The 72,089-nt window shown below is 40.1% G+C and overlaps 1 protein-coding gene and 1 non-coding gene across 2 annotated transcripts; both read left to right on the forward strand.

The window, feature by feature from the left end:
• The first annotated feature begins 34,201 nt into the window (after window positions 1–34,201).
• LOC131229100 (homeotic protein knotted-1-like) lies at window positions 34,202–58,025 on the forward strand. Its single transcript, XM_058224969.1, has 5 exons — window positions 34,202–34,975; window positions 35,062–35,181; window positions 35,336–35,471; window positions 55,068–55,321; window positions 57,090–58,025. The coding sequence occupies exons 1-5, from the start codon at window positions 34,562–34,564 to the stop codon at window positions 57,291–57,293; spliced, it is 1,128 nt and encodes a 375-aa protein (XP_058080952.1). The 5' UTR covers window positions 34,202–34,561; the 3' UTR covers window positions 57,294–58,025.
• LOC131229977 (U6 spliceosomal RNA) lies at window positions 36,639–36,742 on the forward strand. Its single transcript, XR_009163709.1, has one exon. It is a non-coding gene; the product is annotated as a U6 spliceosomal RNA (small nuclear RNA).
• Window positions 58,026–72,089: the final 14,064 nt, after the last annotated feature.

The raw sequence follows: 72,089 nt of genomic DNA on the forward strand, positions 1-72,089 counted from the left end.
CATGAAATTACAGGTGGTTAGGCCAAGCCTTCCTTGACAAGTGTACATTTTTTCCCATATCAATAGAACTACTGATGGTGACCTCCCACCTTTCTCCAGAAAAACTATACCATCAACATAATAACAACTGCCGAACATGGGAACAAGGTATAGTCATATGACACAGCTGACGCATGCCCATGTCAACAAGGGATTGTTCCCTATTGCATGAAAGGTCATGCATGTGCAAACATCCATAACAAACGTGGTGTGTGTGTTCATCAATCCAGATGAACAGTGGACCTAGCATCGCGGGCATGGCCATAGAATAACAAAGTGTCCCCAATTAGAGGTTGGGAATGTTTAACCAATCTGATTTTTGGATTATGACTTAACTACAGTCCATTCCACAATTTACTTTGATTATTTGAGTTAGTATGCCACACGGAAAATTTGTGACTGCATGTGTATCAATCACCACAATCTGCCAAACAATCTACTCCCCTATATTCTGGTAGCTCTGAGGTTTTGGTTAGCTCTCGTCGTCAGATCATTTCACACCAGGAATGGTAGGTTTAAAAAAAAGGCCTTAAACCATGTATTTGTTTTGAAAAGTGTGGCCCACATAAGGAATGTAACAACATGATTTTAGACCCAAAGATTTAATCAGTGTGGCCCAACTGATGAACGGTTTGGATTTTTCATGCCTGTGCTGTAGTTGGATGTGTGCTTACATATGGATGCTCAAAGCTGTACACGAGTGTGGGCTTAGAACACTTGTGTGAGTTTTGACTTGGTTGCTCTCGTGGACGGGATGGCATCCTACACATTTTCACGAGCTAATCGTGCGGCTGACGTGATCCTTCATGATGAACGAGTTTGACGAAACTGTGGTCAGCACTCGGCCATTTTTTTCTTTTAGTGCTCCTAATTCCAATCATCCATGTGAAAATTAATGAACGGAAAAGGCATGACCCACGTCATAAGCTGGAAGGTACGGTAATTACGGTGTGTTCATGTGTGGGGCCCACCAGTATGTGTATCTAGAAGCCAAATTACTGTACATCCGGTGTGCCTCCTCATGGTCAGTTGGTCAGTACCGTACTTGCCAAAATCATCTACTGTACACACACCACAAGGAGCAATGCACAGTCACACCTAAAACCCATACATTCGCTTGTTGTGGCCCACATAAATACTCGAGTATCTTGAATTTTGGTGTGTCCTTTGATGCTGATTGGGAACCTGATGAATGGATTGGATGACCTTTACAAAACCCGGTGGACCCCATATTTTATATGGAAGTTTCTGTGGTCAGTGTCCTCCTCACTAAAGCCGCTCATTGGTCCCATCAAAGTGGCCCACCTTTTTTTCCTTTTTAATGAAAAGATGCATCCATCCACCATATGCATGCATGTGGATTAGGCTGGATTTTGGTATCTACGCTTAACGGTGCCGGAGCATCTAATGAATGGGTTCGATGGTACTCACACCTCAGGTCCGGCACAGCTGGAACACATGGTAATTATCATGTGATGAACAAATGTGATCATTCATCCGTATAAGATGCCGAGGAATCAATTCACCCATAAAAGATCGAGGAATCATTGCGTGGTTTGGGGCGGATCATCCATGCCCAAATTTCTTACGGGAATAACATTACCTATATCATTGGCATGTGTTTAGGGCGTGTTTGGGCAGTGGGATGAGAAGGGATTAGGTGGGATGGGATTCATCTGGTCCTATGCCAATTCCACTCTATGTTTGGGAAGAATGGAAAAGCTTGGAATTAGATTAGATGGAATTGCATTGGGTCTTGTGCCAATTTCACTCGATGTTAACAAGTTATGTAGGTCCCACTATGATGTGTGGGCTATATCCACACCATCCACCCAATTTTTGAGATTATTTTAGAGCATGGGCCAAAAAATCAAGTAAATCTAAAGCTCAAGTGGACCCCACCATAGAAAACAACAGGGATTGAATACTTACTGTTGAAAACTTTTTTGGGGCCACATGAGTTTTGGATCTACCTCATTTTTAGGCCCATGCCATAAAACGAGTTTACAAAACAAATGAATAATTTAAATATAACACATGTATTATTCACAATAATTTCAAATGATGGTGGGTATATCCATTCACTATACCACCGTATTACTAACAAAGCATGGCATTAATCTTATCCCATGGCAACAGGGAACAATCCCTGCCATGGGTAATAATTATGTTTTTCGAATCCCATCCCACCTAATCCCTTCTAATCCCACCGCCTAAACACGCCCTTAAAGTGTTGAGCGCGTACTAGAACTGTGACAACTTAATTTGAATTGAATGCTTATGACTCCAACTGTGAAGATGAGACCTTGAGTGACCTTCTAATGACTGAGAACTAAAACAATTGAGTCATTATTCTACCTATGTAAATGAAATCAGGTAATTTATAAAAAGAGCCATTCATCAATGAAATAAATTTTGTTTTCATTTTAATTAACATGACTTTTTCTCATAGTAATAATAAAGATAACTCAATTCTTGTCATGTGAAAATAAAAGAAATTCAATTACATTAATTAAAATAAAATAAAAAACTTAGGAAAGTATCTCTCAACCATCGAGCATATATATATATATATATATATATATATATATATATATATATATATGTCATAGACAGGCAAGACCTAGATCTTAGTTTTTCTTAGTCCAATGACTTGGACGTAGACAAAGACAATTACATTACTTTTTAAAAAAATCAAAAAGGAAAAAAAAAAAATTTCCTTACGTTGCGTTCGGTGTAAGGAAATTACACTATTGCTAATCCAAGTCAATACAACCTAGATAAGTTAGATTGCACTACTCCTAGCCTAAAATAAAACTAAAATTGCTTGTAAATTTTGCCTCCTCAATGAAAGTTTCTCTTTGTTAAAAATAATAATAATAATAAATCTAAATCAATACAACGTATCGATGTAGACTAATGGGATTACATTACTCAGTTTCTGAAGCTAGTCCAGCGTAGCAACGTAAATAGGTTAGATTACACTATTCCTAGCCTTAAATAAAATTAACAATATTTGATCAAATATGGTAGGCAATGTTGCATTGTTGATTTGATTTATGTTGGGTTGGCGAGGGCCCGAAGCTTTTAAATCTTTCTCCCACTTTTAGAATTTTTAGGCAGTAGTTGAAAAGAGATTTTCATAACTACTCATGTCTGCTAATGTGGAAATAACCGTTTGGGCTCAAAGATAGTTGTGGCCTATCAAGCAATGCCACGTATGTATGTTAGTCATTTATCGTGGGTTAGCCATTGATTACACACACATCCAATTCTTATTGCATGAACAAGACCTCTCGAGATTTCACGTGTTGCCTGCTGATAGTTATCTCTTTCTCCATGTGAATGTACGTGTGTAGTGTGTTGTGAAACTCGGCAAACTCAGCGTTGTTGTTACTCTACTCCTTAAGTGATTTTGGTCATAAGAGCTTCCACAAGATGCTATGGTGCATCGATCAAATCCGTCACTTACTGCAACCATGTTTAGGCTGATACTCACTCTCGGTTATAAGGCCACTATGGTGAATAGTTGGCTTTAGCACGTGAGTAAAATACGGGACGCATATATTTCATAAATGTAGCTGGCTGGACTTAATCTTTTTGAGTTACTCGTGACTTTTTAGATTCAAATTGCATTTAGCCATCGGAATAGTAAAAGAGAACTTTCATTTATCTCTTGTTGAGATTTTGATGCTATATAGCATTATATGATTGGCTAGATCTAACGCAGTTATATAAGACGCAAACAAATACAAATAACTAGTTGAAAAGAAGATGACACTAAAATCGGTTCACAATGAAGCGTTTCATGAGAGAATGGGGAGTGGTCCATCCATGGTGTACTTGAACTGACCAGTGTTCTATATCATCGGTCGAGAAAGTCAGCTCTAACATCTCCCACCATTTAAAGCAATCCTAATCTCTGATTCATGAACACTCGTTTGTTGCGATAGGACCTTAGATATTTTTCAATTACAACCATCCAATAAATGCCTACCGATCCAATAGTCATATGGTGAAATAAATGTAAATTTTTTTGTTCCGGATGCATCTCAACTTGAACCGATAATTTGAATCGCTTTTCTACCATCATATGTAATTTCTAAGTGGCAATGTATCATTCATGGCACACTGCCAGAGGAAAGTTTCTTCCCATGAGGTAAGTAGGTAACCGTCCAAAGAATGGAACGTATTCTATTGTAGCCCTAAAATTAGATTGACTCTAGCCTCCACGTTTGTTGAATTTGGGTCCTTTTTTCACTTGACCGTACATTGAAATTTCACCAGTTCACGATTAAAACATGACCTTTCTTCCGGCTGGCTAAGTTGAACAATATGATCCTGATAATTTAAAAAAAAACTCACGTAGGACTACAGTTCCACGTTAGGTGGAATTGAAATCATAACTTTGAAGTAGAAGTTTAAAAAGAGATCTTTTGCAAATCATTCCTCTCAAATTCAAATCCGCTCTATTCCTTTATTGTTAAATGACAGAAAGCAAAAACAAAATAATAATAAAATAAACAAAAAAGTAAGTTCCCACTGGTCGATTCCTTGCTACCAAAAGAGCCTTAAACAGCTGTCCATCAATCAAATGTTTCGAACCGAGGAATGTGATTTGTGGTTGTTATCTATTGATGTGGGTCCCGAAGCATGGGCAGTTTAGACATTGGGAGTATGCGGTTCATCTATTTCCAGTGCACAGGGATTTCTTGTATCCTGAAATTTAATTTGTCCACATCATCCGCGCTTACGCCTGCCCAACACTTCAATGAAATAAAGAATTGTTTACAAAGTAGTATCTGATTAACCTAGAAAGTTATACCTTGCAGCTAGAGGTGGGCATCGAGTCAAGTCAGACTGAGTTAGGTCCAACTCGACTCGATTCAGTATTGTCAAAACTCTGATCCTAACTCGATCTGACTCGGGACCAAGTCCAATGGGCCTGACCCGATCCGAACTGGATCTTGGCTAGATTAACCCAAACCGAGTTCGACTCGGTCAGAGATACGGAGTCATATCAAGTTAGCCTTTGTTCAGATCAAGTAAAAAATCATTGAAAATTTTCTAAGCCCCACAGTCTGGTCCAACTCGACTCGATGCCCACCTGCCACAACCCACCTTTGGTGACTCGCATGAGAACACTATTGATTGGACTAGCTACAATAAGGGCATTTGCATGGTGGGGCTCATCTGATGGACGGGTTGGGTGGCTTGAGTCTATCTTATGCATGCTGCTCGGGCTAGTCGGCTAGTGGGATCCACCAAAGTGGATGGGAGTTGTTGGCTAATCCAAGGTGGGATCCACCAAAGTGGATGGACCGGATCGATGATCACACCGTCCACAAGTTGTGTTGGACCATTAAACTATACCCAGTCGGACCACCAATGGCCTGGCGGGACGCTGCACCCGAGGTCCCGAGCCACGGCGGGCCACTAGCAAGGTCCCGAGCTCAGCCAAACCACCAGCGGCCTGGAGGGATGCTACACCCGAGGTCCTGAGCTAGGACGGGCCACTAAAGAGGTCCCGAGCCCGGTGGACCACAGAATTTTAAAAAAAATTAAAAAATTAAAAAAATATATTAAATTTAAAATTTAAATTACCTGGTGATGGGAAGTGGAGGACGATGAGGAGTGGTTCTGATCGGGTGCTTGGCTGCTGGCTGGCCTGGATTCGGGGTTCCGATCAGGTTCAGTGCGGCACGGGTAGGGTTAGGGTAGAGGAGTGAAAGGGAAAGTTAAAAGTTAAAACTTTGTTTTTATAATACCTAATTCCAGTCTACGTCAGGTTTCGGATCGGATCGGATCCGACCGAATTGAATTTCAGATTGAGTCAGGTCGGATTACTATGTAACCCAAACTCGACTCGGTCGTGATTCGGATTCGGGTGGGTCTACTTGATCCAAACCTGACCCTAGCATTTGGTTCAGGTCCAGTCATTCAAGTCGGGTCCTGCCCACCTTTAGTTCCAGCACCTTATCCTAAGGACGCGTCTTAGCTACGACCTAAGATTCATTGATGTTATTGGGACCCTGGTCGGGCCCACTTCTAACACCTTATTCAAGGATGTATCTTAGCTATGATCTGGATCCAGTGATGTCGCTAGGACCTTGATTGTGGACCCACCTCAATGTATTGTATGTCTCTTCTGTCCATCCGCTTTTTCCAGATGATTTTAGCGCACTATTCAACAAAAGAAGCAGATACAAATCTTCGGTAGACCAGACCACACCACCGAAAAGTAGTTGTTGAACTGCTACCATTAAAAGCTTCCTAATGCCAATGTTTATTTGTCATCCAACCTATTGAACCCAATGAAGGGAAAATATAAATATCAGCTTGATCCAAAACCTGCAAAAAGTTTTTAAGGTCAATGACTACTATTTCTTATGATGTGGTAACCTGAGATTTGGATGCACTTCATTTTTATTTTTATTTTCAATTTTTTGCCATTTCCTGAAACGAAGCGGCAAAAAGGATAGACGGCTTGGATATACAATGCATACATTAAGGTAAGCATAGGGATTTACAACAAATTCCCTTTTTAAGATTTATATTGTGTAATGTGGCACACAACACCCATGTTCATATTGTGTGCTACTAAAAAATTCATGTGGGGCCAATATGATGGATGTGTTTTATCCATGTTGTTTATCCATTTTGCCGCCACATATTAGGCATGAGCCCAAAAATGGGGCAGATCTAAATCTCATGGGAAATGGCGTTACAAAATACGCAAGAAACACTTATTTGCCATTCCATCAGTTAATAAGGTTACAAAGACATGGATAAAGAAAAAATACATGTATTAGTTTAGTCTAAAACTTTTGAAGCCACTAATAAAATTTTTTATGGTGAGCGTCCAATCAACCCCTCATTTTGTCCAGCAACCCTGTTACTTTGTCTAGTAAAACCCTATCACTTTTTCTAGTGGAATCCTATCACTTGGTCTAGCAACCCCGTCACTATCCAATGGAACCAAGTCACATTGTTCAATAATTCATTACTTTGTCTAGTACAACATCATCACTTTTTCCATTAACCTTGTCACTATCTAATAGAACCCTATCACTTAGTCCCACAACCCCTTTACTTTGCCTAGTTGAACCCCCCTCCACTTTGTCTAGTAGAACCCCATTACTTTGTCCAATAACCATATCATTTTATTTGGAAACCTTGTCACTTTATCTAGTGGAATCCCGTCACTTTGGTCAATAATTGTATACACCCCACCCTAGGTTGATAAACTAATTAAAATTAGACATGCTCGATCGATGGTAGAACCCCATATCCAAACCTCAACCTAAACCCTAAGCCAAACCTTAAATCCTAGTTCAAACCCTAAACCAAGTCATAACCCAATCCTAAATCCTAAAGCCCTATAAACCTAAACCCTAGGAGTTCTGAAACCAAACTTGAACAAGTCAACTCGCTAGGCCAAAACCCGATCGACTCACCTAGTCAACCTAAGCCCTAAACAAACTCAAAACCAAGCCTAAAGTTTAAGCCCATAGGCCCTAACAGAGGTCCGCCATCCAAACAACAAGCAAGTATCATAGCAGCCAGAGCTTCCTCACACATGTGGGAAACCCCCTACCAAAGTAAGACGAAACTCTTGCCTTGGGTGTCAGTCTAACCACTACCCAACACGTGGCAGCTCCCCTACTTTGGCAAGGAGCTCACCACAAGTGCTAGACCTCCATCAGAGACCCTGGTCATGTGCAACTGTGAAAACAACCTTTTATCCATCATTTGAACCCAAAATCACACTTTTACCAACTAATCTAGCGATCTGGATCATGCCACGTGGCAATTTGGAATCTCAACCATTCGACCCTAGACTTTCAAAGAATTACTGAAAAAACAGGTTTGGAGGCTATAAATAGCCCATTCCCCTTACCATTTCAATCATCCTCACTCATTCAGAAATCCTTAAGTCATCCCTCAAACCTCCTTAGCCTAGCTATCACATCCTTCTACTAAGGAGAGTGAGAGTAAGGAGTAAAGTCTAGCCTTAGTCTAACCATAATCCTAGACTCTTGAGCCAGTCAAGTTCAAATCCAAGTCTCTCGATTTAATCTTTATGACAATATTGTTCATCCAACCATCCAACTTCAAAGAAGCTTCATCTAATTCCAACATTAGCATTGTGCAACATCTATTCCCATTTTAACCCCCTTTCTTGACAAAGTCATCAACTCTACATTGCATTGCATTCCATGCCTAATCAATCCAGGAGTATGCTCTATGGCTTGCCAATATAATTGAATCTTGCCCATCAGAAACTCTGATCGAATGTTATAACATCATAAGCATCATATCACATATATACATCCCCGCATCCAACCAATACAAATGTATGCTCTGTGGCTTGTCAATGTAATTGGATCCCACCCATTAGAAACTTGTGCTTATTTGCATTTAACATTATACCATACACCATTACATCATCAAAGTGCAAGGATAAGAACTAATCCTCGAAAATAGTTTAATCTTGTGAAGTAGAGACTATACATTTGTGCTAGCAAAGTGGGGTGCCTAACACCTTCTCTCTTTATAACCGTGGTCCTTACCCTGAATCTCTAAATGCAAATCAAAGAGTCAACTTAAGGTGGAGAATCTTCGGATCCTCTCTCTTAACGTTTCTATAGGGTCTAGTTGATTATAGAAATGAAGTAGCTGGCTAGTGGCGACTCTGGTCAAACATACTAGTGCAAAAGCCCTTGAAAGAAGCCGTCGTAGAAGCCATGAGTCGATTTCGCTCAGGATCCAGCATCCATAGTAACCTCATCACTTTATCTTATGAAACCCCGTCATTTTATATAATTAAACTCCGTCAATATATTTAAAGAAATGACGTCACTTTATCTAATAATCTTGTACTTTGTCTAGTGGAATACCGTAACTTTATTTGATAACCTCGTCACTTTGTTCAGCAACCTTATCACTTTGTCTTATGGAACGCCATCACTTTGTCTGGCAACCTTATCACTTTGTCTTGGGAACCCCGTCACTTTGTCCAGCAAGCCCATCACTTTACCTAGTAAAATCTCATCAATTTGTTTAATGAAACCCCGTTACGTTATCTAATAAAACCCTATCACTTTGGCTAGTATAACCATGTCCTTTTGTCCAGCAGTTCCATCACTTTTTCTAATGGAACCCGTCACTTTGTTTAATAATCTTATCACTTAGTCTAGTAAAACTATGTCACTTTGTTGGGCTACCTGTGACTTTATCTTGTAAAACCTTGCCACTTTTTCTGGCAACCTCATCACTTTACCTAATAGAACCCCATTACTTTGTTTAGTGGAACTTCGTCACTCTGTTTGGCAACCCCATCACTATGTCTAATAAAACTCCATTTTTTTTAGTGCAACCATGTCACATTATCCAGCTATCCCGTCATGTCTAGTGGAATCCCATCTCTATCTAGTGAATCCTGTCACTTTGTCCAATAATCTCATTACTTTGTTAAGTCCCCGTCACTTTATCTAATGGAATCACGTCATTTTGTGCAGAAACCCTATCACTTTGTCTAGTAGAACCCCGTCACATTGTCCTACAACCCTATCACATTGTCTAGTGAAAACTCGTCACTTTGTGTAGTAGAACCCTATCACTTTGTCTATTAAAACCCGGTCGCTTTGTTCAGTAACCCCATCACTTTATCTTGTAGAACCTCATCACTTTATCTAATGGAACCCTTTTACTTGTCTGGCAACCTTGTCACTTTGTCTAATGAAACTTTGTTACTTTGTTTGATAATCTAGCCACTTTGTCTTGTGGAACTCATCACTTTGTCTAGTGAAACCTCTTCAACCGTGTACAAAGTTTTCTTAGAAAAAAATATTTGTATGGGACACAAATCTTCACTTTGACGGGGCTCACTATGATGCTTTTGTAAGATCCATTATGACCATTTCTTATTAAGTTTCATATTGAGCCTAGAGACAAAAATAAATAAAATAAAATTAGATTGACCTATGGTTCTGATGCAGAACGTGTCACAGATACGTTCCTAGCACGGTTGGGCCAAAAGGAGGTTGACCGTAAATTGACCATAACTTTTGATCCAGGTATCGTTACAGGGCACACAACCTATCAATCTTCATTGAAACAAGTCATCCGAGATGAACTGAAATGGGTCGTATTTGTCCATTTCGTTAGAAAACGCACCCTTTCAGCTCAAAAACAATTTTTTAAGAAAATATTACTATTTTTAATAATTCCAAATTTTTTAATTTTTTCTATTTTTAGAGTTTTAGATTTTCTCTCTTTTTAGGAATAACTTATAATCATGTTAAGACTCTTCTAGCAAAATTTTATTTAAAATTTTTATTTTTAGAAATTAGGCTTTAAAAGAGTTTGATTAGAATTAGTATTTTTATTAGAATTAGAATTTTGATATTTTTGATAATTACGAATTTTTGAGTTTTTTTTCCTATATTAATGATGTAATAGGGATAGGAGATAATTATCCATTAATGAAACTTAATTTTTAAAATTACTTCTAGTTTCTATCTTTCCTCATGGATTCGATGCATTTATGTGAGAAGATCAGAGAAGTTCGGTGGATTCGAAGTAGTTATCCTCTTGAGGAAGACGGTAATTGACCTCATCACGCCTATCCCTCTGTCAAGTTCTTATGATTCTAGTGGGCCACACCAAAGAAAATGGCTGGGAAAGAAATGTTTACCCTTGATTTTCAAAGGGTCCACCATGATACTTATATAAAATCCACTTCAACAATTAGATTGCACACATAAAAATAGGCATGTGCCCTAAAATTTGTAATTGAAATCGCTTGGGCCACATCAATGGAAATAGTTTGACAGGCCCTGTAAACTATTTCCGAGGTCAACCTGAATCATAGATGAAACTGATTTTTGGGCCCATGGCCTAACGCGGAGCGACACAACTAGTGTTGGGGTTTATTAGGGCCCATTCAAGCGACCAACCATTTGCTCTTATAGGTGGCTGTAATGGCCTGGACTCAAATTGTCTAGGTGCATAGCATGCACCATCAACGGCTGTGAGCTACTAGAAAAGCTCCGTGGACCCCACCATGACGTCTTGTTTTATTCCCATCATCCATCCATTTTTAGGGATCATTTTAGAGCAAGAGCACAGGATTAGGGCAGAATCAAATCTCAAGTGGACGACATCACAAGAAACTGTTGATTGGACGCCCACCATAAAAAAAACTTCATGATGGCAACAAAAGTTTCAGATCAAGTTGATATTTGTATTTTCTCTTCATCCACGTCTTGGTGACCTTATCAACAAGTTGGATTGCAAGTAGACATTACAGTGGGCCTTAAGAAGTTATTAATGGTGGGGTTTCAATCACCACTGTTTCGGTGTGGTCCACTCGAGATTTGGATCAGCCTCATTTTTCGTCTCATGCCCTAATATGAGCTGAAAAAAATGGATGGACAGCATGGATATCGCGGTGGGCCCCACAGAGATTATTTATCAACACACAGTGCCGCCATGAGTACCTCTTGCTCCACTATGCCATCTAGTCGTGAAAAAGGAATGGGGCTTTGTTGCATCCCCATATCCCACGACATGAGTGGGACCTATCCGTGGGGCCCTCTTTGAAACATGCATTGTATATCTATACCGTTTATCTGTTTACCCAGTTTTTAGGGAATGGAAAAAAAAAAAAAAAAAAAACAGAAAACGACGCAAATCTAGGTTGACCACACCACAAGAACCTGTAGTCATTGACAATTAATATTTTTTTTTGTGGGCTAAAAAGGTTATGGTTCTAGCTGATATTTGTATTTTTCTTTCATCTGCTCTACGTGACCTCATCGACAACAGGTTGAATGGCAAATAAACATCACGATGGACGCTAGGAAGTTTTCAATGGTGGATGATTAGTTACCACTGTTTTCAGTGGTGTGGTCCATCTGAGATTTGTATCTCCTTCATTTTTGGGACAATGAATGTGGAAAAATGGACAGTGGACGTAGATATACAAAGAATACATTGCGATGGGCCACGGTCAGGGTCCCACCAACGTCACCGGATCCTGGGTCGCACCTAAAACGCGTCCTTAAACCAGGTGCTGTAACGTAACTTTTCTTGTTAATCAAGCAGTATTTTGTTGATAATTTTTTATTTTATTAAAAGTGTTGTGCAGACGTCAGTGCAGATGACCTGGAACAATTAAATTCCAGGGCATGGGACGTTCCGCACTCTCCAATCCCAAGATTGCTGTTTTATTCCAGACCCGCCGAGGCTGACTCAGACCGGCCGGCCGGCCTGGACCTATTAGCTTGGTCCACTGGCTGGGCTTGGACTTTGCATGCATGCCCAATCAATTTTCACGCTGGACGTCGGCTCAAGCTATTTTAGTCCGACCCATTCAGTGCAGCCGGGCCCCACCCTATTTCACATATAAATCTTACAAATATGTCATTCAAATTCTAGATTAGGCAACCCATGCATCTTGAATATGGATCACTAGATCACTTTGGAAGATTAGGGACACTCAAGTGGAAGAAATAGGACTTTTATCAATTTTCTCGCCCAGCCAGCTTATTTTGAGATCGTGCTTGGGTTTATTATATTAGGCCCACGCCTCGCTTGGGCCAGGCTCTGACCCTGGGTCTTGCTAGGGCTGGGAGGGTCTGTCATGGCCCATTTCACCCTATTCAGACAGGCAACGTACCGCAATTTGTGGTACCAAACCATCTTTCCCGCTGGAATACACTTGTGTAGAATATCAGTACCATGAAAAAGGGAAGTCCCACCGTGAAGATCATCTTCATGGGACAAAAATCAGGCCGTTCTGCTCATCAGGTAGGTGACCCATTATGGACGACTGAATGACGCAATATGAATGTGTGGCCCACCTAATGATCGTATCAGCCTGATTCCGGACAGGAGTAATATTGATGAAAGGACCTACTGTTTTCATGGTAGCGATGTCCTAGGCACGTGACATGTTAGCCGGAAAGAAGGTACTGGTACGGTTGCTTGTAAGTGATCAGCTCTCATTCAGTTCTGGAAGGAGAGTACATGGTGTGGACATTCAGTCCAGTAGCTTGATGGGTCGTGACGACCAATGCATAAATATCTCATTAGAAGGCCGTCAAAATCTTAATCATTAGAGATTTGTGGCCTAGTGATGTGCGGTTAGAAATACAGCAACAGTCCAAGTTCAACTGAAAATGGCCTTTGTGTTGGTCTTTGGAATGATCAGATCTTCAAGTTCTGTCGCAAACGATCCAACGAAGGTGGGACTCAACAGATGAGTGGTCTGGATTATCGAGGAATGGGCTCCACAAGTAGGAAACTGGTAACCGGTGTAGGCTGTGTAAAAACTCGGGTCACGTATCATATGATGGTGCATGGGTAGCTTTGCATAGGGAATAGGCGACAGTGAGTGACGTCCGACCGCAGTCCCGTGGTCTGTCCTCCACAAATGTCCAGTCTCTTAAAAGAAGGGTAAGAGAGAGAGAGAGAGAAAGAGAGAGAGAGAGAGAGCGAGGACCATTAAACGTTTGAAGCGGATTGCGTCCTGCCCCCGTCTGTGGGCCCATCGTGATGTATGGGTTTTATCCACGCCATCCATCCATTTTTGTAGATATATTTAAATTAAGAACCCAAAAATGAGGTAGATCCAAGGTTCAAGTGGACCACATAGTGGGATTGAATATTCACCATTAAAAACTTGTTGGGAGCCGTAGAAGTCTTAGATTTCGTATTTTTGTTTTCACTGATACATGTCTACGTGACCTTACGAACAGCTTTTGATATAAATAAACATCACGGTGGCATTAGGAAGGTTTTAACGGTAGGTATCACTATCACCGCTGCTTCTTCTTATTGTTTGGTCCACTTAACTTTCGATCTGACTCATTTTTGGGCTACCATCGGAAAATGATATTAAAAATTGGATGGACGGCTTAGATAAAAAGTATACATCACGGATTATTCACCAGGCGGGGGCAGGACCCAATCCGCTTCTTTTAGACCATCCATCTTTGGATTAGGTAGTAAAGCCCGTAAAATAATAATAAAAAGGTAGTAATGCCCGTGTGATGATATGTTGGGGGCTGTGGGGGCCACCTTGATGTATATGTTTTATATCCGTGCTGTCTATCCGTTTTTCCAGCTCATCTGAGTGAATGAGCTCAGAAATTAAATTAGATCTCAGGCTAAGTAGACCACACTACCTGAAATGGTTGGGGGTAATGACACTTACCGTTGAAATACTCCTAGGGCCTGCCACCGTATTTATTTTCCATCAAACCTGCTGGTAAGGTCACACAGACCTGCATGGAGAGGCAAAAACAAAAAAGAACAAAAACCAATATCAGCTTGATCCAAAACTTGTGTGGCACCTAAGAAGATTTTAACGGTGGGCTGAACATCATCACCTTTTCCTATGGTGTGGTCCACTTGAGCTTAGTTTCTACTTCATTTTTGGAATCGTTCCCTCAAATGAGCTGAAAAAACGAATGGAAGGCGTTGATTTAAAACACATACAACAAAGTGGGACCCACAGTGCCCAACGCATCACCACACACCCCCATAGGGTGGTGTGGGCAGCACCACCTGATCCGCGTCCAGTTAATTGATGGTCAGGTTTCGTACGACGCTTGATTCGCAGGTACTTAGAAATTGAACACGTGGCATTTATTAACTCGAGTAAACTAGGAAGATTCTGTAGAATACTACTGCTAAGTCACAGTCCCAAGGTCAGATTGGTTTCACAATCCTAACCTCTAATTCCTGGACACTTTTTGTTAAAGTAGGACCGTTGGTTTTTTTCTTTTTAGCCGTCCGATGAATGTCAATCAATCTAATCAGATGAGCTTAATTTTTTTAATCATGATACATCTAAACTGTTTAAATAATTCAAATGCGGTTTAATTTGACTACTTGTATGCCAGCGGTGTAATTTTTAAATAATTTTAAGTGCCTGTGTACCATCCGTCATGCTCTGCCGGAGTATTAAAATATTTTTCTTCCTGAAAATGTGAGGCCACCTTATGACATGACATGCCTACTTTGTGTCCAGAGAGAGTATTGGGCCCATGAGATGTACAGCCCCGATCTCTAATACACGTGTCACGTACGCACAGCTGGATATTCACGCGTTGGACGGTGGGTGGAGTAGGACTAGGATGGCTACTCGCTAGCGAATGGTTATTTTCGCTTCATCGTAACTGACGACAGTGAGCGTCAAGACAGCAGCGCGGAAGACAGATTTTGGGAGCGGGCGCGTGTTCCTGCGAAGAACGCGCGAGTCTCGGTAGTTTTCCCGGTTTTCTCTCTTCGACGCTGCCGTATCTCTCGCGCGCTCTCTCTGCGCGGCAAACGGTAAAGCGGATTGCGTACTCATAATTCAGTATGCTATAGCCTACTGAGTAAATTCTATGGGGCCTACCTAGATGTATTTATCTTATCCACGCCGTCCATTCGTTTTTTTCAGATCATTTTAGGTCATGAGACCGAAATTGAAGCATATCCAACACTCGCGTAGACCTTACCACAGGAAACTATGTCCACCGTTGAAACCTTCCTACGGTCCACATTAAATTTTATTTATCATCCAACTGGTTCAGAAGATTACAAAGAAATGAATAAGGGAAAACACAAACATCAGCTTGATACAAAACCTGTATCCCCCGGGAAGTTTTTAATGGTAGGTATTCAATTCAAACTGTTTCCTGTGGTGTGGTCCACTTTGGATATGCCTCAATTTTTTTCTAATAACCTAAAATGAGATTTTAAAAAGAATGGACGGTGTGAATAAGATAACACATCATGGTGGATCTCACGGAGTTTTCTCAGTGCACCGTAGCGTACGGACTTACTCGTTATGCAATTGGCTCTGGATTGCGTACTGAGTAACTGAGTACGGTAAGCGTACTGAGTAAACTCCGTAGGCCCCGGTGTCATTAATACATTATATCCACTCCGCTCATCTCTTTTAACACATAATTTTAGGGCTTCATTCCAAAAATGGAGTATATCCAAACCTCAGATGGACCACACCACCAGAAACTATTTGAATTGAACATCTACCATTGAAAATTTCTTGGGGACAAGAGAGGTTTTAGATCAAGCTGATATTTGTGTTTTCCTTTCATCCATGTCCTTCTGATCTTATGAAAAGGTTGGATGATAAATAAACATCACTGGGGGCCTTAGAAAATTTTTAACGGTTGAAATCAATAGTTCCACTTTTTCCAGTGGTATGGCCCACTTGAGCTTTGTATATGCATAAATTTTGGGTTGAACCCATAAAATGATCTAGAAAAACGAATGGACGGCGTGGATAAACCACAGACATTCGCGGTGGGCCCAGAGTTTACTCAGTACGATAAGAGCGTACTGAGTAACTCAGTACACAATCCGATTTCCGTGGAAAGCATTACTCCGCCGGAGATGATATTGTAGAGCTGGTAGAACCGTACTACGATAGAACTCTCTCTCCTCACTGCACCTGCCAGAGCGATGCATCGAGTGGTCTGATCACGGATTGTCTATGTTTCAAGTTCACACCAATCATTCAACCCGATCCATAGATTATCTTTGCTTTCCCTTAACTAAACGACGGTCCTGAATTACATAAGGCACGCTTTGATGTGGACTCTGGAGAGAGGGTACAACCATTACCATAGCCTCTCACCTCACCACACTCGTTCGCACTGTTTACAGTTGACAAAAAGAAAATCATGTTTCAAAAAGCGTGACTACGGTGGAACATAGGTATGCGCTCACTTATAGTACACGTGGCATACTTGTATTGTCAATTGAGAAATTTTCAGTATAGTCCCACATGAGTTTTACCTTTCAGGTAACTGCTAACACAACTGCTACTTCCAACTACACGACGAGTAGGGCCCACCATGGTATTTGTATGACATTCCACCCATCCATCAATATTGGCCCACCATTTTTTATGAGATACCTTATAAATCAGGTTGATCCAACTTTGAGTAAGGCGCACCAACGAAAACAACAAACATCTTCCCAAAAACTTATTAATGTGTGCATTATAGGTGACATCCCTCTGTGGAAGATGTCTCTTTCTTACTGTCTCTCTCTCTCCATTGAGTTTCCCAGCAAGAGACGTCTCCCTCGTGCATGTGTACGTAGTTGCACTATGAAGTCTAGTTGTGCCTAGATTTTTATTTATTTTTTATCCTAATTCTTATAATATAGTCTATATATAAAGATCATAGGTAAGGGTATGTTATTAATTTATCTTTTGAGTATCTTTCGACGTGGGATTCCTTGTCAGGATGAAAGAAGTTAAAGCTTTATATTTTTATTTTTCTTATTTTTAATGAAGGAGAAAATTCCATGTTATTGTCTTATGGAGTATGTATATTGTTGGACCACATAAATTTTTATCTTTTATATATATATATATATATATATATATATGTGGGAAAAGGTACTATGCGCTCGACCTCACGATAAGCTCCCATGAGGTCGAGCTGTGTGGGCCCCACCGTGATACGTGTAGACCATCAACACCGTGCATTTGATGGGTCCCCTTTAAAGTATAGGATATTCCAAAAATCAGCCGTATACGGAACTCAGGTGGGCCATACCATCTAAAATCATGTGAAGACACTGTTAAAACATATAAAAGCACTTGGTGGGGGCCCACCTAAAATTTGCATACGTCTGAAACTTGGTCTGAACCCTCATCCAAGTGAGACACACATAATGGATGGGCTGGATTTACAAACTACATCTCGGTGGGCCCAAAAAATGATTATCAATGTTTTAATGTTGCACAGCCCCTCTCCACTTCTGTATGTGGTGTGGCCCACATAAGTCATTGATTGACTTGATTTTTGAGACCTAGGCTCACGATGGAATGGTGCATCTGACTGATGGGGTAGATGTTCGAAACGCATCATGGTGGGGCCCACACAACTCTACCTCACGGGAGCTGATCGTGAGGTCAAGCACATAGTACCTTTTCCCTATATATATATATATATATATATATATATATATATATATATATATATATATATATATATATATATATATATATATATATAAACCCTTTGTCATTTTGTTTAGCCTTTTTCTTTTGTAGCCTTAGCATTGCTTACCTTGGATCACGTCTCTCTCATGCATATGTACGTGGTTGCACTATGAAGTCTAGTTGCCTAGATTTATTTATTTTTACCCTCATCCTTATAATATAGTCTATATATAAGGATCATAGGTAAAGGTATTTTATTAATTTATCTTTTGAGTATCTTTTGATATGGGATTCCTTGCGAGGAAGAAAGAAGTTTAAGCATTATATTTTTATTTATTTTTATTTATTTTATTTTTAATGAAGGAGAAATTTTTATGTTGTTGTCTAATGGAGTATGCATATTATTGAACCATAAAAATTTCAATCTTTTTTGTATATATATAAACCCTTTAGCACTCTTTTTTTTTTTAATTTTAAATTATTTTTTTTTGGGTTAGCTTGTTAGTACACACCCATGTCAGTACACACTTCGTGTTAGCCACCCTCGCTAGGGATCGATACCAAGACCTCAAGTGTTGAAACCAGGTATCTCCACTCAGTCTGCCGGTTGAGCTATGGATCTGGGTGTAAACCTTTAGCACTTAGTTTGGCCCTTTTCTTTTGTGGCCTTAGCTAGGCATTGCTTGAGTTTGATTATGAGAGTGTTTTTCGCAACAGTGGAGAACATCTAATAGTTGGATCATGAATTTTAGGGTATCTCATCATTTTCATATGGCATGATTCTATTCTCAGTGACCACTGGCTGCTGACTTGGAAAAATATGAGCTACTCCATTTGTTTTTTGGGATTGAATATTACCACGGCCCTTATGTGAGTCAGTGCCTCAGATGTGCTGCCAAAAGAACTTACGTTCCCATCCCGGTCATACCATTATCGAATGAGCTTATCTTAAAATAAGAGGTATTTGGTATATAGGTGAATGACTTTTACAGGCAAATGAATAGGTGTTGCAAACTGTGAAATAACTTTTTACAGGCAGGTGAATACGATTTTTACTATGTATAATAATGGTAAACATATATGGCATGCGGATGTTGCCTAACGACCAGGGGAATAACATATATGGTAGGATGCGTAATAACTTCTATAGGGAGGTGGATGAGAGTTGTACGATGTGTAGCAATAGAAAACATGTAATGGCATATGTAATAACTCTGCAAATAAGAGTTGTAGAATGTGGCACATGTGCCAGATCTGTATGGCCAGCTATGGAGGTGAATGCTGAGGTTGTTTTCGGGCTTGTTGAGGCCGTTTTCTGTTGATTGTTGTGGCAGTTTTTCAGCTTGTGGTGAGCAGTGTGTATGTTGTTTGTATGTATCAGCAGTCTAGGTATGGTCTGCAAATGTTTAGTTTTGTTAGGGCTTTGTTCTGTATTTGTGTTGTTATATTGCTAGAGCTACCTTTTATGCTTGTTGTTGCGGAATAATGTTTCCCTTTTTTACAGGTAATATTTTCCCATCTTTCAACTAAAAAATGGCTACACAAGTGTATAAAAGTTGTAGGATTTGTAACAATGTGACAAGTGAGATTTGATCTCGGCATGAGATGAGTTACACAATTTAGATGTGTCTTAAAAACCACCCAATTTCATACATTAGGTGGGGCACAACATCTCGAGACACACGAATGGCCAAAAAATATTTTGACATTTAATTACTTAATATATTTTGGCTCACCCGAAGAGTTAATTATCTGATTATTTTTTTCCAGGCAAAGGATGTGTACATTATTTCCAACACACGGAGGTGTCAAATCTCACGTGTGTTTTATGCATTTGTCCTTCATGTGTATGTGTATGGCTCCATACGCGTGTGGAATTAGCAATACTCTTTACAACATTTGGAGAGAAAGGTATTATGGGTAAAAATGAACCAGTCAAAAATATGAGGTCGGCTCAGATTCTATTCATGTTGCGTGATCAGCTAATCCCAATCATGACCAAGGAGCTCCTTGACTGTCATAAAGTGGTAATCCATTATACGAAGATCTGTCCACCAGACGGCCTTATCCGCCAGAAGATAAAGTACCTTCACTTCTTTTGGAAGAGGATGAGCGTCGAGCTCTCCTACAGTCTCATCCATTTTCGAGCTCATGTTCAGATCTCTTGAAGAAGCCTCCAAATTTTGATCCCATATAGGACCGAACGCAGAGCTACTGCATTAGCATTGCTTAAAAACTGGCAAACGAGTTCTTACACTGTAGGATAAGATGAAAATGATGATCATTCCTAATGTCACCTATGCTCCAGCTCGGCTTCAATGCTCGAACACAGCCTTTACGAGCATGTCGGTAATCTAGTCGAGGTGTAAGGATTCAATGTTGAAGATCTGGTCCCATTGCATGAACTACAAATATTGGAGGGAAACTCGACCATAGCCCACCAAAGAGCCCAGTTTGGGGAGCTCTCCCTCAGGACAGCTATAAAGGTTAGCTCGGATGCTCAACCTCGGTCTTCTATTATATGTGTCTTCCCACCTCGACCATTTGATCTTATCGTCACCGAGGATCTCGCGAAACGGTTCAAAAGCAGCCGTTAAACGCACGCTTATGATTCAGGAAACGTTTCTCTCTACGTAATTAACTCGTTGCCTATAAATAGAAACCCCATCTACAATAAAAGGTACGCACCAGTAAACCATCAACATTACTGAACCCAGATTGCTTGATTTTGACTTAGGCATTAGAGGGTCCCCCTGTTATAACCAGGGTCTCCTTTGTTGTCTTTGTGTGCAGGTACTTGAAGGTCCAGTGAGGGTTAATCGGATTTCTGCATCAATAGTTTGGCGCTATATGTGGGAACGACATCAAAGACTTTCTCATCCAACCAGGGTTCTACGATGGCAAAAGGAGGGAAGAAAGCTCTGGCCGCCATTGATACAGCCATGCTTGCTCCATCGAAGTTTTCTGCAAATCAAGGCAATCAAATCTCTTAGCAAATGAGATGATTCTACTCCGACGGCACCTGCACCCATATCCCACAATCGGTCTAGTCGACTTGTCTCTCTGGAGAATCGAGTCGAGACTCTGAACAACAACATGAATCGACTAATGCAAATCTTAGAGAGACAGAACCCTTTCCCTAGTTGCGAGGCAGAAGATGGTGCTGCCACCGAGCAAGCCCGACCTCATCACGACCTCCTCATCAGGGTAGCCCAGTCAGATGCCTGCCCAAACCACAAGAACGTCCACTCTCGCCACTTCCGACCTACATCACACGTTAGAGAATTGGAGGCGCGGAAAGACTCTTGAAGCGATAAGAGAAAATAAAGTTCCCTGGGAAGCGGAACTCAAGAAGTTGTGAGGTCAGATTAGCAACATCGCCAAGCCTATCACGCACATGTTCCGATCTTGATAGAGGCAATATTGAAGGAAACCGAGCCATCATTTACCGATAACATCATAGAAGTTCAACTCCCCATCCCGATAGAGGTCAGACCACAATCAGGGTAGCCCAGTCAGATGCCTGCCCAAATCACAAGAACGTCCACTCTCGCCACTTCCGACCTACATCACACGTTAGAGAATTGGAGGCGCGGACAGACTCTTGAAGCGATAGGAGAAAATGAAGTTCCCTGGGAAGCGGAACTCAAGGAGTTGCGAGGTCAGATTAGCAACATCGTCAAGCCTATCACGCACATGTTCCGATCTTGATAGAGGCAATACTGAAGGAAACCGAGTCACCATTTACCGATAAACATCATAGAAGTTCAACTCCCCCCCAAAGATTCAAGATGCCACAAATCGTCTCTGATTGCTTGCCTCTAAGTGCAGAAGTTAATAAGTAATATCTCATGAATACAGGGTTGATCCCATAGGGAGATGAATTACGAGAAGAAGAAAATCAAATGCAAAACAAACTAAGTAATAAAAACTAAACTGATGATTTGATTTTGGAATTTTTGAATGGATGTAATTCAACTGAATTAAAATAACACCCAAGCTTCAAAGTTCCACACATAGGTTAATGCCCCAAAATCATGATAACTTGCATAACACAATTAGGATCTGAGCATTATGACTAGCCTAATCGGAAAATAAAACAGTTTAAATATTTAAATAAATGATATAAAAGATTAGAAAATCATGGATTTGCACCATTTACATATATTCTCAAGCGCCAGTGATTTTAAGTATTTAACCTCTCTTATTTAGGAAATCTGATTGATTCAAGGTAAGCCTATCCATCGATATGGATCTCATATAATGGAAACATATGGATTTTACAAGAGGATAAAAAACAAAACTTAAACAATAGATAATATGTATATACCATCCTTCTCATCATTAAAACAATCAATCATCATAACTTAAAGAATTATTAAACTCATATGCTTCCCTTCTAGCTTGGGCTAGAGGGAACTTAGAAAAACATAATTACAATAGAAAAAGAAAGCAACAATAAATAAATAAATGCAAATAGAAAAGATCTAAAAGGAAAAAAACAACTTATAAAATTGAGAACCCTTTAAAAACCCTAAATCTTCCTCTTGAATACTTTTAATGATACTTAAAAATGCCCTAGGAAGCCCTATTTATAAATGGGGAACTCTAATTTTCGTACAAAATTGAAAACTCTAGAAATAGCCCCAAATTTACGTAATTTTTCAAAATAAACTCCACACCGTACAATTTGTTTAAAATAGATTTTTCGCTACGCAGTTTTCTGAAATAGACTTCAAAGCTACAGAATACACTTTTTCATGACGATTTCAGGATTCTTAACTTCAAATCTTCGATTCTTTTCATTCTTCACTTGATTTTCTTGAATCTTTGGCATGTGAATTCTTTAATCTTGGTTTCCTAAGAACCATCCCTTGCCGTAGTGATTTTTGAGCATCAAATCCATGCTTTTTAGCACAATTTTTCAATCCAAACTCTTAAATTCACCTTACAATACATACATGAGTAAAATAGAATATTAAGTTGATTCATGTTCATAAAACTAAGATATAAATGGAGAAAATTATTCAACATTTATTTTATGCTCGAGAAAACTTTTTTAAAAACTCTCTACTTAAGGCTTGCCATGTAGTGGTGGTATTAGGTCTTAGAGAATTGAGTTATGCTTTGGCCCGATCCTTTAGAGAAAATGAGAATAATCTAAGCTTAAGTACATCCCTATTGCCATTGTTTGCTTGTAATGTTGCAATTACTTCCTCAAAGTCCTTGAGGTGCAAGTAGGGGCTTTCAGAATCTAAGCCATGAAATTTAGGAATTAATTGAATCACACCTAGTTTAAAATCAATATTCCCTGTGTGAGCAGGGAACACTATGCAAGATATTAAAGTTGATCTCTCAGGGTGTAAATGTTCACGTAACGTTCATGGTTGGTTTAACACATTCTTATGAACTTCATTTTCATCCTCAAGAGGAGGATTAGGTTGATTCTTTGTTTTGATTTATAGTTGGATCTATTAGATTTGGATTTAGATTATCAACTGGGTCTGTCATGGAATCTAAGTTATATTGAGTGCCTCTTCTAAGTGAATGATCAAGGCCGGGAACTAGTCCGCCTTTGGAGGAGAGTCGATTGTTTTAATCCCTACTCTAACATGACATAAACTATCCACACCATACAACAAATACCACTAATTCAAATAGCAAGTATGATACTTAAAATAAAAATAAAAACTTAACCCATAACGCAAGCGGCAGGGCCGACCATGAGGGTTCAATCCACAAACCAACAATCCAGGTGGCAGGGCCAACCATGAGGGTTCAATCCACAAAGCAAAAAATTAACCAACAACCCAGGTGGTAGGGCCGATGTAACGCGCTGAAAATCGGAGGTTGAGCAGGAGCCCAACTCCCGAGTTCCAACACATCACTTATGCAACATAGATAATGGTGATTAAATGTTATCTGTATTAGTGCATTAAACATGAGTGAGATTATACCAAAACAGTATATCATACTCCAAAGACAGTTAAGTTACGTAAGTGGAAGACTGTGATAGTTGTATAAAACATATAAGTGGATGTGAGTCCCCAGAGTATGAACATGTCACCAGGTCAAATAATTACATGTATAATTCCCAAAATAACAAAATGATAAAATGTGATATCGTCTATCCATATCCCTGTAGCCCCGATGTGCAACTCCATGTCTACATAGACCCGCCAGAGAGTTGCATGTAGGAGAACTCCTCATCATCATAAAAGTCAGGCTCCATCTCGTAAGCCTCGATGTCACCTGCAAATACAACAGAGTTGGTTGGTGTTTTAAAACACCGTCTCAGACTGGGAGTGAGGGATCAACTCAGTGGAGCTATAAGGCAAAGGTTAACATGTTATTAACTCAATCAAGTAGTAATGATAAAGCAGTATAACAATCATAGCCTAAGTACTCTTCTTAATGCAGAAATGGTATGTGATAATGATGTATGCCCCCACTTACACTCCCTCAGCGACATCATCTCACGATCGCGACATATACCACTCCGGACATGTGTACTTCCTCGCCAAAGCACCGTGTAATGCGAATACATGATCATATTAACCAAGTTCTTATTTAGACTTATTCAAACAACATATTTGGGAAGCTAAGGTACCTCTCTTTATATCATTTACCCAACGATGATCCATCTAGGGTTGTTAATCCTAGTTCGTCACATATGATAGGCAAGTTCAGGTCACTACGGGAGACTCGTCACTATCCGCGTAGGCCTGTTTATACTTGAGGTCACTATGGAAAGGCTCGTCACCTTAGCGTAGTCCTAGTGTATACTCGAGGTCACTCCACTAACGTCCTACCAACTGACAGTCTATTTTCGAAGGCTCATCACCAACCGGCTGGGGACCACAGCCAGGCTTCGCCAGTGTAGGCCAACAGCTCGAATATAGTGTCTTATATCACAATATTTGGCTCATGAGTATGGGTTGCTCACTAGACACTACGGGGAGGCTCGTCGCCCCAGCGTAGGCCGACGGCTCGACCACGGTATCCCATACCACCATGTCCGGCTCATGAGTCTTAGCGGATCGCGGTACCAAGGTTAAACAGGTTTTCATTGATAAGTGGTACCTTAGGTTCAAGCAGTTACGTCCATACATGGTAAACACTCATTTAGGCCAATCAGGTTACTTGATAAGCTCGACTGGTACAAGCGCACACTAATCTAATCGACATGGAGTGCATACGCACTCCTCGTGGTTTAACCACTGATGATAATCATCGTACGACTCGGATTCATTGAACATATCCGTCGTGGCTAAAACATTCGGCCACCGATTGTAAAACTATTACCGATTGCCTAGACTACATCGTAGCCCCAATCACACTCCAAATCAATAGCATTCACATGATATAGTCAAAGACCGCATGTGTCGACCAATTCAAATATAAATCTTATTTGAGCATTTTAACAAACACGTAGTGTACATGTTAACATACATAGGCTTTTCATCCATAAATCACATAGTACTAAGATAGGTTACATAAAAGAAACTGTAACTATAGATAAGGGAATTGAGAATCCTATCTCAACATCCTTATCAAATACATTTCGACAATCATTTTCTCATTCAGGCATTTTATTAAACACTTAGCCTACACATATCACATATATGTAATAAATTAGTTAAAACACGTATTATAGCAAATCCTTCCACATATAAGTTACCACATGTACAACAATCATGTATGCCCAAACAATAATCATGGCAAGTACAAATCATAATTCCATATTTATATAAACATTTAAACAAACACATGGAATGCACTATATTCAACATAGGTTATATATATATGTAATACACGGAAAACATCGCATCTAAGCACATGTGATAGCAATCAAGTCAGTCATAAATCATTAACTGACATTGAAAGCCTTGAAAACCATAACCTAAACATTTATAGTCTGCACCTTTCTCCTGTAGACTCGTAACGAACTCAGTTTAAACATTAAACCTTTGTCTACGGTACAACGGCAACCTATTACATGAAATAAGTTAGCTATTTCATCACTTTCTCTATTTGAATCCCTAAAATGGATTAGGGTTAGGATTTCTTACCCAAGAACGGAGTCGGAATCACCAGAATAGCGATACGGGAAGGCTAGTTCGGCACGTGGAGCGGTGGGATCGAAGGCCAACAACGATCTCCTATTTTTTCTCTTACTTTCTCTCTTTCCTTCTCTCTTTGCTCTCTTCTCTCTCCTAGGGTTTGAAATTCGTATGGAATGAGAGAGAGTATGGGTTAAGGCACTTATATAGGCTCAGAACTGGTCTCAATGGCCCTATGGCCATGGTATACTTAGATTATAGCCAAAGAGCGGTCGTTTCGGTCCAACGGAGTACATCTGGAGGCCCCTTTTCTTCATACGGTCTGGAGTAAGTCCCCTGACAATGGATTTACGCTAGGATAAGTTTTCGGTCAAATCGGGTTCATGGATCGACCGTAGAGGATCAGTTTCAATTCAACGGTCATTGTTACTCGATCAGGGTCACAAGTACACTGACCTGTATTGAAAATTTTTCATGATCTGAGGGTGTAGTTGGGTCAGAATCTAACGGTTTGAAACCTTAAATTTGGCCCGCAAGCGAACGGCCCAATTCACTTAAGTTCGAGTTCGTTTTTTAAAGATATTTGCGTTTCTCACATACTTCGCTTCGGGCTCAAGTTATGCATTTCTGGATACTATTAGGACTTGATTTTCGAGATGATTGTCAAGCTCAGTAAGACGGTCATAATCGTATAGTTTTGCGGTAATCGGACTTTCGACGCGCGGTCCAGGTCCGATACGGAGTTTCGTGATGCTCCTGAGAGCAACGAGGATTTAAGATGGATCCTAGATTTCTAGGCAATGTAATGTTAGCGATTTTACTAGTTTTAGGTCTTGCAGTTCGTATTGAAAGTTGTTCAGGCTAATTCGTCAGGTGATTTTGTTTAGCCCTTAATTAATCTTTGCTTAATTTCTAAAGGATTTGGTCCTTAGTAATTTCTGCCTGAGGTGGTCCTCGGGTCTTTATACAGATTTTTTCGAGACGTTACCGCTAACCATGAGGGTTCAATCCACAAAATAAAAATAAATCAACAACCTAGGCGGCAGGGTCGACCATGAGGGTTCAATCCACAAAGAAAAAATAAATCAACAACCCAGGCAGCAAGGCCGACTATAAGCCTTCAATCCACAAAGCAAAAATAAATCAACAACCAAGACGGCAGAGCTAACCATGAGGGTTTAATCCACAAAGCAAAATAGATCAACAACCCAAGCAGTAGGGCCGACCATGAGGGTTCAAACCATAAAGTGAAAATAAAAAATAAATCAATAAAAGTAAAACTAATGCACAAATAAAACTATGCTAGTCTAGAAAATAGATTCAGCGGATGATCTTTGTGATTAAACAACAACTGTAGGATAACCATAGCACTTAGGTGATAAAATCCCAAGCAAGGCAACCTTATGCCATAGTGCTTGAAAGACCCAACTGAATTAACTTTCAAAGAAAAAAAAATCTGTAAAAATTTGGAGGGTTTAGAAGAGAACTTACTTTAGAAAGAACTTACCTTAGCTATCTTACACAGATCTAATTTCTCTCAATCTCTCCCCCGGCAACGGCGCCAAAAACTTGATTTCTTGCCTCCAAGTGCAGAGATTCGTAAGTAATATTCCATGAATATAGGGTCGATTCCACATGGAGATGAATTACGAGAAGGAGAAAATCAAATGCAAAACAAATTAAGTAATAAAAACTAAACTAATGATTTGATTTTGAGATTTTTGAATGGATATAATTTAACTGAATTAAAATAATACACAAGCTTCAAAGTTTCACACATAGGTTAATGTTCTAAAATCATGATGACTTGAATAACACAACTAAGATTTGAGCATTATGGTCAGCCTAATCGAAAAATAAAACAGTTTAAATATTTGAATAAAAGATTAGAAAATCATGAATTTGCACCATTGACAATTCTCAAGTGCCAGTGATTTTAAGTATTCAATAGCCATGAGATAATAAAAATTAAAGAAATATAGCAGGTTGAAAACCTCTCTTATCTAAGAAATCTGATTGATTCAGGGTAAGCCTATCCATCGATGTGGATCTCATATGATAAAAATATATGAATCTCACAAGAGGATCAGAAACAAAATATAAACAATAGATAACATGCATATACCATTCTTCTCATCATTAAAACAATCAATCATCATAACTTAAAGAATTATTAAACTCATATGCTTCCCTTCTAGCTTGGGCTAGAGGGAACTTAGAAAAACATAACTAGAATAAAAAAAGAAAACAACAAGAAAGAAATAAATGCAAATAAAAAAGATCTAAAGGGAAAAAACAACTTATAAAATTAAAAACCCTTTAAAAACCCTAAATCTTCCTCTTGAATGCTTTTAATGATACTTAAAAATGCCCTAGGAAGCCCTATTTATAAATGGGGAACTCCAATTTTCGTACAAAGTTGGAAAACTCTAAAAACTACCTCAAATTTACGCAGTTTTTCAAAATAAACTCCACGCTTTACAGTTTATTTAAAATAGATTCCCGCTGCGTAGTTTTCCAAAATACACTTCAGAGATATAGAATATACTTTTTCAGGATGATTTCAGGATTCTTCAGTTCAAATCTTTGATTCTTTTCATTTCTCACTTGGTTTTCTTGGATCTTTGGCGTGTAAATTATTCAATCTTGGTCTCCTAAGGTCCATCCCTTGCCTTGATGATTCTTGAGCATCAAATCCATACTTTTTAGCACCATTTTCCAATCCAAGCTCTTAAATTCACTTTTTAGCATATACATGAGTAAAATAGAATATTAAGTTGATTCATGTTCATAAAACCAATATATAAATGGGGGACATTATGCAATATTTGAGTCTCAATAGTCTCCTATTCTGGGTCCAGTGACCCGGCTGAGCATTAAGAATCCTTCAAAGTGTGGATGAAACTCCATGGTGCCTCGACTTCATGATGTGCAGAGCGTTCTCCTTAACTTTATCAGGAGCAACTCGGAAGTGATTTCGGCAGTGAAAATCGAAATTCATCAATTCATTCGTGCAACTCAGCAAAATTTTCATCACTTAATTTATTGGAAGAAAAGACAGGCGAAAACCGACAACTCACCTCGTCATTATCACTCATAAGAAGGACAAGTTGCTAAAGGATTACATCAAGCACTTTAACCAAGAAACAATGCAGGTGGAGGGATATTCAGATCAAATAGCCCTACCTGCTATGATGGCTAACTTGAAGGAGGGAAGATTTCTCTTCTTAGTCGAAAAAAACCCCCCAACGACATTAGCCGACCTCCTCAACCGAGCTTAAAAGTATTCCAACGCCGAAGAGCTCTTCATCTCTCGCAAAGCAACTCGGAGCGCTAGGAGCTCGGTTAAGGAAAATAAATGCACGAAGGAATTTGCAGTAATTATTCCAGCAGCCGAGCACTTGCACATAAGGTGATCTAACAAGGATACTTCTGGCTGACCATTCGAGAAGATGCCAAGTAGTATACTCGAAAATGTGACAAGTGTAAAATGTTTGCAGTGATACCTCGTTAACCACCTGAGCAGCGGACCTCCATGATCGGACTGTGGGTGTTCGCCAAATGGGGAATTGACATCATCGACCCATTGTCAATGGGCAAGGGTCAAACCAAGTTCGCTGTCGTCACGGTTAACTACTTCACTAAATGAGTCGAGGCCGATCCATTGGCCAAGATTATCGAGCAGAAGCTCACCGATTTCATCTGAAAAAATATCATCTGCCAGTACGGGATTCCATATACAATCATCTTGACAATGGTAAACAATTCAATAATGACCAGTTTCGAGGCATGTATGGGTAACTCGAAATTCATAACGCTTATTCATCACCTCGGTACCCTATAAAATTTTTAACAGTGGAAATTCAATCAATACTGTTTTCCTATGATGTGGTCCACTTGATTTTTAAATCTTTCTCATTTTTGGAATAAAGCCCTAAAATGATTTGGAAAAATGGATGGACGGTGTGGATAAAACACATACATCATGTTAAGGCCTACATTACTAGCCAAACCGCGTCCTTCCATTGTTGTCTCATGGAAGGGGATTTTTTGTCACTAGCAAAAAAAGGGCAGCGCCGACGGCTAAAAGCCGTCGGCAATGACCTTCCCCGACTGCTAAGAGCCGTCGGATGGTCCGTCGGGAAGGTTCCATGGCATTGCTCACCAGCGGATTTTAGTCCCTCCGGTGTATTTAACGGCTCCGTCGCCTCACTGAGCAAACTCTGTGAGTTCCACCATAATTTATGTATTTTATCCACTCCGTTCATCCATTTTCTTGCATATCCAATGTTCAAATGGACCACACCACGGGAAACAGTTGACTTGGAACTTCTACAGTTGAAAATTTCTTAGGTCCTAGGAAGATTTAAATCAAGTTTAAATAGGTTGGATGTATAATTTCTTAGGTTGAAAATTTCTTAGGTCTAGGTTGAAAATTTCTTAGGTCCTAGGAAGATTTAAATCAATTTCTTTGTGTTTTCCGTTCATCCATGCCTGTATAATCTTATTAATAGGTTGGATGACAAATAAATATTACCATGGGGCCTAGAAAGATTTCAACGGTGGAAATCATTATCTCCAGTGTTTCATATGTTATGATCCACTTTATCCTTGTATATGCTTCAATTTTGGGCTCAACCCCTTAAATTAGATGGAAAAATGGATGGACGGCGTGGATAGATCACATACATTCAAGGGGGGCCCAACTGATTAACTCATAACGCAATCCAATTTCGCCATGGAAGGCCGCACCTGATGAACGGATTGGATTTCACGCGCACAACACTGGCCTCACGAGCTTGGGTGTTTCACCGGGGGCATGAAACGCTGCAGAGGAATGGAGAGGCGTCAGAGAGGGAAGGGGCCGACGACTGCGTACTGACAGCGTCAGTAGCGAGGCGGCTACTCACAGTACTCCGTGGGCTCCGAATGATATAAACGTGTTTTATCCAAGCCGTCCATCTATTTTTCCCGATCATTATAGAGCATAAGCAAAAATAAAGGAAAAAAGATTGAATGCTCACCGTTGAAAACCTCCTAAGGCTCACTGTAATGTACATTTATCATCCAACACACCTGAATGAAGAGCAAAAACACAAATATCAGTTAATCAAAACTTCTATGCCTTCTGAGAAGTTTTCAACGGTGAGTGGTCAATCATCACTTTTTCCTATGGTGTGGTCCACATGAGATATGAATCTGAATCATTGTTTGTCTCATGCTATAAAATAGTCGGAAAAAAAATGGATAGATAGTGTCGATACGACACATATATTATGATGGGCCACAGATCAGTGTCAGTAGGGCTGTCATTGGGCAGTCGGCGTCCGAAGGAGATGGAGGCGTGAGTTGTGTTGGAAGAGGAGAAGTCGGATGGGAAGCCGAGAAGTCACACAGGAAGAGGAGAAGTCATTAACTACCATTTTATTACTAATAAATATTCTTTATAAGCTTTAAACCAAACATCTAAAAATATTAAAAACGACGCGGTCGAGGTTCACGAGTTCACTCAACTCAAATGAGTTTTCATCCAGACACCACATTTTCATCCAGTCAAGCCATTTTCATTTGGCCGGTGTTGAAGCCAGTTTCTCATACATTTTAAATTATACTCCTAAGATTTTCCGAATGCATTTATTTTAAATTATAAACTTGCGGTCCACTTAATCAATGAATGAATTACAAAGCATTTATACAAAAAAATAAAATAAATAATAATAAAAAAAAAAATCCTATTTCTGCCCAAACATTTTTTAGGGCTACTTTGCTAAGACAATGCTAACACGTGATCTGGGTTGGACCAGGCCTGGCTAGCAAACCGGTCCATTACTTAGATATGATCTGGCCGTCTAAATAATGGGATTTATGCCTGAGCGTTGGCCGAAATAAGACTGATATAACATCCAAATTATTCATCTAAGTATGATCGTGCTGGTAATTTTTGTTCATTGATCTAATGACAACAGGGGCCGATTATCTGGATGGTATGCTATTTTCATGTGCACAGTGCATTAGATTTTCAATGTAGAAAATGGTGTGTGCAATGAGGATGTATCTGAAACAGCCATTTATTCCCAACCGATGTGTCAAACAGAATATCCGATCCTTGGAAAAGGTGGGACACACCATTACGATCACCTGGCATGGAAATATGGTGGATCCGTTTATTGGATGGGCCACACAATTCCACTGAGCCACTTCATCAGCCGTCCATTGACTTTGAAGTTGTGACCAACCAATTAGTGGATGTGGCCCATTTTGATAGCATGTATGGTCATCGTGATGTGTTTTTTTTTTCATGTGCACAGTGCATTAGATTTTCAACGTTTCTATATCAAGCCATGCGCACGTGTCATCCACGTGGTGATCAGATTGGTCAGGCTGTTGGATCTCATGATAAGCGGAAGCGGAAACGGATTGGCTACTTCCCCTTACACCAGCCAATGGCTGGTGGTCGGTGCTCTGTGGGCCCCACCATGATGTATGTGTGTCATCCATGCCGTCCACCTATTTTTACAGATCATTTTACTGTACGAGACCAAAAACGAGGTATATCACAATCTTAAGTTGACCACATTACAGGAAACAGTGTTGAATGAGCATAAACCATTAAATAACATTTTGAGGCCATAAAAGTTTTGGATCAAGCTGATTTTTGTTTTTTCTCTTCATCTAGTCCTGTATGACCTAATCAACATATTGGATGTCAAACAAACAGTACAGTGGGCCTTAGGAGGATTTTGCTGGTGGATATCCAATCACTATTTTTTTTTCATGTGGTGTGGTTCATCTGAGATTTATAAACATTTCATTTTTGGAATCAAACCATAAAATTATATGTAAAAATGGATGAAAGGAATGGATGGAACGCATGCATCATTATGAGCCCCACAGAGCACCGACCACCAGCCACGGGGTTGGTGTCGGGGGAGTAGCCAATCCGTTCCCAGCGGAAGCGGATTGGCTGGGATACCACACACCATCGACGTGGCTGGTGTGTTGACGTCATCAAGTACTCTAGGTCCCTTCATGAGGCATGAGTTATATCCAAACCGTCCGTCCACTTGTTGAGCTCGTCGAAAGGCTTAAGCCAATAAATAAGACAGATCCAAAAATCAAGTGGTCCACACCGTAAAAAGCAGTGGAGAATTGAATGCCTACCATTGAAAACCTTTTTAGGGTCACAGAAATTTTTGATCAATATAATATTTGTTTTTTCTTTTTCTATTCATCTAGTTCTGTATGACATTATGAACAGATTAATTGGAAAGTAAACGGGCTACGAATGTTTTAACGGTGAGAATTATTGTCCCACTGCTATTTATAGTGTGTTGCAATTTTGCCTTGGAAATTACTCATTTTTGGGATCAATATCTAAAATGATGTATATAAATAGATGAATGGTGTAGACATGATAAATACATTATTGAGGGCCCATGTAACTTTGATGTCCTTTGAACCGTTCGTACAACTGTGAGCTCGAGGAGCGTCAGCTCTCGTCTTCTCACGACACGCACCCACACCAGCCAATCAGCTACCATCTCGCACACGTATGCCAGGACGTGTGAAGAAAGTCCAGTCAGTCGAGTTCAATCGGCATTTCTCCATTTAATAATGAAGCAGACAACTTCGCTCGCGACTGTACAAAAGGCAAGAGAGAGAGAGGCTGTAAAGCGTCCGTGAAAAAATCTCACCCCTTATCTCCAATCAATCCTGCCACCTCTCTTCCATCTTTTCTTCCCATCTCATCATACTCGCGCGAGTTTGTTGGTGGAGGGCCCTCACTTCGCACGTGTCACCTTTACACAAGTGTGCATGACCCAGACCATTCATTGCCAGGCCACTATGAACATGCCCTGAAAAGCAGGCCATTCGCTCAGTAGGTTGACAATGTACTACGACAAACATCCATCGAATCTTCACCGTTGGTGAATTTCCTAGCCTTCTATCATTCTCGTGGCGGCAGCTTCATTTTTACGCAGTAATCCTGACAAGGGATTTCGCGCGTGTGAACATAGGTCCCGCGAATCCAGTTCCTAGTCCTCTTCGCGGGGAATTTGTGGTGGGCCCCACCGAGGTGAGATACATCGTTACGCTCTGTATGCGAGGTTAACTACGCAAGGGCCAGAGGACAGTTCAAAAGCTGCAAACCACACACAGCAACTTAAGATAGGCTCCCGGAAGAAACGGGCGATCTATGATCCTCCTTTTCTTCTTATAGGATGCGACAAAACTCCAATCGCGCGTCCCGCTCTCGTTCTCACATACAACATGGGAAGAAGGAGAAAGGAAATCCACCAACTCCATTGCTTTCCTGTCTACTGTACTAGGGTTAATGCCTTGAAACAGTAGCATCTTTCTCTCTCCTGGGTTTTGGATCTTTTGATTAGGGTTTTCCAAATCTTCAACTGTTTTTTTTCATCTGGGTGATTTTGTTTCTAGATTTTCAACGGTTTTCCTCATCTGGGTCGTTTAAGAAATGGATGATTACTCTCATCTGAACGAGAATACTACTAATAGAGGTAGTTTCATATATGCTGTCCCTGCGAATACACCGAATCCTTCTGTGTATGTCCAGAGCAGCAACAGCAGCGGCTCCTCCATGCAGCAGCAGCAGCAGCAGCAGTCTCTTCCTGTAGGCTCTTTCCACCATCAGTCAGGTGAGTGCTTTCCTACTCTTGCAGTGAAGATGGAAGGGAGCTCTTCGCAGCAGCAGCAACAGCAGGAATTCCACTACCCTTTTGTTGTAAGAGGACCAGTGCAACAGCAGCAGCAGCAGCAACAACAACAACAAGGGAATGGAAGCTCCAACGATGTGGATGCAATCAAGGCGAAGATCGTATCCCACCCGCAATATTCTCACCTTTTGGAAGCATACATGGGCTGCCAAAAGGTAATATATATACAAGAAGATGAATGGGAAAATTCAATATAGAAGAGATTGTTTTCATCTTTTGCATTTGGGTTTGATTGATGCAGGTGGGAGCTCCACCGGAAGTAGTGGCCCGCCTCACGGCGATCGGGAGAGAGTTTGAAGCACGGCATCGCTCAATCAACTGCAGCAATGCTGCAACAGACCCCGAACTCGACCAGTTCATGGTAGTTTTAGAGTTTTAATTGAATTTTCTGGGCTGTCGTTGATTTTTTAACTTTGATTTAAAGCAAACCGAAATGTTCCCTTTTCTTCTTCTCAATTTTTGTTCTTTATAAAAATTCATTCTCTCTCTCTCTCTCGTTTTTCCTTCAATGACAGGAAGCCTACTGTAATATGCTGGTGAAATACCGAGAAGAACTAACAAGGCCTTTGCAAGAAGCCATGGACTTCATGAAAAGAATAGAATCGCAGCTAAATTCACTAAGCACCGGATCTGTCCGCGTTTTCTCTTCAGGTGAAATCTCTCTCTCTCTCTCTCTCTCTCTCTCTCTCTCTCACGAACCTTTCATGTTGTGAGTTTTTCTTCTCCATCAACTTTGCTCTATATAGAGAAGAAAATCCCTTAGAAATCACTTAACTTTGTACAGTGCAAGCCCAATAGTACAGAATACAGATGAGGTCTCTGGGTTGTATGCAGACCTTTTTTTATTACTATGATGCGATACTTCTATTCTGAGTTTTCTCCAACGACGAATCTCTGACCGGAATTAACGTTAAATGAAGAAGAAGAACTCTTCACGAGGCTACAGTAGTAGCTCTCCCTCTCTCTCTCTCTCTCACCCTCTCCTCTTATCAGAGAAACGGAGTGCACACAGTCGTCGCTGCTTTTTCTACGATCGATGACAGCTCTTTAGGGTTCCAATGCCCTGTGCCTCGAGAGTCGCAGCATCCATATATAGTTCACGCATACAGCATGCATGTCTGTATGGGGCCCACATGGAGAGATGGTTTGGTGATCCGAACCGTTGATATCCTTGTTGCGTGTCTGGATGGGCCAAGATCCAAAGATCTTGCTGAATGGATGATGCAGCCTGTATACCGGTGGAGTTAAATGTGGACCATCGAGATTGCTGTTTTCAATTGTCTACTTTCACTTTCACCAATCGGTGCTCGGAGTCAACTGTTCAGCATGAGCTTTGGGCATGGGCATGCCCATACCGGCAGTTAGTGGATGGACGGTTCCAATCAACTTACCATGCAAATGCTCATGAGCCACATGGGGCAGCAAAGCTTGCTCAATGAGCTCATTCAAAACAACCCCACTCCATCTATTTCTTCTTCTTCTTCATTTTTTAATTTCAGCTGTCTAATTTATTTTATTATTCTAAAAGCTTAGATTATTAAGCGAAGAACATTGGATGCCATTTTAAATCATCAGCCTAATAGGAGATTGTTGCGATTATGATTCTTTATAGAGTAAAAATCCACATGTCTGTGTAATGTCCCCATTTATATTTTGTTTAATCAGCGAAATATGTAGAAATTACTATGGAATGTGGGTTATATTATCGATTTGGTTTAATCACCATTTACCCTTGGGCCTCCATATTTTGTATGATCAGCAAAATATGTATAAAGACCAAGGAATGTGGGTTATATTACTGATTTGACTTAATCACTAGTTCTCTTCGGTGACATCCTTGAAAATTGGAATGGTAAAGAGAAGATTAGCATGGCCACTGTGCAAGGATGACATGCAAAAATCAAGAAATGGTGGGTTATATTATTTATTTGGTTGCCTATTTATTATACTTTAATTTGGTGATCATCGTGGATTGATTTATGTGCTGCAAGTAATGACGTGATTGAAGAAAATGAAACAAAAAAGAAGAAGAAGGAAAGAAAGCCTTCAGTGGGAGCCTCTCATGATACACTTAGAAAAACTTGGGTAACTCAAGCTACATTACCATGGAATGATTGATGTTGGTGACAAGGACCTGACTGTTTTACTTGTATATGTCATATCTTTTCAAGAACATGGCATGGAATGGGACGTTTTGGCAATATTTGATGGTTAGGAGATGCTCTTCCATGGTTGCTACAATGTTGAACTTTTTGCGTACAGATTCCTTTAGGGATGTTTATGATATTTTACAGCTTAGATTAGGCTAATTGAAATCTTAGAATCCATGATCTTCTAGAATTTGTATATGGCATGTCCCAAGCAACATCTAAATGTCCATTATTTTCCTTAATCCTTAGTGCATCCATGGATGCATTTAAACTTGTAGGACTAAAACTAGTGGTTATTGCCATGCTAAGTCCACTTCATCATCATTTGGTATAAATTGGAAATGGTTAATAGCCCATCTAACTGCTCCATGTAGTGGCAAACAAGGATTGCTCTTTTGTTGTCATCTTTAGGTCCAAGTTCTAATATCATTGTTGTAATTTTAACATCTGTGTACTTAGCACATATGGTCATGGTAAAGGAAGCAGTCATCCTTGTTACACAATACGGAGGTGAATAAGTGAGTTAAGAAAAAATGGACCGTATTGGCTGATACAGGTTGTATATGGCCTATATGTAAGGAAATGGTCACCCCCGTTATGAATATGGGGTTGAATGGGTTCATGATGGAAAAAATGGCCTGTATCAATCCATGTTGGCTGTTACAGGCTGATATGCTCCATATCAGCACAATTATGGAGCTGATATGGCCACTACAGGCCAATATATAAAGGCCCGATCTTGAAAATTGTGCCATTTTTTTCTCACTTTTTTCTTCATTTTAACCATGAAGGAAGCTTTCAAATTGATTTGACACTAGATCTAGGCCTAATTTGAGAGTCAAAACATAAAATTTGTGTAGGATTCCATGAGTTGAAGTCGACCTACCATTCTGGGAAATATCAAAAGTAGCAAACCATCATTTTTTTTTTCCTTTTTTTTTTTTTCATCTTCTCGTATATATATGTGATGGGCCCCAATCCACCAAATCATGCTTGAATTTTGTTCCATTAGAACATATCTGGTCAACTTTCAATAGGTCAAGTTGACACTGCCAACAGATAGTATTCTTACCAAAGAATGGCCAGTTACAACATCATTAAATACATGTCAAAAAAAAAAGAGAAAAAAGACTACATATTTGGGATCCTCACACTTTTTTAGAAATTTACCAGTAATTTATGACATCCCTTGCCACAAGAAAAGGGGGCTATTATAGGGCCGTATAGTGTCGTCTGTATGTTAGCTGATGCCATTATGTAATACCTTGCATGCAGTGGACACACGATGATATTAATGCAATTGCATTAGAATGATCACATAATCATGGAGTGTGAACTGGTTCAAGTACTTCCATTGCAAGAAAGCATGTTCAAACTATCTAAATATCTATTAGAAAAATCCTACCATGCCTACCTATTTTACATCAGTGGGCACTACGGAATTTTGAATTCTTCCGAGTTTCCTATAATTTTAAAATGAAAGTCAAAAAATCTACCAGGGGTATTCTTTTCCTCCATAGGGTGGGTCTAGGTAACATTAGATAAAGGAATGGGCTGTAGTGTTCTAGGGTTGTCTAGGCTTTTCTGTTGTGGGTATATGATGGGTGGTCCCAGGGTATTTTTGATCCTTGGGTCCCCCGAATGTGCATTTCTGTAAGGCTCTTTCTCCTTCAATAAATCTTGGCCTTCTCGGAAAAAAGAAGCATTATTTGCACTTCTTAAAAAAAAGGCTAAAGGGAATAGAGAATAGGCAAATGGCCAAAGTGAAAGGAGTACATTAGAAGCGATAATTAAGTAGCAGTACTTTCTTGGCACCAACGGTAGGATGAAGGATATGCCAAAGGGTGGGATGCTGGAAAGTATGCTCTTCCACATTATTTCCTATCACTTATATTAGTGCATGAACCTTCATCCTAAGGTGTCATTCCTACTCTCTACCTCTTCAAAATCTTAGGTTCTTGCACCTAACATTTTGAAAACTATTAATTCACCACTCCTGCAGCCATATCGCCTCTCATTCCTGCACAATTTGTCCAACAAGTTGTAACCCACATCTACTGCAATTCCCAAACAAGATTTCAGTGGTCATAAGTGCCCCTTCGAAAGATTGCCATGCAAGTGAATTAGGTCATTCATAGCAAGAGGAGGAACGCATAGTAGACTTATCTAAAAGAATGAATCTAAGGTAGTTATTCACTCTTGTTTGGGAATCAAAGTCATTATTTAGGGTGCTGTTTGGAACTTCCAGGAAAATATACTATGATAGAAAACACCCGCTTGCATTGGCCAACATCATATCCATTTCAACACATTTGGCTATATTTTATTCAGATAGCATGGAAGGAATATTGGGGGAATAAATTTAGCTCCGAGCTAAATATTTTGTGCACCAAATTGTCTCCTCAAACTGCAGATATTTTTTCTGATGTGGATGTAGTCATTACAAATGTCAGGGACTGTTTTATATCACATGACATTTTCACCTAAAGTTACATGGTCGCTTAAGGAGGATGAGTTCCTTGTGTTATCCTCATTAAGATCCTCACGAGGGATACCACTAACGACCTAGTCAATTTCAATGGCAACATATGTTGCTTAGGTACATATACAGGTGTTTGTAATGAGTAGAAGTGGGGCGCTCATCCTAGACCAGTCGGGTCTTGGGGCAGTTAGGGAGAGGTAATCAGTTGTAGGGGTTTGAGGTTATGATAGGCTGGCCCAGCCTCTTTTTAGGTGCTATGGGTCTGCCCGAATGTATTGTGTCTGTATAGTTGCCTCATTGTTTCAATAATATTTCTCTCGTTTAAACAAAAAGTGTTTGTAACGAGTAGGAGTCAAATTTGCTTGATCTCAAATCTATAAATTTGTATTATTATTATTAATGTATTTTTAACATATTTAAAATTTTAAGTATTTCTTAATTGAAAATGCCCATGTGCTAAAGGTAAAAAGGAAAACAGTTGGGTATTGTTGAGTTAAATTGCTTCCACACCACATGTCATGTTTGACATGAGTAACCCGAAGTTGGGTGTTGTTGAGCTAAATTGCTTCCACACCACGTGTCATGTTTGAAATGAGTAACCCGAAGCCGGTCATTTTTTCCTCTTGCAAGCAAACATCTGACCAATCAAACGAACGAAATCTTTAACAATGTCTTTCCTTTGAGAATCTGAGAGCCCTCAACCATTCCATTATAGAAAATCTGGGGATGCAAGGATTCCAAAAATGACAATAATGTAATGCCAACCCAACTAATTAGTTAAGACTAGAAGCTGCGTTGGCCATATTTTTAAAGTGCAAAGGAGGGGGGTGGTGAGGCAAGGATGGACGTGATGAGGTCGACCACTGTCTTCCTCAAGGGGATAATTACTCTAAATCCACGGAGCTTCTCTGGATTCCTCACAGAGATTCCTCGAATCAACAAGGGAAAATAGAAAAATAGAAATAAATTCAAAAAAATTCAAAAATTAATTGATATCCGATAAAAACGAATTTAAAATCCTTTAAATAGTGATACCAAACCTAGGAAGAAGTTTCAAAATCAAACTCCAACTCAAACTCCTAAAATTCGTGATTTACTGTAAATAGTAAACCTGCTATTTATAGATTGTCATGATTCCTACTAGACTTCATGGTTTTCTGCCAAAATAGTGTCCTATTTGGCCTAACCATGTTATTCTCCTAAAATTTTTAAAGCCATTTTCATGTTGGGCACAAATCCTAAAGCTCAAAGGATGAAGAGTTATGATCGGACTAAAACTTATCATAAATAGTAAAAATGAAATTAAAAAGGATTTTTGACCGTCTATCAGATGGAATCTCGCAAATTCGGCGTGGGCAACCTGTCGTAGTGGGTTGATTGGCTAAAGTAGCTTCTCCTACCCCAAAATCATATATGGTATGTCGACTAACTCATTTCGGTTTGCAAGATACGCTTGATTTAGGGTTTTGATGGTCTTGATCACTTTCGCCTTCAATCGAGCCTTCCTTGGGAGACATGGCCATATTGTGTCCGCGACCCGCTCTACATCACCTGGCCTTCCTCGGGAGACATGGCCATATTTTCAAAATGCCAAGGGTATTAAAGGAAAGGGAAAATCCTTTCCTTCATTGTTTCTCTAGCAAAATAAACAGTTGCGATGGATTTCCTTTCTTCCATGCTTATGTCAACTTTAGACTTGCTTATCTTGTCAACTATATTTTACTTTCCATTTCCAAAACTCTCTCTCTATCAATGCTTGCTCACGACTATATTGGCCCGACTCGCTAATTTGCTCAACTCGAGAAGACTTTGAGTGAATTGAGTTTACGAGTTTTTAAACAGTGGCAACAACTGCTTTTTAATAGAAGTGTGCGAAAATATTTTTGGTTAACCTTGAATAAGTTAAATGTAGAAAAATTGATAGTTTTTTTCTTTCTTAAACCTTGTTCTTTTTTCTAGGAGTGTTTATGTTCTTCTAGCTTTTATTGCAAATATTTGTTTAAGAAAGATTGCAAATATATTTATTACATGGTGTATTTTTCTTGAAAGTCACATCCCTAGGATAATTCAATTGTTATAATAGGAACATGTGTATTAATTTATTGTGCGGAGATTTAGTTGCTTGGATATGTACATCGAAGGTGCTAATGAATCTTTTTCAGGTGCACCGATTGATATGTCCAGGCACTATTCTCTTGCAAACCATTAGTTATTGTGTACTTCCATTCCTAGTGCATATTCCTGATTACTTGTGACCATACTAAATCTGTGACTTCCCAAAACATTATTTGTTCTTGTGGATTTAGCAAATATTGTTGGGTTTGTTTGTGTGCAATATCAAATTGGAAGACAATTATTAGCCTAATAAAGTGGAAAACACCTAATTGTAATTTTATTGGCATTCATTTTTAGGTCATTGACCCTGAAATCTTTCGAGAAAACAAGTAACGGATCTAAAATGCAATCTGGTTTTTTTAAAACTTCAGTTTGATGGTTACTTCCTCATTGCAACTACTAGAAACATCATCAATTTTGGTCACTCCACTTAGTTTAGATATTTTATTACCTAGAACAAGTCATATATATGTATATATGTATATATATGTTTATGTGTGTATAACACACACACACACACACACACACACACACACACACACACACACACACACCTTTTTCAAGTGAAAATGCATGATTAGTGCAAGAGGCATCTAAAATCAGATTAATCTTTGCCTTCGATCATCGGGCCACATGTGATGTTTGCCCCCTATAGCCCATATTATTAAGATCCATGCAGATCTGCATCTTTAACATTGGAGGATCATACCAACCACCAGCTACGGGCCCTACCTTAAGCATGGAACATCTAGACCAGTACAAGCAAATTCCATAATGTCAATTGTTTTGGGGTTTTTAACCCTCTTGGACCCACCAAATTCGACAATGGAGTTCATCATGAGTTTTCCACAACCCCACACACCTTAGGAGTAACTTTGAGCCTCAACAAGCCTTACACGAAGCTGGTGGGCCCTACGACCTAACCGTTTCCCCAAAAACTTAACCAGTGGCTTTTGGCCCATTTTTGAGGTATCAAAACACTGTGAAGCCAGTCTGTTTGAAATTTCATTGAGTTTGCTTTCCATTGAGGCCAAGATCACCTAATTCCAAAATCATTCCAGTGAGATACAGCTAAATCAATGGGCAACTGTACAATAGTGTTCATTAGGCAGACATAATATTTCCACCGGACAAACCAGTCGAGTGATCCTCTACTAGTAGAAGTGATTTTTCATCCATGTTAAAGTGGGTGGGACTCTAAGCTTGGCCTATTTGGCCTGTTCTTCTTAGGCCGTAGGCCCACTTCCATTGGGTTTATTTTATTATAAATAGAGGGTGTGGGAAAGATGGCTCGCTACTCTAAACTTTCACCTTAGCGTCTAACTAATTTTCAACTAAATAAATATTTGAACAATTGTAGAGACCTCACTCTCGTGCTTAGAAACAATAATCCTTTAAAAGTTTTACAAACCAATATGCCTTTATTTAGCCTCCCTCCCAAAGTTTTTGGTTGCGTCTATTTTGTACATGTCAATGGGATTTCCCATGATAAATTGGGCCTTGTTGGTCTATTTTATACATGTCAATGGGAGTTGCCACAATAAATTAGGCCGTGGTCTATTTTGTACACGTTAATTGGGTTACCACAATAAATTAGGCCTTGATATGTTAAGTATGCCTTTTTAGGATATTCTTTAACTCAGATGATTGTAAGTGTTCCGGTCTTGATACTGGTCAGAAATTCAAATAACGTATGCAAATTCAAGAAAAGCGATAAATTGGTTAAAAAAGGCAGTGACATTATGGCTAAAAAGCTCTTGTTATGTAAGGCGTGCTAGCACGCAACAAATAATTTACGAACTTTAATGGGCTTTATATCCACAAGGGGACCGAGTCAAATGCACCAAAGCCTTTACTGTAGATAATCATAAGTGTTTTTTAGTTAAAAATTATAAGCGCGCTAGCATGCTGCAGGTTTTCAGCTGCTGCTTTAATATGTATGAGTGTGCTAGCACCTTGCTTGCTTCAAAATGCATATCAGCTATGAAGCTAGAAAAGATGCAACGTCCTTTAAAGACAACCCCTTCCTGTTTTAGGGGTGGACTCACATTTGGACATCTCTCTGCTTGAGAAGACTTTTGTCCATCATCATTTTATTGTGCTGATTGTAGAGCGTGTTCCCTTCCTGCCATCGAGTCGAGACCATCATCAGGAGAGCCTGAGTTGAGACCAAGCAATCTATCTATTGCTCTTCTGGCTGTCCCAGAAAGGGATAGGTTGAATATTGCTCACCTAATTCAACACTTTGTTTCCTTCGAATGACTTTTTACATCATTTTGAGAATTTCTTTTTCTATATCTTCTGTTTCTATTTCATCTCTAGTAGCTGATGCTTTGGCAGATCCTTACTGGAAATGCATCTATAGTGGAGGAAATAGTGACTCTTGACAAGCAAGGCAGTGAGACTTGGTTCCACTCATGTTTTTAGACGTAAATAATTTATACACAAGTATAATATTGATGGTATGATTGCTCGACCTAAGGCTCAGTTGGTTGCTAAAGGTTTTAATCAGCAGTACTTTGAATAATCAACAATCCTTGATTGTCAGTCTGCAATCACACGTGGCCTACCATGCAATGGATTTGTACTTAGAGTAAAACATGGGTAGAATCGTAGGTTGGGGGATCATCTTGATCGACAAATACGCTAAAGCCGAAACTATTTATTATGTTTTTTTATTTTTTGAAAAGTTTCCCAGTTGGTGTTAATTTCTTCTTGATACTTTCCCCTTAATGTCACTGTCATGCTTGTATATGATTGTACTCTCATTCATCTAAAAAATTATGTTTTGCTTAGGGTTTTCTCACTTTTTGTTAAACTTTATTCATCTCTTCTGGTCTCTATTGCTCTCTTTTCTACTTTTTTATTTTGTTTAAGTGAAGTTTTCATGGTATCAGAGCCATTAATTTCACGTTAGTTTTGAAGTCCTAGTGAGATTCAACAACATTCATATTTGTAATGTGTGGAACTGGTACCCACCTACCATTGCCATGGACTTGTAGTTCTTCTCATATTGCTGCAAAAACAGATGATTTTTAGGGCTGGCTTCAGAGACTTTGGTTTTGAAAAATCTGAGGCTGAGCCGTGGATGAGGGTGAGCTCATAGCTATGCGATGGATATGCTTGCAACTTCTGTCGCGTCAGTATCGGATTGAGTATTGGTGGGGTCAACAATTGATTGTGCAGTAGGTGGTGCCTATGTAGGAGCAAGTGGTAGATCAATCACTAATTGATCGGGCATCCCATCTCTATGAAACATGTGAACTGGTTGCACTTTTGACAATGTAGCAGATCGGTTGCAATATTTGAATGCTCAACATCATTGCCTGCACTAGAGGTGGATTGATCAAGATCAATGGAAGATCGATCAGATCTGGAAGGTGATGTGTTTACAGTATGAGATGAGGGGATTCTGGTTGAATTAGAGGACAACATAAGTGGCTCAAGAGGTGGACGATGGACCTGATTTGAGCTTGATGGGTTGGAGAGTGCAATTGGATGTATCATAGTATGTGGTATCCACTAGGGTCTTGCAATTAAACCATTCGTCCAGTTTTGGGAAGAGGCCACTAAGCCCTCGGCCCGCACAAGATAATACAAGTTAGCTGGTGAATTGTTAGGTAGGTAAGTTTCATAATTTAGATTAAAAAAAAAAAAAAAAAACCACAGGACAGGATATATGCACCCAATTGGTAGGTGGATGGAGACAACGATAGCCCTTATGAATAGGGTTACATCCGATGAACACATAGGTAAGAGTGGGGACCAAGTTTGTGTTGCATGATCATGGAGATATGGAAAACATCTACAACCAAATTTGTGGATCCCTGAGTAATCATGATGATGTCCAAATAGTCGACGACGAGGGGTATCCCAACCATCTATTGAAGATGGCAAATGGTTAATAAAATATAGAGTTAGAATAAAGGCATCAACTCATAATCGAATAGGACAATTGGCATGTAGAAGCGTTATAACTCCAGCTTCTTTCATGTCTGTGTTTTCTTTTTATAATTCTATTTTGCTCATAATTGAATAGGAAGATTGGCATGCAGAAGCATTGTTAGTCCAGTTTCTTCCATGTCTTTGTGTTTTCTTTCAGCAATTCCATTTTGCTTTAGAGTCCCAAGATAGTACAAGTGTCTATGAATTCCACGTAAGTTTAAATGGGAAATAAAATGTTTAGAAATAAACTCTCCACCACTATTAGTCTAAAATATCTTGATCCTAGAAATAAATTGATTTTCTACTAATTTTTAAATTTTAATGAGGTAGTCGTATAAATCTGATTTACTTTAATGGGTAGATCCAAGTAAACCAAGAGAAATCATCCACAAAAATCACTTAATACTTGAATCTTTGAATAGGTGTTAGAGGTGAGGGGCCCCATAAATCGCAGTGAATCTTTTGTAAAGGAAATTCAAAAATTTTATCAATATCCAAAAAAGGCGAGGGACAACTCTTGCCCATTTGACAACTACGAATATTTTAGATTGAGGGTGCCCTAAAGGTTGATGCCATAATCTTTTTCAAAAAAGTTTTCAATAATATCCTACTAAATCTTTAGTGTATCTTTCGTTAGATTTCTTAACCAAAGTTTAGGTCGATTGTATGAGAAAATGGTTCAGTAGCTCGAGTGGGCCCCACTCCGATGTTTATGTGAAATCCACCCAGAGAAATAGGTCTGTCATCCCATGTAAGGCCCATACTTAAGAAATCAACCCCATCCATGATTCAGGTGAACTACATGATTGAAAACAGTGTGTAAGGCAATCTTCACCCTCCAAGCAGTTTCCCTTAGTATGGCTCAACTGAATCATAGATTGGCCTGATGTTTGGGCTCTAGGCCTTGGCATGGCATCTAAGGGTTGGAGTGAATTCCATCTAATCATCTCGGTGGGCCCCATAACTTAGCTGTAACCACCATTACAACAGAACAACCATTAAAGCCAATGAGGAAGTTGTAGCACACCTTTTACAACAACATTGTGTGCTTCTCTCTCTCGCTGTGTAGTTGATGGGTGGTAGGGTTTCAAGTTTCTTCTAATTTTTTCTTGCATTTGAATGGGCCCTGATTTGGTGAGCCTGTGATTGTGGGGCCCACCTTAATGTCTATTTTGTGTATCCATGTTGTCCATTAGTTTTGTCAGCTCATTTTTTGGCTTGGGCCTAAAAAATGAAGCATATCCAAATCTCAAGTGCACCACACCACTAATGTCCACCATTAAAAACTTACTAGGGCCCATCATAATGGGGAAAGAAACTGTATTAAGAATACATTCGGGCAGGCCCTTAACAACAAAAAGGGACCAACCCCCGCCAATCCTATACCCCCATACCCCCCGAGGAACAGAACCTCAATCCTCTTTAATAGAACCCAGACCCACCTGATCTAGGAATGGGGCCCACGAATATTCGGGGGAAGAGCCAAAGCATCCCGTAACATCCTACTCAACTATGAAACACTACCCAAGTAGGCCATACCATGTACGACACTGTTGCCTTCCCTTGGGACGTAAACAATCGAAACTTGCTAAGCGCCTGAGGGAATCAACGCGGGACTTCATTACCAGAGACTCCAAGGAAAGGAACCCTCATTAGTGAACACCTCCATCACCATATTCGAGTCACTCTCCACTACAATTCTATGGAACCCATGCCCCCCCCTCCAGAAGGACCCATGTTTTTGTGCGCCTGCCCAACCACATTTATCTTCACCCAACCCTACACGGGACTTCTCTATTTCACAATTAACAAGGAGGCCCTAAAGGAATCCCGAAGTGCCACCTATGAACTTGGGAGAAGAGACGAGATAATAGAGAGCCACCTATGAACTTGGGAGATTGTTTTACCCGCATTTGCCTAGATCCCATTGAATCGCTGACCATTTCTCTCGATCTAGATTTTCCAAAAAAAAAATGAAGCTTGGGGTGAAACCAAGCAGAAGACTAAAGGTGTACACAACAGAAGCAACATATCACTATTAGGAAGTGTGGCTTGTTGCCAACTGGCCATCGAAGAAGGAAATAGTAAAAAAAGGGTGAAAAATATTTCCATGCTTGAGTCGCTAGTTCACCCCTTGCAAATAGATGGTCTAGAGACTCCTCATCACGACTCTGATCAACTCCGCATCATTCACATCTCGACGCCAACCTAAGAATCGGCTCAAATATTAACCTAGGTGGGCCAAAATGACATATTTAGTGTCAAGCGTTCTAAAGATGTAATAATATTTTGGAATGATTCTCCACTCCAATCTCTGCTCGACGTGAATATACATCTTCTTACATGTAATTGACTTTAGGTTATCAAAACATAAAAAAACAACTTACATGTAAGTGCTCATAACTAAATCCAAACAAGATTACCTCACAACTTAGAGAGCTTATAGGCATCCAAATGCCCTCTTAAGAGTTTATTTTGATTTCTGGAACATTGGTAGTAATTTGTGATTGGCTGTGGAAGTCAGCAAAACACCCTACATGGGGAGGAGAAGGTTCTTTTTGGGGTTTTGTAATTCATGGATTTTCTCATTTGGAGTGCAGTAATGATTAATTTGGTGAAATTGTGTGGATCGTCTACCACGACATGTGTGGAAGTTTGGCAGAGCTTAGAATTATGACTAAGTCCTAGAGAGGGGTGAATAGGACCACGTAAAATTTTTGCCTAATTAAAACTAATTTACCAATTCAAATCAATAAGGAAAATAACACTTAGGCAATGGAGGTTAGAATCCTCATTAGAATGGTAAGCTTAAGAAGATGACTTAGATCTCATAGGTTTAGAGGCTTGAGATGAGGGATATGAGTGGAGAATCACCTAGGCGTCAATTGTACCAAAAACCCATTAATTTACTCAAGGTTCGAGTCCCCTTTATAAAGGAACCAAGTGCCAACAATAGAAAAGGGTGGAAATTGGAACCTTTGATTGATTGAGTAATGCCTTCTATAGGATTGATAAACTCCAGCTTTTCAGACAGTTGTTGTTGGACGTTGTTGGCCATCTTTGCTTTATCGATTGTAGCTTTGCTCGAGACACATCGACGGTTTGTCGATGAGATCAAACTCCACTCGATAAATGCTATTTTAGGCTTTGTGTTTGAGTTAAATGTTTAGCTATGTGGGATGTGACAGATGTCTTAAATCTGTTTGAAACATGGTCTGTAGTTTCCATAGACATTCTGATCGAAGACACTGAGAAAATTAAAAAAAAATCCCTGTTGCTCATTGAACAATTTTGGAGATGCTACTCGATGCTATAAAAGGTGGTTTCAATATCTTTGTTTGGTCTTCGATGGTTGTCGATGCCATCGAAGGTCCCATCGACTGCGCGCAGAATTGTGTAAATGCGCGATTTATTTCTTATTCCGGATGTGATAGTATATATATCGAGTGCAATCAGGATTAGGGTATTCCAAGGATTTTTCTAAGACCTTACTAAGGGTTTCAGAGCAAAGCTAGGGATTTTAACAAGGTTTTTGGGGTAGTTCGGATTGGTAAGCCCATCAATCTTTTGTAATATCGTTTTAGTGGATTGCTTGTCGCTTTGTGCCATGGTTTCTTCCCGTGCGTGTTTTTCCACATAAAACTCGTGTTTTTTGTGTGTTTTGTTTGCGATTGATTTCGCCTTGTTTGATTGAATTCAGGTTTACTTCCGCGCGATCCCTAACAAGTGGTCTTAGAGCTAACGTTGGGGTTTTGAGTTCTAATTTGAAACATGTCGACGAAAGAGTCTAACATGAAGTACGAAACGGAGAAGTTTACCGGGACTAATAATTTTGAACTATGGAAGGTGAAAATGCCTTTTAGTTCAACAAGGATTGCAACACGCTCTCCTTAGTAAGTTGAAGCGTCCTGCATATATGAGGAATTCATCAAATTGATGAGAGGGCTATAACCTTAATCTAATTGTGTCTACTGGACAACGTTCTCTACAATGTCCTGTATAAAAAATAAAAAAAATAAAAATAAAAATAAAAAAAACCACCGCAAGGGTATGGACGAAACTTGATAGTTTGTACATCAGGAAACAGTTCTACAACCTTAAGATGACAGAGAGGTCAGATATTAGCGAACAGGTGGGCATGTTCAACGAATTGCTTTATAAACTGACGAATGAGGAGGTTAAGATCGGAGATGGAGATCAAGTCATAATTTTGCCGAATTCGCTTCTACCATCTTACAAGAATCTCGTAAACATTCTGATCCATGGTAGGAATAACATCGATGTTGAAACTGTCATCTCTGCCCTTGATGAGAAGCAGTTGATAAGGAAAGACTGTGGTGACGGTACCTCTATAGATGCGTTGGTTGCCAGGGGAAGGAATTCTGAATAGGAATTCTCGATCAATATCCAAATTGATAGGGAATGGCAAAATGAAGTGCTGGAATTGTAGAATGACAAGACACATGAAGAAGGATTATTGGACTCCTAAGGCATAGAAGCAAGACAAGTCTGAAAATACTTCGAAGGAGGTCAATACAACACAATCAATCGAGGTGGATGGTGGTGATGTCTTAATCGCGTCCAAATCTTGTTACCTCAGTAACAACTAGATTTTGGATTCGAGAGCCCCACACCACGTCTTCTCAGCGTATCCTGACGGATGTGAGATACGTTCTCAACCTCAGGAAGAATCTCATCTCTCTAAGGGCATTAAAGGTGGGTACAGGTTTACTGGTATTGATCGTGTCCTTAAAGTTTCTAAAGGGGCACTCGTAGTAAAAAAAAAAAAAAAAAGTGCGGCGGATTAGCAATCTTTACAAGTATATCGGGAATACTATAACAGGTGGAGTTGCAACGTCTGTAGTGGAGTCCACATCGACACGTTTGTAGCAAGTGCGATATGAATGTGCTTTTTGATCGTAGCTTGATTCCTTTTTTTAAAAGCGTTGATTTTTAAATATGTGAGCATTATATATACGGTAAACAATTGCGGCTAACTTTTCAGACTGGAAAGCATGTATGTAAATGACTGCTTGAGTGCGTGCATTTAAATGTATGGGGCCCGTTGTTTCTACTGGGGGTCATCGTTTTGGCTCATTCATAAATGACTACTTAAGTAAAGTGTGAGTTTATTTTTAAAAAAGCTAAATTCAATATATTTGTCACATTAAAGGTGTGGAAGGCAATAGTTGAGTAGTAGACATGGTAGAAGGCAATAGTTGAGTTGTAGACATGGTAGAAACTGAACGTTCTTAGGACAAACAATGGAGATGAATTCACTTCAAAGGAATTCAACTAGTTTTGTAAATATATTGGGATTATAAGTCACAATACAATGGGGCACACACCTGAACTGAATGGTGTAGCGGAACGTATGAATCACTTTCACTTGGAGAGAGCCCGAAGCATGTTGATTAATGCTAGATTGGATAATAAGCTATGGACTGAGGACATGGATACAACTTGTTATCTATTGAATGTCCCATTTACGCCAATTGACTATAAAATTCCTAAAGAAGTGTGTGGAGTGGTCATGTTGTTGACTACTTAGGTTACGTGTATTTGGTTGCAACGCTTACTCATGTACCGTCAGTTGAGAGGGGCAAGCTAGACCAAATAGCGAAGAAACTTACCTCTGTGGGCTATGGTGATGGTGTGAAAGGGTACAAGCTATACTACCGGTTAATCAGAAAATCACTTGAAGTCGCGATGCCATGTTTGACAAGGATTCTTTGGTTCGCAAGGATGAAATCAAGGAACATGAAAAATTGGCAATGATTGACCTTAAAAATTGAAAGGGGTGAGACACAGTTTGAAGTTGAGCTGTAAATAGAGGTACATGAGCGGGTGGAGCAACCACCTCTTAGAAGAAATCCACCGAGAGATAATAGATTGCCAGTCAGATACTGTGATGACTCGAATGTTGTATTCCCCCTCATTACACCTGATGGGGGATATATCTACCTTCCAGGAAGCATTAAATGATTTTGATGCTGAGAAGTGGATGACGGCCATGCATGAAGAGATTGACTCTTTGCATAAGAATGATAAATGGGAGCTGGTGGAGCTTTCAATGGGGTGTAAATTGATTGGCTGTAAGTAAATTTACATGAAGAAACATGATAGATACAAAGTGAGATTAGTCGCGGAAGGATATATGTAGGAGGGTGTTAACTTTAACAAGATTTTCACGCCCATGGTCAAGCATGTGTTTATTAGATTTGTATTGGCGCCGGTTGCCTAATACAACATGGAATTGGAATAAATGGATATGAAGACTGCTTTCCTACACGGAGAGTTAGAGGAGCATATTTATATGAAGCAACCAGAATGGTTCGAAGTTCAAGGGGCTGAGAATAAAGTTTGTAGGTTGAGGAGGTTTGTTATATGGCTTGAAACAATTGCTTAGACAGTGGTACAAGAGGTTTGATACTATTATGATGGGTCAACAATTTACCTGGAGTGAGTATGATCATTAAGTCTATTACAAGACGCTGGATGAGGGACCAATCATTGTATTAGTATTGTACACAGATGACATACTTATTACCAGGCATAGCATGTTTGAGATCGATACATTGAAGACTTGGTTGTCATGGACAATTGAAATAAAAGATCAGGGGGTTGTAAAGAAAATTCTTGGTATAGATATTCACGGAGACGGACAGAGGAGCATGCTACAGTTATCACAGACATAATACATTGAGTAGGTATTAGTTATGTTCAGTATGGACATGGAAAAACCGGTTAACACACCCCATGCTATTCACTCTAGGTTTTCTTAAGAACAATGTCCTGGACATGGCAAAACTGGTTAACACACCCCATGCTATTCACTTTAGATTTTCTTAAGAACAATGTCCTACTACATATGAAGAGAAGCAACTGATATCTCACGTGCCCTATTCGACGTCGTTGACAGTTTGATGTATATCATGTCCTCTACGAGACCAGGTATTTCACATGTAGTGGGTGTTGTGAGCAAATACACGAGTTTTCTAAGACATTCTTAAGGGTTCTAGAGCAAAGCTAGAGTTTTCAACAAGGTTTTCGAGGTAGTTCGGATTGTTAAGTCCTTCCATCTATTATGATATCGTTTCATAGTGGATTGCTTGTTGTTTTGTGCTGTGGTTTTTTCTTGTGTAGGTTTTTTCACATAAAACTCGCGTGTTCTTAGTGTGTTTTGTTTGCGTTTGATTTTGTCTTGTTTGATTTAATTTGGGTTTGCTTTCATGTGATTCCCAATATGGGATGATTCATCTATAGGTGGGTTGTTTTGGAATCTAAAGGATCTTAGGCTAGGTTGACCAAGGCACTTCATGATTTGTTGTTGTCTTCAGCCTTGATGCTTCAAGTCTTCAACTCTTTGTTCTTCAATATTTTCATATGGAGGCTCAACCGACCCAAGACACCCTAGTTCACGTCATTGACAAAACCGAGGCACTAACATTCAACCCCTTTGTCTTGAACAGAGCCTTGCGCTATAAGTTATCTATTTTCATAAGAAACTCAACATCCACTCTTGTTAGATGTTTTGATTATCATTTCTACATTCTTTGAATCCAATATTGTTGGTGTTCCTTTCAAGTGTGTGATCTCTTATATTACTTGGGCCCACTTGGTACACATCCAGTCCCGACAGGTTTGGAGGGTGGGTTCTCCCTCCCAAGTCACCACTTCATTGATTTGGATGTTTTAACACCATTGTTTTGGGAGAATTCTTCTCAAATCTGTCATGAAGTGGTGATGTTTTGGACGGAGGGACTGCACTCCAACCTTTCCAATTACAACACTTTATGCTTCAGTATTATAGGTGCATTGTTTGTCTTGGCTATCGTGCATCAACCCATTGGATCCACTTGCAGAGATGATTGGGTGATGTCCATCTGGTGGTTGCTACTATGGATGTGCCATTTTTGAAAAAAAGAACATGATTAATGGATGATCTTGACCATCAATTAGTGAAGTTGATTGTGGGCAATTGGAAACAAGAATGAAAACACCTCATTCAACACCACCCATCGATCATCAAGATCATCCATTTGTTTTGGTTTTTGGCCTGTGGCCCATCCACAACAGCAGTAAACAGATTAATGGCCTCACTCAGCTGAGCATCTCTGCTTGTGGGCCTCATGGGATTATGCATGGTGGACGAGCACAAGTTGAACTGGCCAATTGGCGGTATGTCAGACCATATAAATCAGGTGGGTTCACCTGGAGGTCAAAGTTATCTCATATGTTTGCCATGTCCGTACATGTGGAAGCTTGTGGAGGGGCTGGAGCGGTAAGTGGTATTAGCAAACATCCATTTGCTGGCTGTTACCAAGGATTTAAGTAGCTTTCTAACAATCATGACTAATGTGTGATCTTTATTGCGAAGGTGTGTTATCGGTTGTCTCCAGTTTGTTTGTAACTGGGTCTGTCAATGGCATCAACAGACCACTCGATCCCATCAAGAAAATTCCGTAATTTTGGCTTTTGCTTGCTGGACAGTTTATGGGTCCAACTTGATTTGATCAAAGGTGGCGTCGATCCCATCGATGGGACGTCGATGGCACTTGATACAATCGAAGCTCCCATCGACCGACTAGCGCAATTTTGTGGAATTGCGGGTTTTGTTTCTTATTTTGGTTTTAATCCTTTTTTAAGGGTTTGTAAACCATGATTAGGGTATTGAAACGTGCTTAGGGTCTTTTGGTGAGCAAAATGGAGTTCAATGCTAGGGTTTTTGTGGTGTTCGGGGGTGTATTCTTTGATCGGTAAGCTCTTCCATCTCTTGGAAACATCGATTATCATAGTGGATTCGCTGTCGCTTTATGCCATTATTTTTTCTTGCAACGGTTTTTTGATGTAAAACCTTGTGTTCTTTGTGTGCTTGGTTGTTTGATCTCTTATTGTTTGACTAACGTAACCACCCCCGCCCCCCACCCCCCCCCCCCCCCCCAAAAAAAAAAGACATGGTGAAGTTGATTGTGGATTATTAGAAAAAGTAATGAAAACAGTCTTCATCAACTCCAAGGTGGATGAGTACAAGTCAGCACATGGGTGGAACTACGTGACAATATACATCAGGTGGGTATCTTGTTCTCCCATGTGTGATGCAGTTGCATGTATGGAAACCTGTAGAGTTCCGAGGTGCCTGGCTGTACTCATATGGAGGGCTCTTGGCTCCTATGTGGGTGGTGTGGATATCATCCTCAGATCTAGCTAGACGGTTGATGACATTTGAAGGTCTATAGAATAATGATTTTACCTTCACTAACTTGAAACTTGACATATAAAATGATGTTCACAAGATATTGGGACAATACCGAGCACCATGATGAGAAGATCAGCCAGATTTTTGGGGCTAGTCATCTTTGTTGCGGGGACCGCCTACGGCAGCTTGGATCCTTCATGTGTGCAATGGCTAGTGCAAGTGCACAAGTCACTTGTGGAATTCGTCCAGAACTTTATTTTATTTAAATTTTCTTTTCTTCTTTTTCTTTCATTTTTAGCTATTGGGAATGCTTGCTTTTTGTTTGCATTTATATTTATTCCAATTGAGCTGTGCAGATGAAAAAATCGAGGGAGTTGGTTCGTCGGAAGAGGATCAAGACGGTAGCGGGGGCGAAATGGAACTTCCTGAGATTGATCCACGTGCTGAAGAGAGGGAACTTAAACATCACCTTCTGAAGAAGTACAGTGGATACTTGGGCAGTCTTAAGCAAGAGCTTTCCAAGAAAAAGAAGAAAGGGAAGCTGCCTAAGGATGCTCGGCAGAAGTTACTCAACTGGTGGGAGATGCACTATAAGTGGCCATATCCGTCGGTACGTATGAACAACAATAACAATCATTTTCCATTCCATGCATTGATTCGGCAAGAAAATCTCCATCCATGCACCTTTGCGTTGGAAATCCATTGTGAAACACCTCATTAGCAAACAATTGTATTACCTGGGAGAGGCAATCACCAATCATCATGCTAGTGATCTTCAGATTTGTTGGATTTTCCACAAGCCCAAGTGAGTTGGATTTTTCATGTTATTTCCCCTAATACCAATCGGCCTAGATGGTATTGGGGGCTGCATATCACCTTTGCATGCTCGGATTTCTCTCAACAAATTGTGAGAAACAGCTCCCGGTCTATTGGTGATATATACCTCAATGGGCTGGACATGAGACTAAAGGAAAGCAAGGGATTTTTGTGGATTCAGTCAAAGAGGGGCATTGAACACAATCCACGTGTGTGATCACATGTGCCAACAACTTCTCCTATGGATGTTTTACACTGGCCATGTCCCTCGTAGACGGATATTTGAGAAACGGAGTAGATATAGTTAACCTCTCGGCTTTATACCATATTCATCAGAAGGGCATAAATAGTGGAAGTCGAATTATTAGTTGCCGTATCCCTTTGGTACATATGGAGAACAATCATATTCTATTACACATTGATTCAGAAGGAAAATCAAGTTTAGTCTTCCTTTGTTGTGGAATTAACCATTGTGAAGCACCCTCATCAAACTTTTGCTGTGCACACTATATGCCAGGTTATGCCCCTCGTAAATGGATATTTAAGAAGGGAGATCTATCTAGCCAGCCTCCCAAGTTTTTACTATATCCATACCTCATGCATGGCATGTGTTTATGATGATCCGAGCCATTCATTTATCGAAAGCCCTCGTGATCCGACTGTAGACTAAAAATCATTATGATCGGATGATCCTAACCATGTTAAGAAATGCTGTGCGAAGGTTACTGGACAGGATCTTGACTAAAAATCATAATGATCAGACAATCCTAACCAGGATCTATGACTGAAATGTTTGGTCTCTGACCTGTCATGGTTGTGGCCAATCAATGAACCATGCAAATGATGATGCATATGTAATGCATTTTATAGGGAGTGTGAAGTTGCAAGTTCCTCTCAGGTGGACTGGATCTCCTCACATTTGAGAAAATAATTCATTCAACTCCATGGTAGTACAATCCAAATAGTTTGTTGATGTATCGACAGTGTTGCTTGACAGTTGAAAAATGTTATAGTGCTTAATAGTTTGCTGTTATTTCCTTATACATTTTAGCATGTACATCATGTTATATTCTTATACATACATCCATGCATACATATGGGGAATGCTAACCTCCTCACGTATGGGGGGGGTTAAGGTTAGCAACGTATCCGGAAGGCTTGTAAATGACAGATGGGATGACCAGTCATCGATTAACAGTTCATTCATACATCTAGCTAATCACCGATTTGAATTGTTCATTCATTCATTCATTCATTCATGCTAGGTTCAAGCCGCACACAGGCATGCGTAGAATCAGGTTAGCTGGTCCATTAATTAGGCGGACTGCCACATGTACATTAAGTCTGGATCAATGACTAGATACTTTTGGGCTAGGTCATTTGGATCCACCCAGTGCGTGGCATGGATCTCCTGGCATGTGTGGCCACCTGTTTAGGTGCACGGGGCCCATCGACGCTCTGTTTGACATTCTCAGTCATACTAATCTTTCATTTCTCATGTGCCATCTTTCTACAAGAGGAGATTGTACTGAATATGAATGCTTTCTTATTACCATGACCAGGAGACCGAGAAGGTAGCCTTGGCAGAATCTACGGGTCTTGACCAGAAGCAGATCAATAACTGGTTTATAAACCAAAGGAAGCGTCATTGGAAACCGTCGGAGGACATGCAATTCGTGGTTATGGATGGCCTCCATCCTCAGAATGCAGCTCTCTACATGGACAGCCACTTTATGGGTGATGCTTCTTACCGCTTCGGCCCATGATCGCGTGCCAAATTTCAATGAACCGATGCCACCTACGGGTTGCACCGGAGAAGGGACCACGATCATTGTTTGGGGGTGCATGCAACATGTTACTCTTTGATGGGTCCTGTTCTTGAAGAGAAAGGACCCAGTGCTATCAATATTATCTCAGTTATCAATCATTCAGTAAGGATATATCTGTACATTTGGTGCATTTCCGTGAGATCTGGACTCTTCATCAATTGCACTGGACCATTGAGGAGGCATACTTTGAAAATCCTATCCACGGCTGGGAGGCAACCACTGGTTGGCGTTCGATGGGCAAAAACTTCTTCCATCTGTATAGGGTATAATCCGAATGCTGTGATTTTTGCCACATGGCCTGCCGCAATGAGGTATGATTGATGAATTGTCTCGGACAGATGTCAAACATGTGTAAACGCATGCATGGAAATTGAGTGCTTGGTAACTAGGGTTTTAGGGTTTTAGGGTTTAGCATTTGTATAGTGTGGCCTAGTTCCGTCAGTATGCTGTGATGGTTGTGTATCATTTTCTTATGTAAGCTTAGATTTTCTACCTTTTCAACTGGAGAATGGCTTCAATGCGTTGAATGTTCTCCTTGTGAAAGGAAGAAAGTAGTAGCCAAATGATTATTAATGTTCTCCTTGTGGAAGGAAGAAAGTAGTAGCCAAATGATTATTAATGTTCTCCTTGTGGAAGGAAGAAAGTAGTAGGCAATGATTATTTTCCTGATTATAATGTTCTGATCTTTATTGCTCAGCTGACCATCCTAAGGGCACCACTCTCTGGCGCCCCCATGCTAATGCATAACTAGTGCTTGATGTAAGTCGTTCATCACATGGACTGGTCCAGTCGTTTGGTCCCATTTCTGAGGTCATACGTAGGGAAAACGTTCATGGGGAATGATCACATGCATTATTAGAGCTGTAGGGCCCACCATGTTGTGTGAAAGCCATCTAACCCACTCCAACACATGCACACATTCCAGAATCTAGCCCGACGCATGACACAAGTGGGCTGCACCGAGGGGACTACACAACATTGGGGATGGTGACCCCACCATATAAACTTCTAGATGAAATGTGTGGTTCTTGTGATTATGCCATCTATCCCATTCATCAGATGCACTACACCTGCATGCTATCTACCCCAACTCTTTACCTCTATTGGAGAAATATGCGTCTAGTGTAGAAACCTGCTCCTAGCTCTATTTCTTTTCTAACTCCACCTTTTATAGAAAATAAAGAATTTACAGCAGCGATCACACGGTTGAGCGAACATCTCGTTTCCATATGAATGTGTGAACCTCTCTCTCTCTCTCCTTCTCACCAAAACATACAAAACAAGTTACAATGACCACCGTGTGAAATCTTCACCGGGCGAATAGATGTTTTTTATCAGGCTGATATTTGATTTGTCCCTTTAGGGTTGGATGGCATATAAACATCATGGAGGCCCCAAAATGGTTTCAATGATATACCATTCACATTCCAAGATTTCGTGTGGATGGCCTACTCGAGTTTTTTTGATTCATGTCCTAAAATGATAAGCGCCCTTGATAGACAGAATAGGTGTGTTGCTAACAAGGTGCCAACCCCATAACTGGACATTTGGTTTCCTTTAAGTTTTATTAGTTATAAAAAGTTACAGGTAATTCATTTATAAGGTTGTGTTTAGACAAGATTGTCCTTTGTGAGTTTCAAGCTAAGTGTATCAGAGCATTTGAAATCTTAAAAAAAGAAAAAGAAAAAAGAAGTGATTTTACTTGCAAGCACCTTGCACCTCGAACTCACTTTCAAGGATAGGTTGATTACACAACTAAAAGGAAGTTTAGTCATCCAAACGAGCCCTAATAGCTTTCTGTTGTAGTGAGTCATTCAAAGTGTACAACGGCAACATTACATGGTGGAGTTAGGGCTGTACACGAGCCAAGCTCGCTCGGCTCGGCTCAATCTAGCTTGACTTGACTTGGCTCGAACGATGACTCGAGGCGAGCCAAGTTTCAAATGACCCAGATCGTTTTGAAAACAAGTTGAGTTCGATCATAGTGGATCTTGACTTGACTCAACTCAAACTCAGCCCGGCTCAAAGCTCGAGCTTGAGCTCGGCTCAACTTGAATATATATTATGTTATATGTAATATATTATATTTAAAATTAAAAAATTATATATATATATATATATATATATATATATATATATATATATATATATATATATATATATATATATATATTGAATATTTGATTTGGGAGTTGGGTCGATGTTGGTTGGGTCAATTGGGTCGGGTTGAGTTGAGTGTCAATTGGGTTAGGTTGTTGAGTTGAGTCGGGTGCTAAACTCGCCTCAAGCTTGATTTGAAATTTTTGAAAAACAAGCCAAGCTCTAATGGTAAGCTCGAGACTGAGCTCAAGCTTGAACTCAAGGAGAGTGTGGACGAGTCAAGCCAAGCCTTTGGTGATTGTTCATGTTCAAAACAAAAGAGCCAAATTATTAAATAGTTGTAATAATGTAAATAAAAGTATTTATTTGTTGTCTTTGCACCATACAAAGTTACATTAACTAACGTTGACTCTGGACTTAGTCATATTAACGGTTTGGATCATTGGATGATGACCCAGATTCAAAGGATATTGTCCCAACATATCATCTTTATAGGTCGGAATGTATCGGAGCAAACCTCTACTGGTGTAAAAAATAAAATAAAAATTGCAAGTTACTTATAAATGGGTTGGATATAGGTCATATTATAATACTTGGACATTGGATATGTATATAGGTTTGCATATTGTTAAAAATAGTGGGATATATTGCGGATACAACTATGGTCTGAAGAAGACGGATGTAAGTTTGGATACTCGGGTAATCAAACATCCAACTAATATATAATTAAAAAAACTAAAAATAAGTTTAAGTACCTAATAAAATTAAAAATATATATATATATCTAAAATAAAAGATAATTTCTATAATATGATTAACTGATGTTAAGTTACAAAGCCTAAAACATTGAAGCAAATATCAAGTCCATCATCCATGTTAATGTGTAGTACTCAACACTGTAGAATTTAATATACATGTATTCGTATTTAAAGTTTTATTTAAAAACATTATTATTTGAGTAAATTCTGTAAATGTCATTGGGTATGTCTGGTACTTGGATAAAGGATATCAATTTGCAAGCACAGAGCATGCCACACATCGAATGTGTCAGCATGGCACGTGCAAGATCTAAACCATCCATCAACTGTTCTGACCTTGTACATGTTTCCAAAAATAAAATCTCGTCTAATCATATTGTGGGTCCCACCGTTTTTAATCTGTGGATGGGTTACAAAAATTCAGCAAGTTTTTCAGAGGTGTATATTTGTTTTTGCAAACTGTAGCTCACCTGAGCAGTGGATCGACTTGATTCATGGGATAGGGCATCAATGTAGTGGTACTATTCCGATGGATGGATTGGATCTAGGAGCTATAGTGCCCTTCTGGCACATGTGTGGTATGTATAGGAGCATTATGTGTAGTGTATACATACATTATGGAGATGCATTGATCATATGCGTCACCACAAGCCCAGTGGCTGCGGGAGTTAGAGATCCCAGCCATTCATCAGGTGGCTCCCATTATGGAGATGCTCTGACCCAAGATTAAGGCTGATAAATGATCAGGTGTGCTGCAACTTATGATATCTAAAATGGACACCTGAAATGATTAACGTATTTTTATCATTGTAGCCATATGATGGGACTGCATTTTTTGGCCCGGACTTGGGTTCTAGCCCAAATACAATACTACTAAATATAGGCCCTTGCCTAACCCATGAGCATAAAAGTTAACCGAGGACTGACCTGCAGAGTTCTTGGTTAGAGCCCAGTGGGCCATTCCAGCCAACCCATTAATAGTCGTAGCTAGAACCGGGAATAAAGATAGCAAATGGTGAAGATTTTGAAATTATCCAAGCATTTGGTTTTTCTAAAATAAGAATAATATTAACTTAGAAACTTCCAATATTAGCTTGAAGAGATTTTTGGAAATAAGCTAGCTCAGGTCCTAGGCTCAAGCCCAACTACGTTTTTGTTGTTTTGTATAGCTTTCTCATTGGAATGGCCCATGGACTCTCAAGGCCCAAGCATGCCCAAACATGACCTGTGCTTAAAATAATTCTCCTTTGAAAATAGAGAGAGAGAGAGAGAGAGAGAGAGAGAGAGAGAGAGAGAGAGAGGTGGACCAGGCGAACCTTCAGGTTCAGGGTCTGGTAATTCATCTTTGCCAGGGAGCCAACCTGTCCCAGGTACTGGACCTAGATTTGAAGCCCAGGCGTCCTTTCACGCCAAGTTTATGAACCGCCTTGGCCCATGGGCCGGATTACCTGGCCCACTCTTTAAAATATGAGGGGGCTTTCTTCCCCTAATCTTGGCCCAGGGCTGCCAATTGATTGGCCCATTTCTTTATCAATCAACTGAGGACAACCAATTCTACTTGGAACCAATATCTCATGATAAGATGGCATTTAGGGCATCTATGGTAAGTCTCCCAAGATAGATGGTTCAGATTCTTTTACAGTATACTTGTTGTATTTGATGTCTTAAATCGAGTCAGATACAAGGTCTGTTAATGTCATTGATAGTCTGTTCGATGTCACCTTCGATGGCATGGAACAGTTCTCAATCATTTCAATATTTTTTGAATTTTCTTCAGTTGGTTGCTAGACTATCTGGGCATTTTTTCGATGCCATCAATAGGGCTTCAATGGCATTGATAGAATTAGTTCGATGCCATCTGCAGGCCTTCGATGGCATTAAGGGGATTCTGCGCAGTTTTTACACAAAACTGTGAATTTGCGGGATTTGTTTCTGATTTCATTTGGAATTCTTTCCAAAGCTATATATAGGGTGTAAATGGGATTTGGGAAGTGTTCTAAGGATTTCTAAATCGTCCTAAGGTTTCAAAGAGGTATAGCAAGGGTAAGATTCAAGGTTGTTCGAATTGGGTAAGCATTCTCTCTTTGTAATTTCTGCTTTCATAGTGGTCATCTGTCACTCTATACTGTGATATTTTTTTGAAAGAGTTTTTTCCCGTTAAAATTCCTATATTCTCTTTGTGTTTGCTTTGTGCTATTGGATTGCTATCCTAAATTCATCTCTGTATGATTCCGCAATCCCCAACAATACTCAATCACATGTAAGGTAGGGATGAAAATAAATTAGAAGCGAATTGCCTGGCCACCCAGACCCAGGGTGGCAAGATTTGATTGGTTATATGCTTCTGTTAGAGAGATATGGCACGTTGGGAGAGCCGCACTAGTACTCCAACCAAATCCCGCCACATTATGACATTAGTGGCAGAAGTAGATTAATTGCGTCCTGCCATGCCAGGAGGATGGACCTGGTTGAGGCAGGGGTTCCATGGGGCCACTGTAAGGTATGCGTTTCATCGACAGCTGTTCTTCTTCTTTTTTTCCCGATTATTTCGGCCTAAGCCAAAAAATAGGCAGTGATGTTTATCCACAGAAACCAATGGTGATAACGGCGCTCATTGTTGAAACCTTCTTAGGGCCTACCGTGATGTTTATCCAACCTATTCATAAGGCCGTATGGACCTAAAGCAGAAATACAAATACAATCTTGATGAAAGCTTTTGAGGCTTTCAAGAAGTTTTTAATGGTGAGCGGTCAATACTAACTGTGTGGTCCACTTGAACTTTGAATCTATTTATTTTAAGGCTCATGCCATGTGATGATCTAGTAAAATAGATGGGATAAAACCCACGCATCACAGTGACTGGGTTACCAAGCAATCCGTGGCCAAATGAATTAGGCAGGATCCGACAGGACTGCATGGTGACCCTGCCACTACGAATGTCCGTGGTGACCTGACGAGGTGGAAATTTTATTAGGCCACCAGCTCATTCGAGTATGACATAACAGGATGCCGATTGTGTCCTGGTAGGGCCCACCTTGATGTATGTGTTTTATCTATACCGTGCATTCATTTTGTCTGGTCATTTTAGGGTTTGAGCAGTAAAAATGAAGTAGATCCAAGGCTCAAGTGGACCATACAGTGTGGATTGAAGGACCACAACTGAAAACTTCTTAGAACCATGAAAGTTTTTATAAGGAGCCATAGAAGTTTTGGATCCAGTTGATGTTTGTGTTTTCTCTTCATATCAGATGGCAAATTAACATAACTGCACTCAATTATGCAGGAAGCTTTTTATCACTCTTTACTGTGGTGTAAGGACTTTACGAGGACATATCCACATTGTCCATCCAATTATCCTTTCATTTCAGGGCATGAGATCAAAATTAAAGTATATCCCACGCCCAAAAGGACCATACCACTAGAAAAAGTAGGAATTGAATGTCTCCCGTTGAAAACTTCCTAGGGCCAAAGAAATTTTGGATCATGCTGATATGTATGTATTTCCTTAATTTATCCATATATTTATATGACCTTAAGAATAAGTAGGATGACGAATAAACATTAGTTAGACCTTGTTATCTCCACTTTTTTATCTGGTGTGACCCACTTAAACTTTGGATTTGCTTCAATTAACAGCTCATCCCTAAATTGAACGGATGGATGGCGTTGACAAAATACATACATCAGGGTGAGCACCACAGTCCGTCTGCTCTGGGTGGTGGGCTCGAATTCGGTGGTGACCCCTCCAATACCAGTGGATATCTGGAAAAATAGGCAGATCCAAAACTCAGGTGAATCACACCATAGGAAATAGCGGTGATTGAATGCCTACCATTAAAAACTTCATGAGCCACAACAAGAGATTTGGATGGCAAATAAACATTAAAGCGGGAAGATTTTAATTGTAGGCTTTCAATCACCGGAAGCGGATTGGCTGGTGTAGCACACCCCACTGACGTGGCTGGTGTGGGTAGATGTCATGCGTAGAGGATCGCTGGCGCTTCTCGTGCTCGAGTTGTACGAACGGTCCAAAGGAGATCAAAGTAACATGGGTCACACAATGATGTATTTATTGCATCCACACCGTTCATCCATTTTCCAAATCATTTTAGAGCATCAGCCTAAAAATGAGTCATATCCAAGGCTCAAGTTAACCACACAGACATTTGTGAGGCCCACCGTAATGTTCATTTTTCATCCAATCTACTCACGAGGTCACACAGACATGGATGAAGAAACAAATATCATTTTGATCCAAATGTTCCGTGGCCCCAAAAGGGTTTCAATGGTAGACAATCAATCCCACATATCTCATGATGGGACCCACAGACTGGGTGACGTGAACACACTAGTCAGATCAGTGGTGTCGGGTACACCATCCAATCCCCTTCCTCCATCGTCACTGTTTCACGTGGTGTTATCTACTTGAGATTTGGATCTGATACAATTTTGGATAATAACCTAAAATGAGGTGGGAAAATGAATGAACGGCGTGGATGGTGGGGTTCGCAGCTTTGAAAGCACTGACAACTAGGGGCGCGGATTATTAGGTGCTACCCCACCCCGCTCTGGCTAGAGACGGACGATCCTGTCAGTGATTTGGGGTCCACTGTGATGTATATGTTTTATCCACACCGTCCATCTACTTTGATAGATCATTTCAGTACCTAAACTCAAAATGGAGGCAGATTAAAGGGTTCAGTGGACCACACCACAAGAAGAGTGGGATTAAAAGCTTGTGGCTGAAAACTTCTTAGGGACCGCAGAAGTTTTGGATCAAGCTGATATTTATGTTTCGCATTCATACACGTCTGTGTGATATTGTGAACAGTTTGGATGACAAATAAACATCATGATGGGCTGTAAGAAGTTTTGAACGGTAGGAATTTAATCCCCTCTGAGTCTGGTGGTGTGGTCCACTTGAGCTTTCAATATGTTTTATTTTCGAGATCATGCCTTAAAATGATTTTTCAAAACAATGAATAGCGTGGATAAGACATACATGATGGTGGGCTCCACATATCCCGTCACAGGACCTTCCGTCTCTATCCAATCCGCGCAGGACGAATGCCAATCATGATAGAGGGGTTCACAGGGGAAGCGGATTCGCCACTCCCCCTGCCACCATCCCCGTGGCTGATGGTCCGTGCTCTGTGGGCCCCACCATGATGTATTTGTTTCTTCCATTCCGTTCATCCATTTTTACAGATCATTTTATGGCTTGATCCGAAAAATGAGAGGGATATAAATCTCAGGTGAACCACACCATATGAAAACAATAGTGATTGGATATCCGCCATTAAAATCCTCGTAAGGCCCACTGTACTATTTATTTGACATCCAATATGTTGATTAGGTCATACAGGCCCAGATGAAGGGAAAAAACAAAAATCAGCTTGATCCAAAACTTTTATGGCCCCCAAAATGTTTTTAACGGTCGATGCTCATTCAAAACTGTTTCCTTTAATGTGGTCCACCTGCGACTGAGATATACCTCATTTTTGGTCTCATATCGTAAAATGATCTAAAAAAAATATATGAACAGCATGGATGAAACACATACATTATGGTGGCGCCCACAGCACCGACCACCAGCCAAGGGGGAGTAGCCAATCCGTTTCCGTTCACAGGCAAGCGGGCTGGCTGGTGTACCTCACACCACCTATATTGCTGCAGTATTGATGTCAGCAAGTTCTGTAGATCTAATTACGAGGTGTGTGTTATATTTAAACTGTCCATCCATTTGACGAAATAATCTTAAGATTTGAGACAAAAAATAAGACTGATCTAATATTAAGTCGAGCACACTGCAAAAAGCAGTGATGTATTGGACATCTACCATTGAAACCCTTTTTGGGGTCACAAAAGTTTTGGATAATATAAAATTTATTTATACTCTTCATTTAAGTCTTTGTGACCTTATGAACAGGTTGGATGGAAATTAAACGTTATTATAGGCCCTACGAATCTTTTAACGGTGAAAATCATTATCTCCGCTGCTATTTGTGGTGTGGTCCACATGATCATTGGATATGATTCATTTGTTGAATAATGATGTAAAATGATCTCTAAAAACAGATGAATGAGGTAAATATAATAAATACATCACTACAGGGCCCATGTAACTTTCCTCTACTTTGAACTGTTCGTACAACCCAGAGCTCGAGGAGCATCGGTGCTTGACCTCGCATGACACGCATCCACAGCAGCTACATAAATGGTGTGTGGTACAGCAGCCAATCCGTTTCCGGTTCACAACTTTTCCCATCACCGATTAGCAAGAAGTGGATTGCTTGGCGTACCTCACACCATCTATATTATATAGCTGCTATATTAACGTTAGCAGGTTCCATTGGTCTGACAATGAAGTATGTGTTATATTCAGACCGGCCATCTATTTGATGAGCTCGTCTTATGGCTTGAGATGAAAAATAACAAAAATAAGATGGATCTAACAATCAAGTGGGCTACAATGTAAAAACCAGTCGGGGATTGAACATTTACTATTAAAATCCTTTATGGGGTCACAAAAGTTTTGGATGAATATGAAATTTATTTTTCCTCTTTATTGAAAATTTGTACCTTATGAACATATTGAATGTAAAATAAATGTTATGTTGGGCCCTATAAATTGTTTAACGGTGAAAATCAATCAATGGTGTGATCCAAATGGGCCTACCATGATACATGTAGATCATTTTATGGTAAGAAGGAAATAATGAGGTATATCGAAATATCAAGCAAACCACATTACAAGAAACAGCATTGAATGAACGTTGAACATTAAAAACGTTTCGAGGGCTATAAAAGTTTTGAATCAAGTTGATATTTATTGTTTCCTGTCGTCATCAGGATCTTTATGGCCTAATTAATAGATTGGATGTCAAATAAACAGTATAGTCGGCCTTAGGAGGATTTTAATGGTGGATATCCTATAATTATTGTTTTCCTGTGATGTGGTCCATCTAAGATTTATATCCTTATCATTTTTTTATCAAACCATAAAATCATCTGTAAAAATGGATGAAACTCATACATCATGGTGGGCCGACGGAGCACAGAACACCAGCCACGGGGCTTGTGTCAGGGGGAGTAGCCAAGGCGTCTCCTTAGCTGCAACCTCCGTGAGTACTGGTGGACGCGGATTGCGTCCTAACCCTGCCTGGACAGTAATCCATCAGGGCAGGACTCTGTAGGGCCCACTGTGATGTAAGTATTTCATCCACGTTGTTCATCGTTTTTCTCATATTATTTTAAGATATAAACCAAAAAATGAGGCAGGTACAGGGCTTAAATGGACCATAAAGTAGAGATTTATGTCCACCATTAAAAACTTCTTATGAGCTAGAGAAATTTCTGATCAAGCCGATATTTGTTTTTTCACTTCATTCACGTCTACATGACCTTATTAATAGGTTGGATGGTAAAAAAAACATCATGGTGGCCCTTAGAAAGGCTTCAAGGGTGGGTGTCATTATCACTGCAGCTTCTTTTAGTGTGGTACACTAGAACTATAGACATGCTTCATTTTTAGGATAACATCTTAAAATGATTTGATAAAAGTGATTAACAGAGTGAATAAAACACTTACATCACGGTGGGCCCCGTAGAGCCCCGTCTGGACAGTAATGTAGGACGCAATCCGCGTCCCGAGTCACTGTCAAATTCGAGTCCTTGGGTGGCCGGAAGCGAATTGGCTAGTGTACCACACACCGCTATATAGCTTGTGTATTGACGTCAGCAAGTTTTGTGGGTCTCATTATGAGGTACGTGTTATATCCAAACCGTCCATTCATTTGGTGAGCACATCTTAAAGCTTGATCTGAAAAATTATATATAGCTAAAGATCAATTGAACCACAGGCAGAAAGCAGTGGAGGATTGAACGTCTACCATTGAAACCCTTTTGGGGGTCACGGAAGCTTTGGATCAATATGAAATTTTTATTTGTTTTTTCATCTTCATCCATATATTTGTGACCTTATTAAGATATTGGATGGAAAATAAATGTTATGGTAGGAATTCTTTAACAGTGAGAATCATAATCATCGCTACTATTTTTGGTGTGGTCCATTTGAGCTTTGGTTATGAATCAGTTTTTGTCTAATGCTCTTAAATAATCTCGAAAAATGGACGAATGGTGTAGATATAATAAATACATTATTGTGGGGCCATATAACTTTGATCTTCTTTGAACCGTTCGTATCACACGGAGCCCAACGAGCGTCCGCGGTCATCTTCGTACGACCCGTATCTACACCCGCTATATAACTAAGTGTGGTACACCAGCCAAATCTGCTCCCTGGGTGGCCATCTCTCACAGTCGATAGGTGGCTTAGTAAAAATCTGCCGCGTCGGATCACCGTGGATCTCCACCCCATCTACGTCTGCAAGATGGAAGCCGATTGGCTGGTGTACCACACACCAACTAGTTGGTGTAGGTACGTGTCATATTCTACTCGATCTCTGAGTTGTATGAACAGTTGAAAGGAGATCAAAGTTACATGCCCCACATTGACTTATTTATTGTATTCATACCATTCATTCATTTTTTTGATATTATTTTAAAGCATTATCAAAAAAATGAATCATATCCAAAAATCAACCAGGCCCCACCACAAATAGCAGCAGGATAATAATTTTTACAGTTAAAAAATTAGTAGGGCTCATCATAACTTTTATTTTCCATCCAATCTGTTCATAACGTTACGAATATCGGTATGAAAAATAAAAAACAAATTTCATATTGATCCAAAACTTGTGACCCCAAAAGGGTTTCAATGGTAGAGGTTCAATCCCCCACAGCTTTTTTCAGTGTGGTCCACTTGATAGTTATACCTGTCTTAATTTTCGTCTCAAGACTCCTGATGACCTCTCAAAATGTATGAACGGCTTGGATATTACACAAACCTCATAACAGGATCCATAGAACTTGCTGACTTCAATAACTAAGCTATATAGGCAGTGTGTGATACACCACACCAGCGATATAGCCGATGATGTGCCATGTGGGTGCGTGTCGTGCCAAGACGAGCACTGACAATCGTCGAGTTCCGAGTTGCAGGAACAGTTCAAATTACATGGCCCCAAAATGATGTATGTATTATATCACCGTTAATCCATTTATAAAGATCATTTTAAAGCATGAACTAAGCAATAAATCATATGCAAAGCTCAGGTTAACCACACCACAGATAGCAGCGGCAGTAATTTTCTGTCCAATCGGTTTATAACATCACGAATTCCTGGATCAAGAGGCAAAAATAAAATAAAATCATATCGATCCAAAACTTCTTTGATCAAAAGGGTTTCAATGGTAGAAGTTCAATCCCCCACTGCGTAACATCCCGTCCAACCAGCACAGTGTCCTGGGCATCCACGTAGGATTTTTCGCAGGACCATTCGTTTAAACTACTCGCGGTGGGGTACCACAAGTTAATTAACATAGGATTAGCCCATTAGAATAGACACGACAAGTCATGATAGGACCCGGTGCGGGCCGTCAAGCCAGATGGCTCATCTGCACTTAGCAACAACCCGTACGGGCTATATCGCGACGCGGGAAGGCCAGAAAATTGTAAAACTTTAGGGAACCATAGATCTCACTGGGCTTGTAGTCCATCGCGGACCACGAATTCATTAGACACCCAGAAGTTAATTATCTGAACCGTTCCACAGCACTTGTCAACCCACCCGAGGCCAGAGTTGAAATCTGGCACCGATGAATGAATTGAGACTCCAGACTTTTCAGCCGTTGGATTTCTTCTAGATTTACGATAAAGGTCTAGTGTATTGTCCTACACCCGTCCACAAAATCTGGGACTTGATCGTGGCACGGTAACCGTTGATCGCAAATCAAACCCGTATGACCAAACCCCATGTCCAATCGTTTCCAAATTTTACATGGCCCTCCATTGAGTCATGGACCACATATCTTATAAGTTTCATGGCCAGGGGGCCACCAGAACTGCCTCAACAACCGGAATGGTCCCCATAGGGCCATTTGAAGATCGGAACCGTATGATCAAACCCCACTTTCGTTGATCCGTTTGTCCCCAAACTTTGCATGACCCCTCATCGGGACATGAGACACTTACATACCAAATTTGGTGGCCTAGGGGGTGTTGGGTCTGCCTCAAAGCTTAGAGGGAGTCCTAATGGGCCATTGTAGGAATTCATTGAAACTTAAGGCCACTTGGCCCAACTCTAGGAAATAAAGCCCTAGCCCTCATTTCATAACTCTCATCACAACTATCATTACCAAGGGAGTAAAGTGAGAGTTAGAGAGCAAGGAAAGAAGAAAGAGAGAGTGAAGAAGGGCAAGGTGGACCCTAAATTGAGGTGGGGCCCGAGAAAATCAAACCCTACAACTCCCTACCTCTTCTCCAAGGAGAAACCCTCCTCCTCGACCACCCATTCGTCAGTTGGTCGTCTAGGTAAGATCCTTCATTCCTTTTTCCATGAAACCCATGTGTTGAGAAGGGATTGGCATGGATTTCTCTCATGCAAGAGCTTGTTTTAGGGATTCCGGCCGAACGACCCCAAAGCCCTCATTCCTAGGTCGATTTTTGAGTCTCCAACGACCCGAAGGTACGGACTATTATCCTTAGGTGGCTTAGCACCAAATTTATTACGAATCTAATGATTTTTATTGTTTGGATGCTTATTTGGAGAATCTAGAGGGACCCTAGGAATTGCATGTTTGTTAGAATTGTATGGAATTGTACGTTTGCTTCTCATATGATGTCGTTCTTGCCTCTCACATGATTTTGTGTATAGATGATTTCATGCTTATGCCTTATTGGATTTTCTCTTATAGTGTTGCTTCATAGTATCTATGATTCATTACTCTTGTGCTTATGATTTCTTAAGATGAAGGAAGTGCTTAACTTCCTCACCCACACACATAACTCACATGCACTTTGCTTTATGATATTGTTAGTCTTGCTTGCTATGAGAATTTGAATTGTATGTTGAGAAGTATGAGAATATGATGTTGTTTATGCTAAATGATACATTGGTAGTTAACATATTATGAATCACTATTTCTACCCGTGAGTTGTTCAGGTACATGAGGAGAGCGAAGGTGGTTCCGTTGGTAGAACCGCCTTGAGGTTAAACCCATGGATTTGGACGAGTGTGTGTGAGCGACAGTAGTTAGACTACACGGGTTGCTTGCACCTGATGCCGTTCTGCCACGTACTTGCCTGGACTCGTGCGGTCTAGCATACTCTCTGACCAATCGTGATTGTTAACCTTGTTTGCTCATAAATGTATGGAACCTGGAACATCTTACAACCATTGTAGCCCATCGATAATCAAAATGAAACGGGTCCACTGCCTCGTGAGCTGGGCATGGTAGAATGAGATACTGTGTCCGAGCTGTCGGCTTACGCTGGGGTGCCACGCCTCCCTGTAGTGACCGCGAGCGATCCATTTCTTTCGGCACTCCCCATGTGCTTGAAGTCGGGGATGGGGAACCCGACGGGATCAAGGACCGCGAGGTCTCGCCTCACACGTTGGGAGGCCTTGGCCTCCCAACTAGTTTAGGGCATTTGATACATGGGGTGTATCAGATTCCTCAACCTGCTAGATGAATGGACTTAACTAAAAATCCGGTTAACATTACCATTGCATTACACTAGCTAGGTTGGCGATTCGGCAGTCAAGGTCGCTCTGAGGGAGCGTTGACATACGCGATCGTTAGACGGAGTCGCTCGAGGGAGAGTTGTGGCGAGGGCATACATCATATCATCCCCCATGCATGTGCATTAATAAGATTAGTTAGGTGTTTATGAATGTCTGTTTTTCATTCAATTCATAATATAGCTGATGCTTGTTACAACTTAAGACTAATAGCACCCACTGAGTTGATC

Source organism: Magnolia sinica, chromosome 16 (genome assembly GCF_029962835.1).
Source record: "Magnolia sinica isolate HGM2019 chromosome 16, MsV1, whole genome shotgun sequence".
NCBI lineage: Eukaryota > Viridiplantae > Streptophyta > Magnoliopsida > Magnoliales > Magnoliaceae > Magnolia > Magnolia sinica.

Bases quoted from the DNA above. Each gene is read 5' to 3' on its own strand.
- LOC131229100 (XM_058224969.1), top strand. From the start codon at position 34,562: ATGGATGATTACTCTCATCTGAACGAGAATACTACTAATAGAGGTAGT. The intron at 34,976-35,061 runs GTAATATATATA...TGATTGATGCAG, and splicing joins CATACATGGGCTGCCAAAAG to GTGGGAGCTCCACCGGAAGT. The intron at 35,182-35,335 runs GTAGTTTTAGAG...CTTCAATGACAG, and splicing joins CCGAACTCGACCAGTTCATG to GAAGCCTACTGTAATATGCT.